We start from the raw sequence: 72,089 nt of genomic DNA, 5'->3' as shown, positions 1-72,089 counted from the left end.
TGAGGACAAGTTATGGAGCTCATAAAAACCATTAAGATCAAATATTCCAATTAACACAATAATCAAATAATTTTTCCATGATCTAGATTAAACTCATAATAACAAGATAATTTATATCAACTATTTACAAGAAATTATTCTATTACATAAACTAATAAAATCTTGAAACTATGACAATTATCTTTTATTTGGATGAGGATAATTATTTTCACAACATAAAATCGAATTTTTATCAAGAAAACATTTTATAGTAATTATCCAAATCAAAATTAAGCCAAGAAATCCAAAAATCTGCCAGACCCGTCACCACCTCGTGGTAAATTTGACCACCTCGTGGTGATCAGGCAGAATCCAAAAAAAATGATTTTTTCAAGAACCAAGCATCAAATATAATAGAAAACAACTCATGGCTCTGATACCACTGTTGGGTTTTGTATACTACAACATCCTATGGTGCACATACAACCCTAAAAGCTTTGGATCTATGTTTTCTCTAATTATACATGCATATGGTTTCCAAAGCTTTAAGCCTACAACTAGCATACAAATAACATATGTATAATAAGACAAGTTTTAGACATACCTCTTGATGTTGTTGATGTTGCTAGGAAGACTTTGTCCTTTAAGAACTTAGTGCCCCAAGTGTTGCACCTCAAATGGAATCACAACTCACCTAGGACAAAGGTGACTCTTGAGAGAGAATTTCCATGCACCAAAAAACACCTCCATGAACTCCAAGAACTAGAAGTATGCGTTTTTAGGTTATGGAGCTTATATTTATATGTAGGATTCCAAGAGTCATGGGTATAACCCAAATCCATACTCATGGGTTTTATGATCCATGGTTCATGTGGCCCAACTCTTTATGTATCCGTACATAAACTTAGTCCAATATGGATCATAAGCCCAACACATATAAATATAACCAATTACCATAATTAGTCCTCATAGATTTAATTAGTCTCTTTTGATCACTAAATTAATTCCAAACTAATTCTTGATCAATACTAATTAAATCATATGATTTCATATTAATATATTAGAACTTATAATATATTAATAAATCATATATAACCTCTTCTCAAAAGTCCATCCTAACAAATTGTCCTGATGTTATGCAACCCAAATGGACCATGCTACTCTCGGGTCGAGTACATACCAATAATAGTTATGGGCTTAGACATCTAATCCAACATGAACTACATTGAGAAGCCGGTGGCGATTTTGGATAAGAAGGTGAAGGTCTTGAGGAATAAAGAGGTGCCCTTGGTTCAGGTTCAGTGGCAGCATCGGAAGGGATCCGAGTGGACTTGGGAGCCGGAGTCCGAGATACGTGAGCAGTCCCAGAGCTGTTTTCAGAGAATGACTTTGAGGGCGAAGTCTGATTCTAGTGGGGGAGAATTGTAACATCCTGACTCCCAGGTATAAATTTAAATTGTTTTATATTCATTTTGGCAGGGCAACTCGATGAGTTGGAGGCCCCAACTCGTCGATTAGAGACTAAGTTAGATGTGTGGTTTTTTAGAGTCAACTCGACGAGTTGGAGGACCCAACTCGACGAGTAGGAGCTAAGCATGAAAACCCTAATTTTCAGGGTTTGCACCCTATTTAAAGGACCTTAAGTCCTTTACCCCGCCTACCTCGTCACGTTAACACCCTGAGAGAAACCCTAATCGAGTTATTATCATCTGTGTGAGAGAGAGAGAGAGAGAGAGGCTAAGAGTGTGTGTTTTAGTGCATTCTTCGAAGGAGCTTGAGGAGGAAAAGGCTTAGAACGAGAAGGAGTCCTTGGATCTAGCATTCTTTCAGTGTTAGCTGTCATTTGGAGGTAAAAAGCTATTACCTTGACCACTTGTTTGTTAGATCTCTCCATTAGGGAGTTTATGGTCATTTCTACCTTCCTTTGAGTCATTTAGTTGTTTGACCATGCCTTGAAGATAAGGCTTCAGATCTGGACAATATTAGGTCCCTTAGGCCTAAAGATGCAAGCTTTATCAAGCTTTGGCCAACTTCCATGCCTTAAACCCTTTGTTGAGCTTTGGTTTGGCAAACTTAGCCCTCGATGCCATGCATGGACGTAAAGCTTGCAGCTTTACGTGGTATTTCAGACTTAGAAGGCTAGATCTAGAGTTTGGGGCCTGAGTCTTGCTTAAAGACGTCTGAATGAGATAATGACTTGAAGGGACTCGACGAGTTGGTTAGGGTTTTCCCCGATAGTCTGGACGCGTTATGAACTCGGCGAGTTGGTGAGACAACTCGGCGAGTTAAGTTGGATTTTCCCGATTCTTTAGAGAGACGAAGGAACTTGACGAGTCGTATAGATGCACTCGACGATTTGAGTCAACATGGACTGTTGACTTGAGGGTTGACTTCCGTTGACTTCTAGGGTTTGGTCAAGTATGGACTTAGGAGACCATGGAGGGGTAAAATGGTCTTTCACCCTTTCCGAGGAAAAGAAGTTAGTTTAACATCTTGGAGTTGTTATTATAAATTGTTAATTAGAGATGATTATCATATATGTAGGTGGAGTCTAGACCTACCACTGAGTACGATACATTCTTGTTCTACCTACGAGGTGAGTCTTCTCACTATACTTACCTGAGTGGTAATATTGTGTGACCGGAGGGTCTTATTTGAGTTATTGACCGTAGGGTCTTATGTGCTTATACTGAGTTATGTGATATCATGCATTTTGTCATTGTGATTTATGTTGTATATTATTTCTGTGCCTTATTGAGTTAGGACCAGAGGGTCCAAACCGAGTTATGAGACCTGAGGGTCTTCACTGAGATACCAGACTGGAGGGTCTGACCTGAGCTGTGAGACCAGAGGGTCTTCACTAAGACACATGATCGGAGGGTCCTTATCGAGATATAGCCATGAGAGGCTAATTATTTGTGTGTGGTATTTTGGGGAACTCACTAAGCTTCGTGCTTACAGTGTTGTGTGAAATGCGTTTCAGGTACCTCTCAGGATTGCGGGAAGGCGCCAACATGATTGTACACACCAGCTAGAGATCATGTTTTGAGGATTCTGGGATATTATCAAACATTTTGTTGTCTTGTGTTTTGAACAACTTATAAATGTTATTTTGAGAAATGTGAAATTGTGTTTTGTGAGGTTTTAAAAACGAAAATTTTATTTGAAAATTTGGAGTGTTACAGATAATGTATCCCTCACTACGCCAAAGTTAACTTCTTACCCATCACTAAATTTCAGTATTTCTTATCATTGTTAATTCGTCTTCTATATGTAGGTAATCCATCAATAAATTTGAAAAACTAAAGTTGTCGTTCGTCGATTAACAATCATTAATTTAGTAGCAATGATACATTTGTTTTATAACGACTAACTCATGCCCCATTACCCTACTATTAAATCTATATATTTCGCCTCAAGCGGAATTTGAGCCTTCAATTTTTGGCAAGGTTTTTTTTTTTGAAACGGCAAATCTAATCTACTTCTATTTTACTTCTAATACCACATGTGTTCCAAGTGGAACTTGAACCCTCGATCTCTACCTTGATAGGTTTTATAGGTTACAAAAAAAATATGGCGGAAAAAAAACTTAACTCTAAGTTCACATGCAACCTATTGTATCTAAGTTTTCTCTATTGATTGAAACAAACAATTGAACACCAAGAACCCTAGGAATACCTTATTATAATCGAAATTCATAAAGGGTTTTAGGGTTTACATACCTTTATAAATAATCAACAAATCCTTCTTGAACAAGCTTCAGAAAGCAAGCACCAGAAATCTCCTACCTCTAATGGTTTGTACCCAAACCCTAGCAATAGAAGACTTGAGAGGAGAGAGGAGGGAGGATAAAAAATTTTGCTTTTTTTCTTGAGAAAGGAGTGGCTGAAAATTTAAGGTCTAAAGCTTCTTATATGGCTGAATTAGGAAACCCTGGAAAACTTAATTTGAATATAATACTAATATCTCAAATTAGGTAATTATCAACACTCCTAATTATCATTAAGGATTAATCTAGAACTCTAAGGTGGCTCCATATTTTCGGCCTACCCTTTATAATTCTAGAATCTTTCTCTTGGTCAACTATTGAACAATTACAACTTAGGTCCTTACACTTTTAATTAATCCAATTAATCTCAAAATTAATTCCAATTAATTTCTGATTAATTATATTTCTAATTAATATATTAACCTTATAATATATTAATAAATTATTTATTGCTACTTATTAATATTATAATAAACCAATAAATCAATCTCTCTCTCCAAAAAGTCATTTTGTCAATTACTAGTTTTGAGGGCAACCCAAAAAGACTTTGCTTTTATTTCAAATATATACAAATATAGTTATTGGCTTAGACACCTAATCCAACATACCTTTGATTGTTGATGTTTACCTTTTCGATATTGATACCGCTAAGCCACATGCGTGTGTCATATTTATGCCTTTGTGATAGACAAATATAAATTTCACCACAATTTGATATTTGCATTGAGTTGTAATTTATAATACAAGGTACAACATAATTTAAGGAATATACAAGGAACATGTATAATAGATTGACCAAATCAAATAATCTAATTTGTGGGAATATTATCTCCGATACCCCTTTCAAACGAACAGGTGGATGTCGCACATGTGATCTCAAAACGAGTCAAATAGAGGTTTTGGTAACGGTTTTGTAAAGATGTTGGCCACCTGAAGCTTTGGTAAGTACAAATTTGGTGTGTAACTTTCCTGAAGACACAAGTTCACGAATGAAATGATAATCAATATCAATATGTTTTGCTCGTCGATGTGCAACTGGATTTTGACTAAGAAAAATGACATTCAAATTGTCACATAATAAGGTTGGTCAATAGCAACAAGCTTGTCACATATAGCTTTAAATTGTTTCCCATAATCAGAAACGGAGAGACTGCCCTTCTTTAATTGACGTAAAGAGTCTTTGAGATTTTGAGAGCGCTCCATAGAATCATGGCAATATGTTTAGAGCTTTCCAAACTTCATGAGAGGTTGTAAGGCTTAAAACTTCTGCCATAGCCTCCTCTATGAGAGAAGATTAAAGGAGGAGAAGAATTTTCTTGTTTGTGTCAAACCAAGATGAATATTTTGGGTTTAAGGTAGTATTACCTTCTGTAGTGATAGTTTTAGATAGATCTGATTAAGATCCATCAACAAAACGCATCCAATTTTGATGAATGAGCAATGTTGAGATTTGATTTCACCATATGAGGAAATTTGCGGATGAGAGCTTTATTGTGAGCATATGCAGCAGAGTATTCATGCGGAGAGGCAACTCATGTGAAGATGAGGAACCGGCCACGAGAGAAGAAGATGTATAGAGGGAAGAAGGAAAGACAGAGAAGGTTGATGATCGACTGAGAATGTATGGGCAAAAAAACTACGGTTTGCGATTTAAGAGAGGGATGAGACTGTGGCTGATACCATGATAGATAAATATGAATTTCACCATAATTTGATATTTGCATTGAGTTGTAATTTATAATACAAGATACAACATAATTTAAAGAATATATAGAAAAAGTGTATAATAGATTGACTAAATCAAATAATCTAATTTGTGGGAATATTATCTCCCATACTTTAATACTTTTCTAGTAGAAAATTTTGGTGCCCACTTGCACAGCTGAGAGCCGAGCTCAAAATTTTCTAATAGTGTCTCATGGTTAAGTGAGGTTCTATTACATTTTTATAAGATTGTTTTGTATTCTATCACTAGGTGTAAAACCCGTGTATTACACGGGTTGATTAAAAAATAAAATATTAGAATGTAAATAATAAGTATTTTTTAAAGTAAAATTTTGAAATAAGAAATAAAGAAACGTATTAACTGCAATTTCGTATAATATTTATTACATTTGATATTTTACATATATAACTATAAGTATTATGTGACTTTTTAATTTTAAAAATTAGAAAAAACCATAAATTGACATGTAGATATTATTTATTTTAAAATTATCACAAAATGACAAATATCAAAACTCATTAGGGAATGACATGCCGCAAAAAAGTTTTTTATTTATTAGGGAACATATTAGTCAAAATTTTAGCAGGTTTAGGTTTTTGACATAAAATTTTCACGCTATAAGCCATGTCCAAACATCTTATCTAAATTTACGATTGTTCAGTTTTTATCAATCGTGGAATATTTTACCAAAGTTGAATATCTGGTCAAACTAGGACTCCTCCCGTACTTGAAACTTAGCTGTCTTCGAGATTTTATGCTTTATCAAAACAACCTCTTGGGATCATAAATCAAATCTCGGTTTCTTCAATTCGCCATTATAGCCAATAATAAATTTCCTTGTTCCGATTCTAAATCAAATCATGATATAAATATTATTTACTTCATAATGATCCTAAAAAACCGGCATGCTTGGCGACCACAACTCATTCATTAAAACCTAAACGCATAAACACGAGGGACAATCAGCTTGAGTCAACATATCAAATCATATTTAGTTATTTATTTGTTTTATTCGTAGCTGTCCACTAACAAGCCCACATTTATATTCACCACAACCCCTTTGAAAACACACACAGAAAAATGGAGACAGCGGCCAAAACTGAGAAGAAGCCCCATGTCATCTTTATCCCACTTCCAGCACAAAGCCACGTAAAGGCGATGCTGAAACTAGCGCAGCTTCTTCACCACAAGGGACTCCAAATAACATTTATTAACACAGAGTTCATCCACAAGCGTTTGCTCAAGTCTGGTGGTGTCCACAGCCTCGATGGATCAAATGGTTTCCAATTTGCATCCATTCCTGACAGCATTCCTCGTAGTTCTGAAGATGACGAAGCTAAAGAACTGCTCATTCCTTATGTTGAAACCCACTTACTGACTCCTTTTCTTGATCTTGCAACCAAACTATCAACTCCTCCAACTCTTATCATCTCCGATGGCTTCATGTCGGTTTTCACCATCGATGCTGCACAAAAGTTGGGAATCCCGGTCATGCTCTACTGGACACTTTCGGCTTGTGGCTTCATGGGTTTTTACCAGACCAAATCTCTCATGGAGAAAGGACTTACACCACTAAAAGGTTTGCTTTTTTTTTTTTAATGTGTTTTAGATATATGTGGCCCTTCTTTTTATATGTACAACATGTAATATCGTACAGCTGTTATTCATGTATACAGATGAAAGTTACTTGACAAATGGATTTTTGGAAACTATTGTTGATTGGATCCCAGGAATGAAAGGAATCCAGCTTAAGCATTTACCGATAATAGACCCTTGGCACAAACTGTTTAGGTTCTGTATGGAAGTTCCACAAAATGCCCACAAAGTCTCCTACAATATTATTCACACGTTTGACACATTGGAGACTAGTCTTCTGGATATTCTTTCGTCCATGATTCCTCATGTTTACACGGTTGGTCCAGTGCAGTTACTTCTTAATCAGATTCATGCAAAGGAAAGACAAGCTAAAATGTCGAATTTTAATGGATACAGCTTATGGAAAGAAGAAACAGAGTGTTTGCAATGGCTCGAATCCAAGGAATTAAACTCTGTGATTTATGTGAACTACGGGAGTTCAACAGTAATGTCTTTACAAGATCTTATAGAATTTGGTTGGGGACTTGCTAATAGCAATCACTATTTCCTTTGGATAATTAGATCGGATTTGGTTGTTGGAGAATCTGCAGTTTTGCCTCCCGAGTTTGAGGAGGTTATAAAAAAGAGAGGTTTTATAGCAAGCTGGTGTCCACAGGAAAAGGTGCTGGAGCACCCTTCGGTTGGAGGGTTCTTGACTCATGGTGGTTGGGGTTCCACCATTGAGAGCTTGACAGCTGGTGTACCAATGATATGTTGGCCTTATTTGTGGGACCAGCTGACTAATTGTAGGTATATATGCAAGGAATGGGAGGTTGGGATGGAGATGGAGAAGGACGTGAAAAGAGAGGAAGTTAGTAAGCTTGTACAGGAGTTGATGGGAGAAGGAGGTCACGTGATGAGGAAGAAGGCCATGGAGTGGAAGGCAAAGGCTACTGCTGCAACGGCTGCCAATGGTTCTTCCTCCTTGAACGTGAACAATCTTATCGAGGAAATCATTATGCTGTCAAGAAATTAAATAACGATTCCATGCATTTTACGAATCTAACTTCTTTATCATTGTTACATTTTACGAATCTAATAAATAACTTCTTTATCATTGTTATGATATATACTGCCTTCATGCATTCAATTACTAAATTTATTATTTTACACATCTACAAAACCAATAAATAAACTAAAATGTCCAAAGAAGCACAAATCAATCCGGTGAATCCCAGAAACCAAAATTCTAATAATAAAAAAAAAAAAAAAAAATCGAACATCAAGCACCCAATCATCCCCACTAAATCAATTAATTAATAAAAACAGTAGCTACAACAAAAAAGTAAACGCACTTAAAACCATAAAAAACATATGAGAACATACATACATACATACATAGAAATTAGAATATACCAGTGAGAAGATTTGCAGCTGTTGAAACAGCTGCACCCGTGATGGCCAACTGGACAATTTGTTCATGAGACGAATTATCAGATGTAAGTGCCAGAGCCGCACCTGTGATTGCTCCCGCCACTGCACTACTTTTCTGCGCCAAATAATATTATATAAAACAAATGTGAATTAATAACAACTTAATTCCATCTATTGGATATTATTATTATTATTATTATAACATGCAACTTCCATTTATTCCTATTAAGCATTATAAGACATTTTATTTTGCAAAGTCTGCCCGATTATAACAAAAATGGACAAAAGAGATTCAAGGGCTAACCCAATCATGAACCCCTCGAGCTTCTTTTAAACCATAGGTCAGACCAGAGTACATCCCAGCAGCTAGACCTGAGATGAAAAATATCATCGACTATTATTATTATTATTATTATTATTATTATTATTATTATATTTATTGTAATCATTATAATTTTGATTATTATCGTTACTATTCGTAGTCCATTAGATCAGTTTCTTACCCCATTGTAGAGATTCTTTCCCTGTGCTTGTCACCTAAGAACATCAAAAAATAGATAAAACAAATGTGAATTAATTTCAATCTTGTTCTAGTACTTGTACTATTATTTGAATAATAAATACTCAAGTAAAAAAGTGCATGTCCATTACCACAATATGATGATGTTCAAAAAAACATTCAGAGAGAATGATGGCAAATTGAAGAAATGAAAGGGAAAAATAAATAAGGACAAATTTGTAACAAACATACCAAGGCTTCAACAGAGTTTCTGCTAGTTTCCCCTGCAAATCAACATCGATAACAACCATTATAATTAGTATTACTCTATAAAAACCTTTTATCTAATGAAAGTAAAAAAGATATGAGATCATACCATGAAGGCCTCGGAACTTCCTTTTATTGGAGATTCTGGTTTCGTCTCCACTTGCATCTGATTATATTAATATCAGAAAGCAACTTAATTAACATTAAATTTTGTTTCATCATCTCTTCATCTTAATCTATCACAGTATTGCATGCTTGTTTATGCAAACAACTTTTTACTCTTCTTCAGTTTATGCAAGATCATGGTTTTTAAACAAAATATGCAACCAGAGATCGGCTACCTCATGGTGTGGTATTTGAAATTAATCTGATTTTATGCAACAATGTTTAACTTTCTTTTACTTAAGGATCAAAAAATTAGCATCTGAAGCCAAAATCACAACAGTTATCCATAATAAATTTTGATGATAACGTGAAATAGTACTTGATCATTGTCTTCATTATAAGTAAAACAGCTCAATTTTATGGTGTCAAATTCTTATTCTACTTCATCTGTACCTTAAACATGATTAAACAATTCTGTAAACATTGGTAAAACGGTTATGGATGATTAGTATTTTTTTATTTTATGAACTCTTAGAGAAGAAATGCGAAGGAGACCGAAGTTTTGGGGAACTCACTTTCGAGAGCAGTGAAACATGCTTCGCGTGAAACCGCCTGAACTGCTCCGATCTGCACCACACATTACATCATTCCCCGATCAATCAAACTTCGTGTTAGAGAGACAGATGTATGCATGTAGAGAGAGAGAGAGAGAGGGATGTGGGGCTTACGCCGGCGGTAGTAATGAAACTTCCGGCGATCCGATTGAGAAGAGGATGACCAAAATCGAAGAGACCTCCGGCACTGTTGAAGCTCCTCACTTCATCCATCAACGATCTCGTCTCCAAGTTGTGCCCCATTAATTTTGCAACTGTGTTTCTGTGTGAGAGTGTAAGTGTGAGAATAGAGAAGACGGTTGTAAGCAGAAATGGAGCGAAAACACTAATCGAAGCAGACATCTGTAACATTTGCGCGTCACACGTGTCAGACGTGGAGCAAGAAGCTGATGCCGCGTGGCGTATTAAAATAATTTTATTTTAGGGGAATTAACCTAGCATTGTATAAAACAAAAAAATAAAAAATTGATCATCGGGTTCAAAATGAAGTTCGTTTCGAACTCGAGATTAAACGGGTGTATCCATCCATTTCAAATGGTTTTTTTTTTGGGAAATTTGAAATGGGTACCCACACATATGGGGATAGTATTTTGGATTTTTTTTTAAATTGAAGCGACTATATAGAAGTGGATACACAAGAGATTTAGGTGTAGGTGGTATGTTTTTTTCTATCTTGTACGTCTTTGTTACTTTTGTTACATTTTGTCGTGTATAAAATTGAAAAAGATGGTAGTACAAAATGAAAACCCTTGTTAGAATTAGAATTTTAAAGAACTTGTCCAAAACGGAAAGGGTTTTGGTTTGAAACACTCCGTAATTAAGCTTTCATTAGTTATTAATAATATCTTAGTTAGTAAGTATAGATGAAGTACAAACACTTGTCCAAATTGATAATTTTAGTCCATAATCCAAATTTATTTTTTTATTTTTTATTTTTCTCGGTCGAATAGAGTTAAAGGATTAATCCGTCTCTATAGAGATTAGTCGGGACCCTAAATTATAAAAGAATTTGTTTAAAGTTAAATAAATATAACTAAATACCAAAGTGTGATTCACTATTATATGTTCAGATACACATCAAAGTTTATACAGATAGCTAAAAGTTAAAACAAATAGCAAAGTCTTATTCATTATATGCTCAGATACATTAGAAGGTCCGTATTAACATGATATGATGAAAGACAGAGAAACTTAGTTATCGACGTGATAAGAGACAGAGATGTAAAGTTAGAATTAGAGAATTTAGGGGCTGTTTGATTTGGTGCTGACCGAGTCCGGTCAGACGTTTTTGTCTGACTCGGTCCGGTCAGAATGTTTGATTTGTATCTGACCAAGAAATTGCATTGACTCGGTCCATAAAAATGGCTGACTCGGTCCATCCAAAAAAGAAAGTTGACCGACTAAATGAAGAAAAAAGACATGCTTTGCCCCCCAATTTACCCATCGACTCTGCTAACAAAAATCAAAATCCAAAGGGATGAAGTTTCTGGCATCACTGCAACCACGAGGAACACCAAATTCCTGAAAACACTATGAAGGCTTTAACTCATCTAAAGAAAAATACAATTTCTGACATATCTAAAATCGGAGAACACCATATCGCCGTCTTGAGATCCTGGACTCGGGTCGATGTCGTTGAGAGTTTCAGCGATGGGAGTAGTTTAGATTTCTGTCTTCCTCGATGATAATACTTACCAAAAATCCCCAAAATCGAAAAAAAAAATGTTTGGATCTTCATCAGAAATCAAACCTGTAAAATTGGAACTCAAATCCAAATTTGTTCTTTGTTTGAATCGATGATATACATACCACAACGAGAGTAGGGACAATAGTTTTTTTGGTTTAGGTGGGATGGGCTTTGAAGCTGAGGTATGTATATTCGGCGGTGTATTGTCGGCAGATAAGTTTTTGGTTTAAGTTCCTATATATTAAAGAAAGATGAGAAAATGAAATAAATATCTATTAGGTGGGATGGACTTTGAAGTTCACGTGTTTTGCTTTTGGTTAATAGTTAGGGTAAATTACACCAATCGTCCCTCGTGCATATGTCAGAAAGCGTGTTTAGTCCCTATTTTCAAAAATTAACTCGGACCATCCCTCGGGTTGTTTTTTCTTGCACGCTTAGTCCCTCCGTACATAAAAAGACCATTTTGCCCTTATTTATTTTTTTTTTGATTTTTTTTTTCTATTTATTTGTTGTTTATTAATTATTTATTTATAAAAAATAAAGAAATACTCTTACAACTCTTTCTCTTATCTATTACTCTTTTAGGAACCTCCCAGTAACCAACATTCATCGCCATCGGGAACCACCATCCACCGTCACCATAAACCACCGTTCACCGCCATTGGAGACCACCATCCAACGTCGATTACCACCGGTTCTCTCCATCTCTCTTATTCTCTCTCTCTCTCTGACCTTTCTCACTCGTCATTATCCCCTCTCAAAACTCTGGTACCTTCACCTATGACCGACAATACCTCCTGAACAACCATCATTCGACTACCACTAAAAACCACCATTCACCAACACCTAACAAAACCAAAACAAACCTGTAATCAACACCAAACAGACAATGGAGCTCGATCTGAAACCCTAGGCTGTTTTTGAAAACCTAAGCGGCATTTGTTCGAAACTTAGGCAATAGGGATCTGGAGAGACGAAGATGTTCCTGAGACGGTGAAGGTTCAAAACAACTCACCTCTGAGACAAACGGTGTACGTCACACTTCCAGATCAGTGAGCTTTGACGAACTACCATCTCCGTCTCCAGATTTCAGCTCCAGTGAACCACTGATAAACCCCAATCCAGCACCACCATTTTCGAAATGATGGCTAACAAACCCGATTCTATGAACGTTCATCGGCAGATCTTAGTGGTTCATAGACGTTTTTCCACAGATAAACTATCTGATTATCGTCGTAAATTGGTTCTACAAAGGCAGCAATTAAAAGGTTTAACTGATAATGTTAATCCGTTCATTTTTTTATTGTTGATTGCGATGATATCAAGGTTTACATAGAGTCGATTAGGATTAGGTTGATGTATTATAACGATTTAAGGAGGAATCTGATGAAGGATGATGTTCCTAGGGTTCTTGGTATCTTGAAGGTAAAAGAAGTAGTGGAATGTGACGGAGCTGAGAGAGAAAAAAGAAATAAGAGTAAATTAAAAGTGAATTATAATTAACAAGGGATTGGAATTACATTTTTTATTTTTTATTTCTTTTAAATACAAAATCAATTATAATTAAATTAAAAATAAGACAAAAGGGCATAATAGTCATTTTATGTCGCATAAGGGATGAAACGTGCAAATTAAAACTAACGAGGGATGAAACGTGCAACTTTTAACCAAACGAGGGACGGTCCGAGTTAATTTTTGAAAATAGAGACTAAACACGCTTTCTGGCATGTGCACAAGGGACGATTGGTGTAATTTACCCTAATAGTTAATTATTAAAATAAATAAATGATAAATTTATTAAAAGAATGACAACAGTGACAAAATTATGTGTTGTAAATTTAGGGGTAAAATGGTCATTTTTTTATTCAGCACAATCAATCAGACCTATAATCAAACATCATGGTTTCAGTCAGCTCAGTCAGCTTCACAGTCAGTCAGACTTCTAACTCAGTCAGATATGACTCAATCAGTAACTGTCAAACAGCCAAGGCCGTATAAACGATTAATTGGTCGCCAAGCTCGATTAATGGTCGATTTGACAGAATCCGCCTAATATTACTGATTAGCATTAATTGTATATGAATAGAGACCGCCAAATAACTAATGGGCTGCATATACCGATTTTTACAAGAAGTTATAACATTAGCATTTTGATCATTATAGCATTTTCAATTTGTTTGCTTACGAAAACCATCTCTTAACCAAATCTTTGTTGTCTTGTTTTTTTGTTAGGCCGTCCGGTATGGTTGCAACGGACGGGTTCGTGGTCTAGTTGGCTACGAACCACGACCGTGCACACCATCCCAATGGCTCGTGGTGGTTCGTGGTCGTGGGGAATCGTGGTTGGGGCAACGAATGGAAACGGACAATGTAATTAGTTGTTGAGTAACGGCCATATTTAGGGTTTAAAATCTTTTTTTTTTAATTTTAATTTTACTTTTCAAACAACATTAAACCTCTTCTATAAATACCACAGATATTCATTCATTTTACTCACACAATTCTTTTCTCTTCTTCTCACAATCACACACTTCTTTTGCTTGATAAATTCAAAACCAATGGCTCCTAAAAGGATGAATTGGTCAGAAAATAAAGAAGAGAACTTAGCATCAGCATGGGTAGCTGTTTCAGAAGAGAAATACCTCCTAATTTTTGGGTAAAAGTTGGAAACGTTTTCCATGATTTAATGGGTTGCCAAAGTCGTAATCTTGATGAAATATGTTCGAAGTTTCGCGACATGAGGATTAAATGCCTTGAATTCAATGGATTTATAACTTTGTTATAAACAACGTAAACGAAGGCGACCCGTTTGCTGTGACCATGCACCAATATGAAGACACGAAACACACGTCGTTTAAACACGTCAAAGCTTTGCGAAAATTAAGAGAGTCCCCAAAATTTAGTCATTAAAAATAATGGTTAAAAACTAGTTTAAGTTGTTTTTTGTTGCATTTTTATGTTTTTTTTATTATTATCTTTTTTATTTTATGTTGTGTGTTTTAAATTAATGTAATCTTTGTTTATTGAATAAAAAACTAATTTAATATATATATATATATATATATATATATATATATATATATATATATATATATATATATGTTTTATTGTGTTTGTGAATTAAATTTAAATAAAAAAAATATGTTTTATTGTGTTTTAATGTATTTTTGAATTAAATTTAAATAAAAAAATGAGGTGGAGTGGTGTGTTTAGTGGTAGGTATCTCATGGTTACTGGTAGGGAGTGTAGTGATGATGTGACACTCACCACTATAGTGATTAGTGGTGGGTATAACGAATGACCTTACATGCAGATGTGCCTAAATCAAATCTGAATGTCAAACTATATTCTTTTTCATATATCAGATAAATCGTATATGTTGGATACGAACTAGTAGTGATACATGTATACCATACGGGTTGATTAAAACAAAATGTTAAATACAAATGATTAAACGGCAAGTTTATTTGAATTTGAAATTTGAAATAAGTAAAAATTATGAAATATTAAAAAAATATATATATGAAAAAAGTAAATTAAAATTATGTGTTTAATTGTCAGAGCCGTGTATTAAATGTGCTAATTATAACAAAATGTTAAATACGAATGTTTCAACTGTAAATTTATTTAAAATTGAAATTGAAGTTTAAAATTCGAAATTAATATAGTTATTATGGTATGTTTAATTTATAGAAACTAAATTAATGATATATTCAAAAATGAAAAATGAAATAAATGACAAGTGGAAAATAAATATCTCAAAATTTTGACAAAATGATATATGGCATAATGCATGAGAGAATGACATGAGGCAAAATTATTTTCATTTATTAGGTAGGATCGGATACCCAAAGTTTTTAAATTTGGATTGGATTTTTATCTAGTTCTTTTTATTTAAATTTATATTCCAAAAAAGATCCTAAATTTTCATCCAAAATCTAAATAAATGTCAAACCGTATTTTTTCCATATTAGGATATCGGGAAAGGATAAATCTTATATGTTGAATAGGAATCGGATACCAAACTTTTTGAGATCATATTGGATTTTTATCTAGTATCTTTTTATCTGAATCTTTATTCCAAAAAAATCCTACATTTTCATCCAAAATCTAAATAAATGTCATCTAAAATCTGATCATTTTTAAACAAAAATTAGGATGAATTTGGTTGGGATTACCCTAAATCCAATTCTATCATATATTCGGATTAAAAAATAGGCCTTCAGATTTTTATATTCTTATATTTATCAATTAAAACATGACACCATATTACATAACGGTTTTGTATTACATCTAAAACATGACACCATACTACTATTACATATGCTATTATATGTTTGCATCAACATTTAACAATAACATTATTATTGTTTTTTCTCATAGTAATCATCATATTATCATGTTACAACAGTGGCATTTTGAATTTATTCCCCTACGAAACCAATTCCTATCGTGGAAAATTCAACTATTTATCATCTATGACAAATCTAAATGGCTACTAATAACAAATCCGTTTAAAAAAACATCCCAATCTTATCATATAAGAAATCAAAAGCTAATTCCTGTTTTAATAGATAAATAAATAGCAAAAGAAAGTTTTGGACCTTCTTGGAGTTGATAATGTACAACATATAAATAGCGCAGCTACATTGTCCCAACCAAACCAACCACCACCAAACATTTTCATGGGAAAATTTCCACTTCCACATATAACAGTCACTCGTGACCCTGGGTGTTTTGTTATGCAACCCATCTATCAATTATATAATGGTTTTCACATTGCCTAAAAGACTAATCATAAAAGCTAACCAAAATTGCAAAAAGAACACAAAGTTTATAAATGTTTTAATAAACCCATCACATCATCAAGACTTATTACCTGACCGGAAAGTATGGCACCACCTCCACCACCACCGCCTTTGCAATGGTACTTACTGTACAGTATCCTCTCCCACCACCACCACCACTACTCCTATTTCACTTTTATCATCCATTCCATTTGCCTATTGTTTTTTTTTCAAGATCCATTTATAGCCACCTCGGGGCCCACTGTTAGGGTGTTTTTATCGGTTTCCTTATTTGGACCAGTATCGCCCTTATCTTTATTGTCTTGAGAAGTGTTTGGGGTATTTTTTGAAGGCAATACGGCTTGACTTAGAGTTGAACATAATGTGGCAAACACGCTTTCTTTTGATTTGATTGGGTTTTTAGTGAGCAATCGTTTTTTGACAGAATCGGGTTCTTGTTTGGAGATTTTTCTTTTTAATCGGAATTGGAATTCCAGGCTTCCTTCATCCTCTTGTGTTTTTTCGGGTTTGGTTTTGGGGGGTGGCTTGTAGTCTTCATCATCATCATCATCATCATAGTCAACCAGTCCACCTGGCCTAGGACTAGGACTAGAAAAAAAAAATGTTAAAACTCCAAATAGCAATGTACTTTTGTTTATTTGTTTGTTACTATTGTTTCCTTCTATTTCAGTATTTGTACTTTGAAAAATCCACATGATTATAGCCAAAGCGATATTCACTGCTATAACTGGTAGATTTTCGAAAATACAATGTTCTAAATTGGGGGCAAGGATTATCTAAAAAATCAAATAAAAAAGTTTCCAAGTATGAATATGAAAAAAAAAAAAAAAAAGAAGGAAGTTACCTATACCTACCTTAATGATGATGATGATCCATTGGATAAAGTGGGTTGTGCGCGTATCCTTGTTGTACGAGGCATTGATGCAGATGCGGAATCTTCTTCATCACTGTTAGGAACACAGCTTAGATCTTTCTTAAAACTTAAAACAGATGCACATTTCTATTTAGGAAAGACTGAAACTTGAATCCATAATTACTTTTTTTTTACTACAAAATATTGGATGGTATTGGCTAGGTATACAAGAATCCACTATTTTAAGTTTAAATGCAAGAAATAGCAACATACTTTCATTTATTGTGTGTTATAAGTATTTTATTCTACTTCCAAATATTTTCTTGTCAAATGTCAATGCATTGATTGTACTTTGAAAAGTCTACCAAATTACAGCATTCTACTTGCAAACAAAAAATTGCTTATTAGGATTTAGGACATTATACTTTGAAAAATCTACCCAATTATAGCACAGGGAAAACTGCTTTTTATATTTTTGGATGAAATTGCTACGATTGGGTAGATTTTTCAAATATGAGATATCTGGTACTATAAAAGGTGAAGAAAGTTAAGATCTAGAAAGAAAAGGAAAGAAAAGAGGACAAGTGTGATAAAAGTTTTGGCCAACTTCCTCTTCAAAAATCAAAACTTTACACCCAGATGCACAAGTATTTGGAGTGAATTTAACTACACACTTTTTTATTGACAAAATTACCATTTCTTTTCTGTCCTAACTTATTAATGACAAAATTACCATTTTCTATCCTCCAACCTTTTTTATGAGATAAGCACAAATGAAGGGTATAATCGTAAGCCTAACACTGAAACATTTCATTAAACTAGGTCGGAACGGAACACAAATTTTTATTTTTATTTTTTTGGGAAACCATAATGTGAAGAAGTAAATGATTGAAACATATTCAAATTCTTGACTAGGTGATGTTAATGGACTTATTCCAGTAAGCTGTATAAGGGCGTCTCTTTTTTACTTAACACAAAAAGAACAGACTTGATGTAGAAAGTCAACAAAAGGAGACTTTTTTTTTTGTTTCCTTCTATTTCCCAAGTGTCCCCATTTTCTTAAATTATCTTTTGATCTTTATTTATCCAAAAAGAAAAAAAAAAATACCTGTCCTCATTGAAGTAATCCTCCTCTTCCTTCTCAAGGCCACGCTCATCTACACGTCTTCTAGTGTTCAGTGCATATGGCCCATTTTGATTGGTCGCCTGCTCCATGGCCTGCAAATTCCAAATCCACATATACCATTTGATTCATAATTTTTATAAATAAATGTAAAAGAATTTAATTACCTGATCATATCTAACTTTCAGAGATTGGATAGAAGGTAAACCATCAAACTTCACCAACTCCACCCAAAACGTTTCAACTAGATATTTCACTAGTGTCTTCAAATTTTCCTGCATAAAACTCACTCTATGTCATCATACCAAATACAGATAGATAGATAGATAACATAACTTTAAAAATATTAAATACTATTTTGCACTATTTTAAGTTGTGAAAACAATGCTATAAGAACATGAATGACTTGCTGTCAACAGTGATGAAACGATTACCTTACGGATATACTCAAAAAGCTCCAAAACTGCAGAGTTCAGTAAATTATAGTGACTTCCATTATCAACAAAAACATCTACAATCGGTTTCAATAGATTGTTCTTTGCCATATGATTCATGAGTTGCTCATCCTGCAAAAAAGATTACATCATCCAACTGTTTGCTACATAAAATGTCTCCATCTAACTGTTTACAAGCATGTCTGTATTAGTAAATAGTAATCCATACTAGCAAAAACGTCAAAATAAGGACTTGTTTCTTCTTTTCTTCATCAGGTGTTATCTGGATAAATGATGTTTAAAAACAATACTTGAAAAGATGAAGGCACACTTGAGGAAATGGAAGAAAAGAATTAATGAGGGTAGATTTGTAAAAGGTTAGGAGTTCAAGGGAATTTACTTACTTTAAGTGAAATTAGAGTTCGAATGAAGCGAATAGCTGCAACCACAAGATACTTTTCCCTTCTACAAGTCAGACTTAAAACTTTCTCTATTACGCCACTAAGCAAAAATTTGGACCTGAAAACAAGAAAAGATCAATGAATTTACACAAATCCCAAACTCTGAGTAAATTTTTAAAAATATCAAAGAAAATTTAAGTACTCACTTAATCTTATAAGGATGTTGCAGAACACAAAAGCATAAGAGGTCATATATGTTCAAAAGTATTTCAGGCTTGATGCTAGTTTGACTATGCAAACTTCCATTGGAATCCGTGGATTTATGAGCAGCATATGGAGGACATGATGATGATATGACATCAAGTAGTTGATCCAAGTGCCTCTCATAGAAAACATCAACAATAGCATCTCTCTGCAACAAAATCAAAAACATCAGAAAGTAGGTTGGATGCAAAGTTTTATAAATGAAAAAGATGAAGTTCTAGTGACAGGTAATCACTATTTTTTCAGCAACAAGGAAATATAAATTGTAAATTTTGACTCAATCGAAAGGCAGGACAAGGACTTGCATTATATGTGAAAAAGACGTGAATGCCCTCCTTGTCCTCATCATTGAAAATAGCCTTATAGAACAAACATTTCAGCTTGCCTTTAATCGGTATAACTCTAACTCATGGTTAATACATATCTTACTGATAACAAAAAGTATAAATAGCCTACAAACCTGTCCTGCTGGAGAATATGTATCCAAAAGACTTTTAATTATCTCAAGAAATTGGCAATGCATATCATCCCCAAAATCTTTAAGCATACCTTTTACCTGTAACAGAACAAATATCTGCCTTTGTTATAAAAGTTCATACCAATATCAAATATATAAAAAAAAAAAAAAAAAAAAAAAAAAAAAAAAAAGGCCAGATATACAAAAGATGATTACAAGTACATACCAAAAGCCCAATCAGTGAGACACCTTCCTGGCGACTAACATAGGAACGCAACAAAGCTGGATCTTGGCTCACAAAAAGCATGAGGATGTCTGTCCTGCATCCATCAGATTTTTGTTGAGAGTCATTCATGTTAAGGGTCTTTAGGTCTTTTCATTTGTGGTTTAGATAATAAAGTTTGTTAGTAAGGGCAATAAGGTAGTTTCTTCCTATTAGGTCGGTGCTGAGCAGCTATAAATAGAAGGGAGGGAGAGTTTGTAAGTATCTTGAATCTATTTTTGTTAGAGTGATCAAAAGTTAGGGTTCCATTTGTAATTTGTTTGTAATATATAATCATTCAATTCTTGTTCTATCTTTCCTAATGAAATTAATGCATTATATAAATCAATGAGTATGAGAGATACAAATTGTTTACCCAGTCAGAATGAGCTTGTTATCATCACTCTGCAAAATATCACCAATCACTTCAAATATGCCTTCAGATACGAGATCCCTGAAGTGTCAAAACATGTTAGCAAATTAGAATGTTTACATAATAAAATGTTAAAGTTGAAACTCAGAAAGCATACCTGAACAGCCGGAGTTGCTGGACCATTTGTAAGCTCTTGCTTAGATTACAGAATTCTTGCAAGAAATATACCTAAATCATAAACAAACATTAATACTTATTCAAAAGGATTAGGGCTATGTAGTGTTTGGTATATGAAATGCATATAGTATACATTTCAAACGACATGAAATACCTTTACTTATCAATTTTATTTTATTTAGATTTATAATTAATCAACTATACAATATACATAACAAACAACATGTTTGACTGACTCATTTCACTCCTTTAAGCCAACCAAACACGACAATAGAATGTAATGAACCATTCCATTACATTGTTTAGTCCATTCCTTTATGATTCCATTCCATCATTGATCATACTAAACAAACCCTTAGCGTTTAGGTTCTTGTTTCTTTTTGAAAAATCAGGTATATATTACATTTTCTAGTGATGACACCAATTAATTGAGGGATAAGGAAAGACAATAAACATAAAAAAGCACCAAGAACCCATTTTTACCAAATTCATCTTGGATTCCGGAGTGGTGGAAGGCGATTTTAACCTCGTAAACAACTCCTTCATAAAGTTGGCATCATCTTTCAACAAAGTCACAACCTACACAAGTATAAAATATATATCAGATACTGAATGAAAGTCAAGGCTCAAGATTTTATACAAAAATAAAATGTAATAACCTCCTCACCATTCCATTGTTTGAGTGGACTATGGAATTCAAGCTTGCAGCTGTAGCCTCATCCAGTACTCTAGACAAAACAACATCCTAACAAAAGCAACATAAATCAGGATTCTGTAGGAATTAGGCAAAAAGAGTAATTACCTCCTTGAATACATTCAAGAATTTACCTTGAGGTAACTGACTCTGTATGTTTGATGTATCTTTGATGAAGCTAGGGGATCCGTAATTGGTATTGCCTACACAAGTGATATATTACATTAGAAAAAAAAATGTACTACAAACTGAAAGAAAATCTTTTTGTTTCTCATCATCCTTCACAACATAGCTGTCAGTAAAAAAAATAAAAATGGAAATAATTACCTCCTTGAATACATGTGCTTTAAGTAAGTCACGATGGTGGACATGAGGTACATCAGGGTCGTCTACACAAGAATATAAAGCAGCATACATCAATTATAAATTTCTATAGCAATAATGATATATTACAATTACAAAATTTACTTTCAATAATTCAATCTTTGATAATGCAAATGAGTTAATAGAAATTTCTATACATCAAGTAAATTACATTCCAAAGAACCAACAAAAAAACCATGAAATCTGAACTAAAACACAGATTTAAGACAGAGGTACAGCTTACATTCAAGACATCCAACAATGTCCATGATTAGTTCATCAGAAAATATTTTCTCAAAGATCTGTGGACTATTGAGGAGAACTGCAATAACAATTTATGAAATCAAAATGACAGACTAGTTGTTCCATATTAATTATAAAAAACATAAAGTATGAGAATTTGGGTATTAACTGATCCCTCTGACAATTTTGTATATTATGTGAAGGCCATCATAGTTCTCCAAATCTTCACACACTCTGAACAAATCCATCAACTTGCGGAAAAACTTTTGCTGCAAAGGTTATAATGATTTATAAAAAAAAGCATTAACCTTAGAATAATAATAAAATAGAATACTATGTAAATTTCATAATAATTTTATCAAATACAGTGGCATCATATGGATAAACAAATATGCATGTTTCTCTATATTTTTATGAGTGGAAAGAGATTGATAATAGCATACATCATGCAGTATGAGTTCTGTCACACATAACTGATCAGTAATGCTACTGTCCACCACAACCTGAAAGATAAAAGCAATTGTAAACAATTATTAAAAAACAGTGTTAAATGTAAGAAATAGCAATTTACTTTCTTTAGTTGTTTATCATTGCATACTACTTTCATTTCTTCCTATTACAGCATTGTGCTTTGAAAAATCTACCTAATTATAGGCTTTATACCAATGTCATCCATGATTGTTAAATATAAAAAATTAAAAGAAAATTTTAAATTTTTGGCCCAAACCTTAAGAATTGAAGGAAGCGTTGACAGCTCTACCTCAGGCAACTCCCTCAACTCACTGTTGGCACCATGATATGTCTCATCTGAACAAGTAATATAATGGAATATCTATCAAAAATCACATACTAAGGGCAAAATTCCTTCCTATTTCACCCTCCTTACAGTATAACTCAAAACTGAGATTCCATATATATAAATCACAAGTACTTACTATTGAGGGTATTAAAATGAAGATTCCGCTGTACATTGCAAACATGATCCCTGCATAAAATTAACATTTAAATCAATGTAAAAAAAAAGCATAAAAGAACTTTAATCGAAATAGATAATAAGATGTATTTAGTGTTTACCATATGTAGGAGCACCCTGTAGTCTCTTGAAAGCTAAGAGCTAGTTCACTTGAATACTCTGGATCCCTCCACGAGATTATTGTATCTTCTTGCTTTCTATATATATCATCTGAGCTAATCCTGTGCACAAGCAATGTTTCATTGTCTTCTTCATCAAGCACAAACAACCCCAAATCTTCAGATCTCTGATGAAGATGAAGATATTAGTTTAAGTGTAAACTTTTAGAAAGTAACTTATGGTAGGAAAGTTGATGTAGACAATAAACTCAGTTTTTACATGTTTTAAAAAAACCAAAAGATGACAAACCTCTAAGTAGTCAATGGTGACATGACCAGTCCCTTGATCATCCCATTTTCCATCATCATTGAGTCGGTATACCTTGACACGCTATATAAAAAGGTTGCAGGAAGAACCGTTTTATTATTATGAGAAGTTAATACTAAAAAGCAATGAACACAACTAAAACAATCTACAACAAGTCAAAATGTCAGAAAGAATAACAAAGGCAATTAAAACTACTTTTATGACAATCAAGTGCTAATAATAGGACAAACATTATAAGAAAGTTGGGAGAAGATGAGTATTCATTGTCATAAATCCTATCAAGTAGTCAAGAGCTATCTGATATCGAAAACTATTGTTAAAATGCTCATTTATAAAGCATGTTTTCCACCAATGGGAGAAATTTATGTACAGATATATGCACTAATACTTCAATATAAAATTAGTTTCTTTAACTACATATTCGTATTCCCTGTGTTTGTACATTCCTCTAACCATTGAAATGGATACAAGTTCCTCTTTTGTGCTTCCAAAAGAGAACTACCTTCTTATTTTAATTTTCGATTCATATTTTACTTTCCATTGCCCGTTTTCTCAACATGAGACACCTCCAAGTCCACATATAGAGATACAGCATTGGTACAGAGAAAATAGAGATATTTAATCTTGATTTATGCAATTCAAAGGTATCCTCTTCATCTATATGCAACTAAGAGAAGTTTATAACAAGATAAATTTCAGGTCATTCCAACCATCAACCAACACATAAGAAGGGTTTCCCTTATTGTCCAACTCTGAGGATGCTAAGTTTGAAATAAGGAATATATAGGAAACTAGAATTAGATTGAGAATTCAAAGAGAGTATCCAGTGACATATAAATTTCATTTGCCACTATACTACCCTCAACAGATGCCAATACATTCCAAGTCTGTGTTCTCTTTAGGATATGTGTTCCCATTCATTGACTATGTCCTCAAGGCTCAAGCTCCTAAAGTAAGTTCAACTTTTGCACTAAACCTAGTTGCTTGAACTACCAAAAGAGATGCACACTTTCACATTTTGTATTCTAAAAGGAAGCCCACCCACACCATTTAAAGGGTAACATAAAACCATAATAGCAGTTACAATAGTACATCAGTTTCATGTTGTACTGGAATATATGAGATAATCAAGAATCCGGAGGACTATAAGGCATGTTTACATATACATATAGATCATTTGAAGATAACACTAAGTTTGAAACGTATATGGACAGCAAACGAGCTTACAAAAGTATAAATTCCATTCTAGGGGAAAATAAAAATCAAAAACTGAAGCCCCGCGCATCTATAACCAAATAAACAATCCAAAATATATGCCCCTACTTATCTTTCTGACATCTGACAAGAACACAAAGATATAGCCATATAGCTTAAAATTCGACATCTAATGAACTGCAAAAACTTCAACACGAAAAGGAGGTATTAATAAGAATCAAGCAAAAGAAAAAGCAACAGAATTACGTTAAGACGAGTAACAGAATAAAAAAGATAAGCAACTGGACTGACCTGCATCGAAGAATTATTGTTAGAAGTAGTTGTCTTCTCCGGCGCTCCCATCACAAGTCAGTCCGCTTTTTCTCAGAAATCGACAACAATAAAAAGTTGAAGATGATTCTTGCAGTATACGGGTAAATTAGGGTTTTTTTTATCAAAAAAAATCCAACAAAGGGAGAGGGAGACAAAACAGAAGAATGAAACTGATTCAAATAGAGATGAAGAAAATCAATTACGCAGATACCCTAACCGCCATTGATGTAGGAGTAAGCCTTTCTCTATCTCGCTCTCTTCTTCCCCTCTCTCTCTCCCTTCTGTCTCCTCTCTCAAGTCTCTTTTTTCTTTTATTTTTCTTTTTTATTTTGGCTTCTGTAAGAAGGAGAGAAGCATCCGTGCTCAGCCCCCGACTCTCTTTGGCTTGGCTACAGAAAAATATACATATAGTATTTTTTTTTATTTTTTTTTTTTTTAGACAAAACTGCAAATTTGGTCGTTGTGTTTTGTAAAAATCTTTGGATAGGGTCCAAAAATTTTCCAGCTTGCACAGAAAGTCCAAAATCAAGGTTTTCTGGTTTTTGATCCTAAACTTAAGAAAAATTTGTATTTTTGGTCTATAGAGCACTTGAATTGACTGATTTGCCCTTTAAATTTATTTTTTGTATTTTTTATATTTTTTTATTTTATAAATATTAATGCAATTTTGTCTTTTTTTTATTTGTTTAAGTATTTAAATAATAATAACAAAATAAATAATAAAATCTCACCCCCTTTGATAATTATAAAAAAGAAAAAATAGAATCGCATACCCCCCTCTCTCTCTCTCTCTCATTCATCCCAAACAAAACCACCCACCTCAACTTCATCTTTTCCGACGGCTCACCCCACCTTCATCGGCACTTCATACCTCCCTCCTTCCCATCGAAAAAAACCCCTCATTCCCTTCTTCCTTTCCATGGATTCCTCATAATACCCGATTTGACAGAGGGTTTCTACTCCCCCTATCTTTCCACGCTTGCTTTCCGGTGAGGATCTCGATCATAGTGCATCCCAATTACCTCTAACAACCATTTCCCCTCTTCCCTTATCCATCGTTCTGTCTTCTCCGATGACCGGTCGCTTTTTTGCAAAGGACAGGAGTCCATGTCTTTTAATGAACATATTTTGAGATTTAGGTTTGGTTTTTAAACTTATAATTATCGATCTGTAATATCTTTTCTGGTTTTGCTTGTTACTGGATGACATAGGTGGCAGATGGAGGGAGAGAAGGAAGAGTCTGGACAGATTTTGATGGAGACGGTCGGCTATGGCTAATCCGATTTTCACCTTGATGGTTAGCTATTGTTGATCTCTCCAAATTCACATATATTAACTTTAGGTCACAAGGGGGAATTAAGACGATGTAGGTGACGGATGGAGAGGGAGGAGGATGCAAGTTAATTATGAAGATGGTGGAGAGAGGATGGAGGACATGTAGTCGGTGGTGAAGAAGGAAGACGAAGAAGATGAAGTCGAGTGTGTGTGTGAGAGAGAGAGAGAGGAGATGAAGTTACCGTCGATGGGTGTGGGGTAGGGTGTTTTCTTTTTTCTTTTTCTTTTTTTAATTATTAAAATATATAAGAAAATAAAAAAAATGTGAAAAAGGAATAATAAGGGCAGAATAGTCCTTTTATCTTTTTTAGGACCAAAACCAAAGAAAAGTTTTGATTTTGGACTTTCGATGCAAGTTGAAAAGTTTTTGGACCCCATCCAAAGTTTTTTGCAAACCACAAGTTTTTTGCAAACCACAAGGACCAATTTTGTAGTTTTGTTCTTTTTTTTGTTTTTTCTTTTTTTTCTTTTTTTTTATCACATTATTGTATCCCCATCATCCCTTTATACATTTAAATCAAATGATATTTTTATTTTAAAAATTAGCATAATTTATGTTAAAAAATTAATATATCGAAAGGCATTAAATTTTGAGATATGAACGAAAGTTTAATTACGAATATGGATATATGAAATTTTAGATAGAGATGTGAGATTATAGTTTGAACTTATAACTTTACTGTATCTTATACAACCTAATCACATATTTATTTTATATATACTTAGATATATCAATTTAAATAGGAGACTAAACAATATATGAACCTTTATTTTTATCCAAATCCATGTATATAAATATGCTTTTATTAATTGTGTATAATTGTTTCAATAGAATATTCAATTATAATAAAATACAACTAAAAACATATATTTCGAATTTTGTGGATACTATGGATATCCAAAATTTTGAAATTTTATTATCAACATATGAATATGTATTCAAAGTCGTGGATATTTTAAGATCAGGTTTCAAATTAGTATATTTTTTTCCATTTGAGTTGAAGTTGAATATGATAAAAGATAAATAAATGTCTGAGGACTCGATATATTCATGATTATTATAATTTAACGTTGTTGTAAGTTGTAACTTGTTTTATAATGTTTGTTAAATTTGGTTTTGATTTAGATTTTTCAAGCTTTATAGTGTTAAAATAATTAGATTTCGAGAAGTAAATAAATAGTTGATGTAAATTGTTGATTTCTAAGAGTAAATGTACAATTACTTGTTTACTTTTAACTTTAATCACTAGTACAACATGTGTTTTATACGGCTCGAAAAAAAAGCAAATGACAGTTAAGTCTCGTTTTATCAATTGTGTTATGTCAGAGATAACATACTATGACGTTATATAACATGGTGTTGTGCAAATGAAGAAGAGGCATGGACTGCTAGCCAATTCCTAATCAACCCTTATACTTTGGTATTCGATGCATTGAAATTGAAATTGACTACACTACTTTTATATTGACCGCATATCTTATTGATGTTATGATCTTCATTTATGATGACCACTTTGGTGATGGTTTAACGGAATGGTTTGAAGATGACAACGACAAAGTGGTAAATACAAATGAATATGACGTGGTGTACCGATTTTTACAATTATAAAATCTTGAACATTAGGTCGAAATCAGAAAGAATGCAATCGGTTTTCTAAGGATATTTTCGACTAAGAACCCTTGGAAAACCAGAAGAAGATCGAGATTCAAGTGAAGCTTAAGGAATGAAGAAGATTTAGAAGACTTCTACATTGATCTAGTTGGTTTGCTTTTCATACTTATGTCTAGGTTATTTTACATGGATCTATTGTGTTTTTCTGCTACAATAAGATGCTAAATACCTTTTACTTCTGTTTGGTGAAGATGAAATTGATCTATATGTGTTGATTTCAATTATTGGATTATTACATTTGATTTTATTTGTGTTTGATACATAAACCCTAACATGATTTAGTTCTAGTTTATGTTGCTTATAAATCAGATTTTGTGTGTCAATTGATCATATTAATTGTATGAATTTGTCTCTTAATTGTTTATGATCATTAAATAATTAGAGTAACGATTAATCACATCTTAGATTAAGTAATTAAAACTAGTAACTTTAACTATGTTAGAGAGCATAATTAGTCTTAATTTGTGTTTGGTTGCTTAACTTGATCATAGGAAAGTAACTATTATCATTCATAGTCCAATTTGTGCTTAATATCGATTTAGTGTTTAACTATTGCATGATCATTGCTTGTTAATTCATAAATTGGTAAGGCCTATATATTAGATCATGATAGCTAGATAATTGGTAATCAATATAATCCATACATTAGAAATCAACCATACGAGAAAGTGAAATCAGATCTAAGCAGAAGTATTCTTTTAATTCTTGAAGCTAGTTTGTTTCTTTGCTTGCTTAATTGCTAGTTGATAGTTTAAGTTCTTCTGATCTTGAAAAATCAGTAAAAGCCTCCCAATTAAAGTTTGTTTCTTAGTTTAATTAGGAGTAGTTAATTTATTTAATTTAATTATGTTCCCTGTGATCGACAGCCAACTTACTCAAGCTATACTATAATCTGACTAGGTACATTGTCTATAAGTACATAGTTAGTAAAAGTTTGTTAGATTATAAATTTAAGACTAGGAGGTACTTTTGTGCACATCAACGTAATAGGTGTAGCTCAACTTACAGGGTTTCTAGCGAAAACTTAGAACTCCGTGGTCAGAACTCAGAACTTCACCATTGAATATTTCTTCTAAAAAGATTCTTGTAGCGCTTCAGCACTCACCTTACTATACTAAAACTATAGAAAGAGAAGTTGAATCACGAGAGACCGAAATACTCGAGGATAAGAAGAGAAAGACTTTTGAATCAAAAGAATGGTGCAAGAAATATGAGAGTCTGGAGCCTCATATTTAAAGTAATTGATTTTTCAAAAACCACCCTTGAATTTTCAAAAGTCACCCTTTATTGTTACTTAAACGACCAAACGCCCCTTTATAATACTATTTTAAATATATTTAACGATATTTGTACTAAACTAATGTCAAAAGTATTCAATATTAGTCTTATAAAGACGGTATTGTCGATACCTTTCTAATGATATATAATTGTGTGTGTGTGTATATATATATATATATATATATATATATATATATATATATATATATATATATATATATATATATAACAATCCGATGATAAGGTACTTCTAATTATAACCCTATAATTGAATTATATTGCCTTTTGGTCCCTGAGTATAAGAAAGTGTGCATTGGAAGCCCTAGTGGCATTTTCGTAATTTGGGAAGGTTGGGGAGTACGCCATGCGTACGTGTGTACGCATGGCGTACGTGCCAGGCATGCAAACCCTATTTTTTAGGGTTTGGCTCATATTTAAACCTCATTATAGCCTCATTTCCCCTCACCTCATCAGCCCCCACCCTCTTTGTAACATCCTTCTCTAGCACGTATCGCAATATTGTCCGCTTTGGGCTCCCGGCCCGAAAACTTCCCAGGGGGTCACCCATCCCTGGATTGCTCTCGTCGGGGCACGCTTAACTGCAGAGTTCTTATGGGATCTGTTGCCGTCACGACTTTAAAATGCGTTGTGATAAGGAAGGTATCCACACCCATTATAAGGAAATATTTCGTTCTCCTTCCAAGCCGATGTGGGATCAGGTGCAACCCACCTTCACCCCCCCCCCCCAATATAGGGTTCGACGTACCCGTCGAACACATCGACCCGTGCCCTGGATTTGGTACCATTTCTCAACTTGTAACGTCCCAAAAATAAGACCCGAAATTTTTTCATTTTTAAATTAATAAAACAGTAAACCATATCATTGTCATAAAACCAACGTAATCAAATTTTATCAATACATCATTGTTATCAGAGTAAATCACAAAATGCGGAATCGAATGGTGTGTGCTCTGCAATCATCCCAAGCTCTTCCTTTTGAAACCAGAAGTACCTGAAACATAAACTGAAAACCGTAAGCACAAAGCTTAGTGAGTTCCCCATAATACCACACACAACACAACACAAATAAACAACTATGTGTTATCAGCAACCATGGGGACTATCAGCAGTCCCAGTGGGCTAACAGCACGCCCGGTGGGTTATCAACAACCTTGGAGACTATCAGCAGTCTCAGTCACATATAAACAACATAACACAATAATAACAACTAGGCTCAGCTGGTCATCACAAATACATCTATTCTTCCACACAGGCTCATACAAAACATGCAAGAGTCACAAAGACAGCTAACATCCTACATACATAATTTAGTGATCTGACATTGGTGTCACCGACTATCATCTCCTTCACTGTTTCGTCTTCAGAGTTTAGAAGCGGAGGATCATCGCGAGAAACACCCTCAACGGGCGCATCCACCAAAGTCGGGTCAACCTGGGTAGCAGACCCCTTGCCCCTGACAGCAGAAGGTGCGGCAAGAGCCAGTGCCCGATCGGCACTAACGGGTGAAGGAAGAGTCTCCACCAGGTACCTTACGGTACTGAAGGTTGCCCTTCAACTTGTCCCACAAAACCGTCTCAAAGGACAAAACCCTTTTGATACCTACAAAGACAAATGTTAAACGAAATTGGTAAACATATCATCTCAAAAAAAGGGGGGGAGAAGAGTACTTACCGTCCTTCTCCACGAAGAACTGGGGCATCATCCCCTTGGTCCTCCAGGCATCGCTCATTCTTACCGCATCTAGGATGTAATCCTCCCCATCCTCACCCTTAAAGCAAATGATATTCAACGCCTGCACCATGGTTAGACTAGCACCCCACAGTTGTGGCACCCGATCAGAAAAAACGGTCATTCGGGGGTAGCCAAAACCAGCTAGGTTGCGATTTACCCAAAGCCACTTGTCTTGCCAGTTTTTGTTTGGCGTCTTCTAGTTGATGATGAACGCATGGATGCCTCGCCTCTGAGAAAAGGTATGAACGCAAGATTGTGTGGAAGAGTTAAAGTAGGATTTGAATGCCCAGAGTTGAGGAAGCACCCCAAGGGTTTGGCAAGCTAGTTCAAACCCCACAATCTTGCCAACAACATTGGGGGTCAAGTCGTCCACGGAGAAGCTGTATTGATGCATGATTTCATCAAAGAAATCTATCGTCGGCAGGCTCAAACCCGCCTCAAAGATCAAAATGGGGGCTCCGACTTTGACCTTCAGTGGTTGAAAGATCACTGCCCCTTTCTATGGAAATTGCACCCCATGTTCAGGCATGAAACCGAACTGGGACTGAAGAGCCTCGAATTCTCCTGGGGTTAGCTCGATTATGGATCGTGGTGTTGCCATTGTTTCTTAGAGTTAGAAAAAGAAAGAAGAGACAGTAAGAAAAGAGAAGTCGGAAGCGGTTGAGAATGGAATGAGTAAAAAGGAAAATTATCCCTGATAAGGGAGGTTTGAATGAGAAGTGAGAATATCAAACAACCACTATGATGAAACTGCCTATGCTGACAGCTCCGTCACATCAACGGACGTCAGGTCCATCTTCACCGAACATGTGTCTTGATCAAGGCTAGAACAACTCAGCTACACTATGTCAAAGCAGACATCTACTAGCCTAGGGGACTTTGTTAACATATCCCTCTAGGAATACGTTAAAGATAACATAACCGTTATCTTTAGAACGACCTAATTAACGGTCGCTACCTGTCCTAGTGCCTGACCCAGACCCTCGCCCTCGTGGTCTCGCGATAGAGCTTTGGTACTTGTCGATCTCGCGCCCAGGTCCGACACCATACGACAATCTCCGGTCTATAATAAGCCAAAACATTATTGGTCACTCCCCAGAGCAACAAGTGTAGCGCTCAGGGTGCTGTCTGTTGTTCCTTCTGCATCAATAACACATGACCACTAGTAGCGCACAATCCACCAATAGGACTCCTCCACGTCCTATCGGCCTAGACGGGACAAAGGATACTGTTGGGATCGTGTGCAAAGGACAACATGTATAAAAGGAACCCTTATTCTCAGAAAAAGAGACCGCCTGACGATTCTCCTAAAACCCTAATCTCCACATCCCCATACACATACTAACTAGACAGCCAGAGCTTCGTCTCGGGACCACCTGCCGAACAACCGCTGACATTCTTTCTTCATTGATGTGATTACAAGGTTCAACCCAGCCGATACCATCAAGTGACAGCGTTAAGCCCCAAACACATATCACAACAATGACTTTTTTTAAAAGTTGACCAATCTCCTTGTAGTTTTCGTCGTTGTAGATTTTTATTTACGGTAGATATTTATTTACTATAAAAGTCATATCTCACCCATACTGAGTCAGATTGTTGTGAAATTTATATTTCTGGAATTGCGGTAGCTCTCAAAGTGCTGCGACTTTTTATGCACTTATTTTTTAGCCTAAATGTTGACATAAATAAGGACGAAAATTTGAATATATTGAAATATATTGGGTGGTTACAAGGTTGTCTTTATTACATTTTCGCATTCTAACGTTAAATATTAACGGCGATCGATGAAGTATTTTCTAGGTTGTAACATAAAACCAATTTAACAGCAAACATAAGACTTTTAAAATAACTAGTTTATTTTTAGATAATATTAATAAAACCACCAAGAGGATCCAATACATAAACTAGAAATATAATAACAATCATAAGAAGTTAGAAGATAACCTTTGAAGTCTTTGATCCCACTTGGAATTGGGGAGTTGATGAAGATAACAAAAACTCAATAAAGAGTTTCTCTAAAACGTATCCACCATCAAGAGTAAGGTATTGGAAATGCTAGTTCCCATCTTGTATAAAGAGTTTTCCAAGCCTTTAAGTGCTCATCTCAAATAAGCACTAAAGGAGAAACACTTTAGATCACCAATACTTGCATCATGTCTTCAAAAGAGAGAAAATGGAGAGATAAAAGAGGGATACAATTATAGAGAGGAACCAAGAGAATGACTAGTCAAAAATGCAAGCCTCATGCACTCCTTTTATAATCTCATACAAAAGTAGAGCTACACCATAAAATAATATAAAGTATTGGCTAGACTTTAGAAGCATGGGGAGCAAAGGAGGGAGGTTGACAAGCAACCTCTCGTGCTTGGAAGAACCTACGGTTTTAAGGTCAAAAGAAGAGACAAAAAGTTGTCTAGTTTCTTTAACCAATTAAGCCAACTAACTAGTTAAGTCTAAAGTTAGCCAAAATGTCCAAAACTTTATACATGACTTCTTAAATCATATTATATGATATCATAACTAGTTTTTGCTCTCTTTAATTATTATTTTCACAAAACAATAATTATTCTCTAATTAAATACAAGAATTGATCTTATTTATTAATAATCATATAAATAATAAATATTCAAAATGTGCCAATTTTATAAAGGTGTGACACTATATGATCATATGTTATTAGCAATATCATTCAATAATGATTATTGAGCATATAGATCCAACAATTTCAATTAGAAGGTGTTTTATGGGCTTCCCCAACCTCAATACTACCTTTGAGAAATTTTGGCATATCATGCTTCATGATTGTTAGAACCAATTTGGGTTGAATGATAAGCTTACATATTGAATCATAATGATAGACAAACAAGTATTCATTGTTTGACAAATTCTCTCTAATATTTGAGCATCTCACCACCTTGCTTAATTGCAAGCATTTTAATTCCTCAAGTCTTTTAGTTTTCAAACAAATTACAACCCTCTCCCCCCAATTTAGTTTAATTTTAGTTGGTTAATTTATTTAAGTTGTTCAATTGGATTGCATTGGTATTTGAATACAACCATTTCTCTATGGATCGATCCCCTTTTTACCATTATATTACGTTTTATTTGCAAGCAAAAATATGTAATTTCCTTGGTGGTTTGACATCCAACCATTGATCGCACAAATAATTTGTACTAATTACTAAACACTCGGGTTTGAACGTTGATGAGATGTATGCATTTGAGTTGATGGGAAGTGGCACTTGAGTTCCAAAATTGCAAGTTTTATTCAACATCTTGTTCATTTTATTTTACACACATAGTAAGTAAAATTTTCCATATTTTGATTATTGATTATATTATTTCATATTATATTATCTTCAAGAGGTAATGTAAATTGATTAGAGTTTATGATCTTGTGATATTTAAGTTGATTTGAGGCTTTTTATTATTGTCACAAGTGTTTCAAAAACTTATTTGACAAACAAAACATTGATGACTTTTTAAAATAACAACCTATTTTTCAAGACAAACAAAACATTGAAGTCCAAAGACTTTTTAAAGGCTACAAATATTGATGACCTAAGACTTTTGTATTCTATAATTTTATATCAATGTATTTTCTCTTTTTATATCATTTTTTAACCTTATGATTAACCACTATTGATAATTAATCAAAACCATTAACCGATAAACATCATTAACCATAGATACTAACACTGACGAGTATATATTGGCCCAAGGTGGTCATTTGACCCACCTAAGTTCCTTTCTTTTATAACAAACAATATATAAAAAATATATGTGACCTACCTTAAATTTTATGAGTGAACCACTTTGGCAAAAATATTGAGATAAAGCAAGACTTTTTTTGCCCATCTTTATATCTAGTAACACAAATATTTAGTTCACTTAGAATATTACCTATTAAGAAATAACTCAATACAACTTAAAATTATATTTAAAAAAAAGCAAAATCGTGAATATTGATTCATCGTTCAAGCGTCGGCCCTCAACATTACGTACGAACGAAGACGTAAGTAGTAAAAAAACTTTAACTCTCCACGGTCGCCATCGTCGTTCACTACCGACCCAACCCGCTAATAATAATTTTTTACTCTTTCATATTATCGGTTTAATTTAAATAGTGAACCATGTGAGTTTCTGTTCTAGACTCGCCACTGAATACTAACCATATCTAATGGTTACTTAAAACACATTAACTGATTGTAATGATTATGGACGTGTTCGACAAACTAGTTGGTAGTTGGAAACATTTTGTTAAACACTATGTTAGATAACTTTAGATTTGAAGCGTTTTGTATAGACGGTGAATGAGTATTCATCTAAAAACTCCTTATTAATTTATTGACTTCTTAAAAAGTTAGTAAGTTAAAAAAAATGTTTGGATACTTAATAATGACTTTTAAAACTCTTTTTTGTTTAACATTTGAAAATGAGTTTTTAAGAAGTAATAAATTGTGGTTTTTTGAAATGACTTATAATTTATTAGAATACAAAACAAACAAAACACAATTTTAAGCCAAATACTTTTTAATTTTATTGATTTATTGACTTTTGTCGCTACAAAAACTAATCCAAAATTTTTTAAAAAAAGTTAAATGCTAAAAGTTTACACCGCCAAACGAAACGAAACGAACAAACCCTAGAAATTAAAAGCTCCAGACTCTTCATGCGAATCATACCAATAACTTAGATTTTATCCGATCAAACCAAACATTCCATACATCTATCTATACCTAATGAAACACCTTCGTAATAATGTATGCATGTAACAACATTCTAAACGGAAGTAATTGGGTCTATCCAATTATTGGAGACAAATCAGCAAATCATCCCCCATTCACTCTATCCAATTAAACGGTCTCTCTCACCCTCCTTCACCCCCTTCCTTCCAATCACAAAATGCACTCCTTAATCTCCACATCACCAATTTCTCCATCGTTCGAACCCTACACTTCACTCACCGCACTTCCATCTTCTCCGGCACCCTTCAGTTTCCGTTTCTGCGGTCTCAGGCGAGAGGTTCTACAATTATCTCAGCCCAAATACAGAGTAGTTAATGGTTTATCAAAGAAGACCGGGAATTACGTTACAGCAGCTTCGCCAGGCAGCAATGGAAGTCCTCAAAAGTCTTTTGATTATGATCTGGTCATAATCGGAGCGGGAGTTGGTGGCCATGGTGCTGCATTGCATGCTGTTGAAAAGGTTAGAAGAAATAATTGTTTAAATCGCACCACAGAAATAATTGCAGTATTTTTCGTATTATAATTATAACATGGCATGAAAATTGCAAGGTTCCTTGCTTGGCAGCTTGTTGAGCATAATTTATTCATGTTATCTATAATCTATTGTCAGAACTATATAAAATTGATGTAGATTCTGAGTCGTGTTCAAACATCCTCAAAAGTCGAGTACTCAGTCAAAGGTTGCATAAAATATTGACCTAATGATTAATCTATAATATCCTGGGACATGTCGAAGTTCATACTCTATAAATAATGAAATATATACCTAACCAGTCAAAGATTGCGTACATAATTTGACTATTTGATGACTACATATGATCGAAAAGATAAAAGAAAGCAAATTTAACTCCAACAAAAATGTCCTTACACATAAGATGATTGATTGATCCCTACTTGCAACTGATGCACATAACTTTGTTGAATTTAAATGAAATCAGTTTATACTATGACAATAGCATTTTAAGGTTATTTCTAGCCTTTTCCTGATTGAGGTGTAAGATTAATAAAAAAGGTTATTTTTATCAAGTTTTAGTACATGACAGGGTCTAAAAACAGCTATCATCGAAGGTGATGTGATAGGAGGAACATGTGTAAACAGAGGATGTGTTCCTTCTAAAGCTCTTCTTGCTGTTAGTGGTCGCATGAGGGAACTCCAAGATGACCATCACATGAAAGCTTTAGGCATACAGGTAATATAACTTTGACAAAATTGCAAAAATGGTCCCTGTGATTTGCCATCATGGTTAAAAATAGCACTAGAAAGTTTATGTTTTGGCTGTTTTGGAGTTTAATAGGTGTCAGGTGCTGGTTATAACAGACAGGCAGTAGCTGATCATGCAAGTAATCTTGCTTCAAAAATTCGCAACAATTTGACCAATTCACTAACTGCACTTGGTGTGGACATATTGACCGGTTTTGGTTCAATTCTGGTAAGCCTTTGACTAAAATACCCTTGTTGATATTAATATAATATAGTTCTGTTCTGACATATTATACTGATTATCAGGGTCCACAAAAGGTGAAATATGGAAAGGATAACATGATAACTGCAAAGGATATAATAATTGCTACAGGATCAGTCCCTTTCGTCCCTAAAGGCATTGAAGTTGATGGTATATAAATATTTATTTCACATACAATTTAATAAAGATCATAAGTCTGTTAATTTTTTTTATTATCATTCTAAATAACTGCAGGGAAGACTGTTGTTACAAGTGATCATGCTCTAAAATTGGAGTTTGTTCCTGAATGGATAGCCATTGTAGGAAGTGGATATATTGGACTTGAATTCAGTGATGTGTACACTGCACTTGGTAGTGAGGTGGGCCCTACAGTCCTCTTAGCTTCAACTTATCAAGTTCTATAAACTTAAATATTACAAAATGAATAAATAGGTCACATTTATTGAAGCTCTTGATCAACTTATGCCTGGATTTGATCCTGAGATTGGCAAGTTAGCTCAAAGGGTTCTTATAAATCCACGAAAAATTGACTATCATACAGGAGTATTTGCTACCAAGGTAATTTCTTGGTTTATTTGTTTATTTGACTTCCATTATATTATATGCAAAAAGTCACATTGATTTTGTGTTATTATTTCAACAGATCACCCCTGCAAAGAATGGGAAACCTGTCATGATTGAACTTATTGATGCCAAGACAAAAGAACCAAAAGAGACACTAGAGGTAAAAAAGCTGCAACTTTTGACCTATTGAAGTCAATCCTTAAAAGCTGCAATTTTTATTCTATGAACATCAGTTCATGTCTCACCTTTTTTGGTGAGACAAAAAGTTGCATTTTTTGTTATATTGACATCAATCCTTGTCCCATCTTTTTTTTTGGTGATACAAAAGCTGCAATTTTTGTCCTATTGAGACAAGAATTATGACAAAAAATGCAGCTTTTTGTCTCATCAAAAAAGGTGAGACATAAACATCGGTCCTTGTTTCACCTTTTTGGGGGCAACATAAAGCTGCAATTTTTGTGGTTTTTGCTACTTGTGTAGGTAGATGCAGCACTAATTGCCACTGGAAGAGCTCCATTCACAAAAGGTCTTGGATTGGAAAATGTATGTTGCTTAAGGTTAAAATAGTAAAATATTAAGTTAATATGTGATAAGGGTTGCATTTGTTACATGAGACTGGAATGGACAAGTTTTCTAGAGCTATTTTCTATGATGAGAGTGAAGTTGACATTCACGTCTTTTCATGAGTCTGTGTCCTACCTTTTTGGGAATTTTTGTCCCATTTACATCAGTGTCTGTTTGATGCATGTCAGACATAGTACAACTAACAGGGCCTACATGTATAGTTGTAATGGATGTTCTGTAGATCAATGTGGAGACACAACGTGGTTTTGTTCCTGTTGATGAGCGTATGCGTGTGATTGATGCAAAGGGAAATCTGGTTTGTTGCAACTGCCATTATGATCTTCTAATCAAAATATATTTGGCTAATTGGTATTTGACAAAAAAAAAAAAAAAAAAAAAAACTTTAAACTTTAGGTTCCTCACTTGTATTGCATTGGAGATGCAAATGGCAAATTGATGCTTGCTCATGCTGCTAGTGCACAGGGAATTTCAGGTAAGACCTTTTTTTAAAAAAAAAAATTCTCATGAAGTGTTGTCTAAATAAAATGGTGTTTAAAGTATTTGATTATAGCAAATGAACTGATTTGTGAATGGATTTGGATTGTTTGAAATAGTTGTTGAACAAGTGAGTGGAAAAGATCATGTTCTGAACCACTTAAGTATCCCAGCAGCTTGCTTCACCCATCCTGAAATCAGCATGGTGGGATTGACAGAGGTAAAATTAATAATTTTAATCTTCTAATAAGTTCTACCTACAATTTTTTTTAATACATTTTTAAGTTACAATTACCTCTTTGCAAATTATAGTCATTACTAGGGGTAGGGTTTGGGTTGGGTTGGTTTTTGCTTAATTGATGATAGATTAGTGAGTGATTTGGGTGTAGGAAATGTTATGAATTATGATTATTAATTAAATTAAATGGGTATTTAATTTGTTCAGCCTCAAGCAAAGGAGAAAGCAAAAAAAGAAAAGTTCAAGATAAGTGTCGCAAAGACAAGTTTCAAAGCCAACACAAAAGCTTTGGCAGAAAATCAAGGAGAGGGTCTTGCCAAGGTTTTCTCTTCTTTCTTATTATTTCTTAACAAAACAAAAATACGATTTTAAAGATGATGAATGGGATGAGATTGGTTTTGTATGATTATGCAGTTGATATATAGGGCGGATACAGGGGAGATTCTTGGAGTGCATATCTTGGGGATGCATGCAGCTGATCTTATCCATGAAGCATCCAATGCCATGGCATTAGGCACTCGCATTCAGGTACATACATCTTTCACCTTCATTTCCTAATGCTGTTAATTACATCTCTATAATATAAATATATATTTTTGCAGGACTTAAAATATGCAGTTCATGCACATCCCACCCTTTCAGAAGTACTTGATGAACTTTTTAAATCAGCCCAGGTGAGCATCTCATGTTGGAATCCTTTCCAATTATAGTAGTGTCATCCAAATACAATAAAAAAATTCACCACAGTTATAGTTGGGTATATTTTTCAAAGTATAATTTCCTAATAATTTTTTTTTTTTCTTTTTGAAAATACAATCCCTTAATAAGAAAGTAAGTTATTATTTCTTGTATTTAGCCGTATAAATTATGGTCAACTTTAAAATCAGGTCAATGTAGATGAACGGAAGCCAGTAGCAGTATAATTCAGGCAAAAAGTAAGCGGCTTACATCAAACAAATGCATATGTTCATATGTAATATGTTTACATTCTGTTTATATTTGAGAGTTTTTTTTAATTGTAAATTCTACACAAATTTGACGTTTGATTCAATACTTTTAGGTTATTTTAAAGAGTTAAATGCAAGAACTAGCAATATACTTTCATTGATTTGTTTATTGTAACATTTTACTTTTATTTCTTCATATTACAAAATTTTACTTTGAAAAATCAACATTGTCATCCAAATACAAAACAATTTTCACGGGCAAACTTTTAAACATTAATGTTTAATAATATTATAACTTGATAGATTTTCAAATTGAAATTACAACGCTGTAATAAAAAAAATTAGTATTCTTAATTACACAAAAGACAAAGTGGATGTTGTCATTGTTACACTATAATTATGATGCATTGTTCAAACTTTGTAAACTACCATTACGACCTTCAATACAAATTAATAGCACAAGATGCTTTTCATTCATTATAGGTGAACCATGCTTATAAAAAACAGTTTTAGGAAGCCTTGGCATGTACTTCATGGCGATCTTAAAGCCCAATTTAAGATGCCGTTTTTCTTGGATAAATCGGGAGAAATTTTTTTTTGCTGGGTTATATAAAATAAACTTTTTACGTTTAATCGTGTGCTCATTAATTATTTGAACTTTAGTTGCTTACTAAACATTTGTTCTTAATAAATAGAGAAATTAATAGAATTATATCAATATCTCTTGCATTTATAGCTCTAGAATTAATAAAAACAGTCATCAAGATATCATATTAAATCAAAACCAAATCTGACAAGTTAGATTTTTCATCTGACAACAAACAAAATTCATTTAAAAGATAAAACTTTTAAAACAAACATCATCTATTCTTCCTGGGTAGATTCAGCACCAGCCTGCTTGTTGTGCTTCCTTGCATACCTCTGGTTCCTCAAGAACTTGGGATCCATCTGTGTAGTCATTAAAAAATCAATATCAGTAAAGTATCAAATTAAGCACTAAACTATTAATTTTCTATGGTTATTATATAAATAATTCAGCATTTATGCTCTTGTTAGTAAAGTGACTCAAACTAAAACCACAATTTTATATAGTTATTAAGAGAAAACAGGTAGATAGTTTAAAACTTTTAATTTGGTTAAAAGAAATAAAAATAAATGCATTTACTTTGGACGAGAAAAAGGAAAACAGATAGCAGATTTGGAGCTCATAAAAGAACTAACAAACCAATGAACGGAAGATAACAATCAGATTACAAAAATATCCACTGGAATAAAGGTTCTAAGTTCAAAGTGGAAAGAGTTCCCATTTCATTTTTATAATCCTTTTTGAAAATAATCATTAAAACTTTAGACTATTACAACTTCAAAACTATATTTTTAATTCAAGAAAATCAAATTGATTTTTTTATTACTACAGCTAAAATCTAACTGATAAGGATTTAATAAACTAAGAACTTAGTCAAGTAAATTAGATAAGGGTGATTCTTTTCAAATCGATGCAGAAACAAGGAAAATGAAGGCTTTCTCTGTCAATTTTTTTTATAACAAATTTGGCCTCTTTTAAATGGGGAAAAGGACCTAAAAATGTAACCATGAAAAAATGTGACCAATTTAATGAAAAGTGATATTATGGAGAGGAATGCTTAAAGATTAAAAAGAAAACATCAGATAAACTTTCAAAGATGTGAGAGAAATTAGGAATTTTTACTGGTTATGTTAATCATCTAGATATGTTACGAAATGTGTTGATAGAACTATAATAGTGAGTACCTAGACCTATTGCAACTAATCCTTTGACATAGTAGCAATAAAGATCAAACAAAAAATAGTATTTATCAAACAAATTATGATTTTAAGCTTTTCTCTCTGAGTTTAGTTAATATGAATGCTATTGATTTGGTGGGCTGAATGACAGCCAACCAAAAATCTCTCAAATCTAAACCTAAATCGATTCTAAAAATTGGAAGACTTTAGATTACACGAACTGTAATACGTAACAAGTAAGTTTAGATAGATTAAGTGAAGGAAGGAAGGAACTGACCCCTTTTGTTGACGTGTGACGGTGTTTCCTCGGTTTCTTGATGCCGTTTCTGTGAGCCTTAGCCGATTGGTTGTGCGCCGTATGATTCTTCGACTTCGCCATCTCTCTCTATCAATCAATCTGTTCTCCAAATAACAATAAAATCAGATCGAATACAAACTGGAAATGAACTTTTGCTATATAGAAGATCGATAGATCCGATTCATAGGTAGGGAACAATTAGTGAATAAATTAAGAAAGAGAGCTAGAGATAGAACAACCTGCTCAGCTGCTGTGGGCGGATTGAATTAGGGTTTCGACGAGATATGACGAATGGGGTTTGGAGTATTTAATGTTAACCCTAGTTTCTTCTTTGTATTACAAGTTGGGCTGGAAAAACTGGATAAAGAATGGGCCGTTATCACAAGGCCTGTTTTTCACAATTGACACTATTTATATATATCTCCTTTCACTAATTTGATATCGATCACTGCAGATTACATTGATTTCTCGTATTTATCACGAAATATATACAACAAACAAGTTTGTTTTTATTTATTATTATCATTATTTTTTTAGTAATATTATGTCTTTAGTTGTATATATGGTCATAATGATTTTGTTTTATTTATTGCGTAACATGTTTTTTTTTTCTAATTATTCTCATTTGCATCTACAAAAATTATGGTTGTTGCCAACGAAGATATAATTGAGTCCACCATCGATGTCTTAATCACCATCGTTATAATGGTAACTACACAACAAGGACTTTTCGAACAAATTTGGAGACTGACTTATTTCGATAGGATTTTCTGATCCTCATCCGATCTAACTAATGATCTCAATATTGCAAAATATAAAACAATGAGAGGTAAGATTCCATTCAATAACATTGGTTCACACTATAGTTGGAAGCATGAAACCAAATACCAAGTTAAAGATATTTGACAACGATCTTTCAAAAGTTTTTTAGCTTTAAGAAAACTTGAGTTACAAAAATAAATCTGTTTAAAAGTACAAACTTAAAGTTTTTTCTTGGAACGGAAAAAAACTTATAACTTGTAGTTATTTCAAATAAAACTTAAATAAAATGGTCTGATCTAACTAATGATCCAAATTTTATTTAGATGTATTGTAATTTGTACATTTCAAAAATTTAAAGTAATTTTTCTTTAAAATATTTTTACATAAATAAAAGTTATAACCCCGATATATATATATATATATATATATATATATATATATATATATATATATATATATGTTTAGGTTCTATGGAAAATAAAAAACCTAAAAATCATAAAAATGCATAAAAAAAATACTTAGAGATCACAAAACTTTTTTTTGAATTTTTTTTATAAAAAAACGCAGTTTTTTATTAATATTCGCTGAAAAAAATATATATATATATATATTTTTTTATGAAAAAAAAATCTAAATTTTTTTCAGCGAATTTCTTTCAAAACCTGCGATTTTTTCATAAAAAATGTCAAAAAAAAGTTTTGTGATCTCTAGGTATTTTTTTATGCATTTTTATGACTTTTAGGGTTTTTTTAGGATTTTTTTGTTTTCCAAATAACCCCTCCCTATATATATATATATATATATATATATATATATATATGTGTGTGTGTGTGTGTGTGTGTGTGTGTGTGTTAGATAAAAAGAATAAGATAAATATTGAGGAAAACGAAGTAAATGAAATAAACCAAATGTCTCAAATAACAAATGAATATACATTAATACAAACAGAAGGATCACCCAACATGATAAACCTACAATGTAGATTATGGTTAGATAATAATAAATTTTTAGATTTAAAAGCATTAGTAGATACAGGAGCAACTAAAAGTGTTATATCTTATCATCTAGCACCAAAACCATATCAAAAAGAGTTATCATATAAATTAATGACAAGAACAATCGAACACATATTAATAACTATCACACATTACTTAGAACCAACAGGTATTCAATTTCTAGACTTTGCAGGTAACTATAGTATGAAATATGATATCCCACAGGTTAATATCAATCCAGAATATGTAAAATCTAATGATTTTATTCTCGGATTAAATTTTATTTTTGCCTTAAATGGCGCTATCACATTAACACGTAATTTTATCACACTTAGTAAACATATATATAGTTTTCCAACACTTAAATATACCAATACATCAGAGTTTGCGCAAAAGCATGGTGGACAAGGTAAACTAGACTTTTTAAAACATAATCAAATTAAGACAAATGTTGAAAATGAAACAATTAAGCTATTAACAGAATTTTTAACACATGAGTTAGAAAAAGGAAAAGATATAACCAAAAGTATGAATCATCCTATAATTTTACACTTAGAGAAAATTGGACTAATAGGAGAAGATATTACAAAATCAAAAGTTAACTATATTTGTAAATTTAAATTAAAAAATCCTGATATTACAATAAGAACAGCAAATATAGAATATAGTCCTTTAGATAAAGAAGAATTTAAAAAACAAATACCAGAAATGATAGAACATGGATTAATTAGAAAATCGGAAAGTCCACATAGGTCAGCAGCTTTTATAGTAAGAAATCATTCTGAAATAAAAAGAGGAAAAGCTCGAATAGTTTATAACTATAAAAGACTAAATGATAATACAGAAGATGATGGTTATAATATCCCTAATAAAGACTCTTTAATAAACTTGATACAAAAGAAAAAAGTTTTTAGCAAGTTTGATTTAAAATCTGGATACAATCAGTTACAGCTTGAAGAAAACTTTAAATCATGAACAACATTTACATGTTCTGAAGGACAATATGAATGGAATGTTTTAAGCTTTGGGCTTAAAAATGCTCCATCTATATTTCAAAGGTTTATGGACAGGATATTTCTGAAATATGATTTGTGTTTAGTATATATTGATGATATTTTGGTTGCCAGTGAAACAGTACAGGAACATGAGAAACATTTACAGAAAATATTTAAAGAAATAAAAATGAATGGTATTGTTATTTCTAAAAGAAAAATGGAATTGTTTAAAGAAAAATATCATTTCTTGGTTTAGAAATAGAAAATGGAAAAATTGAATTACAAAGTCATATATCGACAAAAATTTTAGAATTCCCAGAAAAGTTTGAAAATCTAAAACAGATACAAGCTTTTTTAGGATTGGTTAATTATGCACGAAAGTTTATTCCTAAACTTTCAAAGTTAGTGGGACCATTATATAGTAAAACAACAAAAAATGGACAAAGACATTTCAACCAAGAAGACATTAAATTAGTTAAAGTAATTAAAGAAGCAGTTAAAAATATTAAATCATTAGAATTACCATTAGTTACTGATTACATAATAATAGAAGTTGATGGATGCAAAGAAGGATGGGGAGCCGTTCTCCTTTGTAAACCCGATAAATATAGCCCAAAAGATACAGAAAAAATATGCTCATATGCTAGTGGAAGCTTTAATAAGACAGGAATGAATTGAACTTCTATAGACTACAAAATACAAGCTTTAATAAATGCTTTAGAAAAATTTAAGATATTTTTACATAAAGAATTTACAGTTAGAACAGATTGTGAAGCTATAGTTCGTTTTATTAAAAATGATCAAAGTAAGAAAATAAATAGGACACGCTGGATTAATTTACAAAATACAATACAAGGAAGTAGATATAAAATAAATTTTGAACACATAAAGGGAGAAAATAATGGAATAGCTGATATGCTATCCAGAAATATTAACAGATTATTTTCTGCAGATGGATAGTCGAAACAATGGAAAGGACAAATTAATACAGCCTACACAGCAAAAAAGGAGTTCCTCTTCCATGAGCATTTCTTCAGAGGAAGATAGAAACACAACATCAACAGAAAAATTATTGGATTCCACAATAAAAACAGAATATCTACATAAACCCACACAACAAAACTCGATTCCTTATATGGAAATAGCGAGTACTACACATAATAATAACCTCTTGCAAGGATCTAGACCACAATCTCAAAATATTCAACATGCATATTATTGGACAGGACATTCAAAAAATACACAATATACACAGAACAGAGAAGCCGTTATAGCATTTGGTAACTGCACTTTACCAATTTGCTTCGATGAACGTAAAAAGTTTAGGCCCATGATTGGAGTAAACTTGACAGAAGACCAACAATGTTTGCTAGACAACTTATGGCATATTCAGACAGTTCCACAGGCTTCATCATTTAAAGTTCAAACCCTCAATGCTTTAAGTTTTTACTTTCATAAACAGTCACCATTGACCCCTGAAAAACAAATAAAGAAGTTTACACATTATGTTATCATCAGGGGCACTAAAGTTGGGATTTTTAATAATCGGGCAACAGTCATAAAATATATACAGTGTCAAAATCCCCTTTACAAGCGATGTTGTAGCTTCCAAGAAGCTATGAATATTGCTCGAGAACATTTTGGGTTAAACAGTTTTTTCATAGAACCCGAACAGGTGAATTTTTTTTCAGAAATAGCAAAAACTAGTCCAGAGCAAATGGTTAAAGCTCAGGAAGAAATTATTGCTAAGTTACAACAACAAATTATGCAATCTGGAAAAGATACACAACATATACAAAGCCAGATTGAAAATAATATTTTTGAAACAAAAAATAAAAATTCTTGAAGCAAAAAATATACAGCTTATACAAAGGAATGAGAAAAAAGATGAAAAATTAAAAACAACAATATACAGAAACTATGAATGTTTTAAAGCTCGCATTTTGGATCTCCCTTGGAGACAAACGTTGAGACCAGTACTTGATCAGTTTAAAGAATTTGAGCAAATGGTGTCTCAAAAAATTTGTATAGAATTTCCAGCAATTCTATATAAATTACAACAGAAGATTGTACAGATTGCTTTTCAAGAAATCAATTATAAAGGAGTTACAGTAATCCAAACATTGAATGATGAAGGTGAAGATACTCCCATACTCCTGTTACAGATAAACCCAAAGACTACATACATGCCAGAGGAACAAATAATTAATTTTTATCACAATGGAATGATAGATTACTTAGAATTCTGCCTCAATAGCAGCACAGAAAGTCTTCTTAATAAATTAGGAGAAAAATTTATTTTAATAGCCGGAAACATCGCCTCTCACAGCATCAGTCCAATTATTGGGTGCAAAATTTTTTCTTCTTTTCCAGTAGCGGATGAATATACATACAGACCGGCTAGAAAAAGGATCTTCATCACCCAAAGAACAGTACAACATGGCTATCTTAAAAAGTTATCATGCAAACACGAAATAGATTTTGGAACTCTACAAAATCTTTCAAATGAAGATATATGCACAGCTCAAAAAACACCTTTACTACCTGCAAGTTTTCGTTGGGAAAACTATAAACTCCTAGCAGAAGGACACTACTTACAAATTTGGTCTCATCAAAATTGGCATATGCTCTTGCCATTCAGCGGTGAAGGAGATACACTATTGAGACTAGAAGATATCATGAACAGTGAAGAACAGATTGACACAGAACCAGGATCACCGGTTTCTATCGACAGTACTCATCGGGACTTTTAGCAAGTGATGATTTTTCAACAGAGGATACAAAGTGATAAGTATGAACAAATTTAAGGGCCATTTGTGAAAATAAGACAAGACATAACAATTTCAAGGGCCATTTATAAAATTATACTTGTCGTATAGAATTATTATAGTTGTCGTATAGATTTATCATTTCCTACTTTTATAGATGTACCGTCATTCTATAGGGCGTACAATCGTTTTTTACTTTATGTAATTTCACGTTTTGTCTATCGAATATTTTGTAATTGTAAATCTTACGCTACCCTTTGCCTATATAAAGGGTTGTAAACGATTGTAAAATACATCGAATATTCATACGAATAAAAATTATGTTGTTATTAATTCCCTCATGTCTCTCTAAATACTCTCTTTCCGATTCTCTTAGCCTATCTCTTACATTCCTAGTTCTTTCAGGCACTTCATATTATATCCCTTATACATAAAAAAATAAAAAAAACTGCTGCTGCACATACAACTCTGGTTGCTTCTCCCCTCATAGCCTTCCTTGTAAGTTTACTCTTCTTGATTTCAATTCTTGTTCATATTATGTTTATGGTTTAACGGTAAACCCGGAAAAACCGCCATACCCCCTTATTTGGTATCAGAGCATGGAACGTTCTATGATCTAAAAGACTGAGACAAGCTCGATTTTTCTGGCAGTATGTTTTGCTTAAGACCATATTTTTATGTCGAGAACTCTCTCAGGTGAAGATTATGGGATTGTTTTATGTTTTAATATAATTTAAGGAGATATGATAGTTTTGTTTGGGTTGTATAATTTTATTTTAAGCTTTTGTAACATTAAAATTTTGTAAAAAATATGTTATGTCAAGGGATATAAGAAAATCTTAATAAAGAACTAAAGAAATATAAGATTTAGCTAAGAGATAGGAATCTTTATAATCATTGATCCATCAAAAAATTGTCTCGACCTTAAACAATACAATTCAACCAACTTTAAAAAACTACACTTCTTAAATCTTGAATATAATAAAAGTGTTGATCCTACTAAAAGTCTCTTTGAAAATTATAATTTTGTTTGCAAATTTAAAAACAAATATAAACATAGTCTACATACAGAAAATATACACTTAAACGGTATAACATATTTAATTATTAATCTACGATAAAGTTTAGAAAAATAGTTTAAAAATAATAAAAATATAATAGAAAAAATAGTTAAAAATACAACTATAAAAACTGAGTTTTTAACTAAATTAGTAGACAACCTAGGATATATTAAAGAACAAAATAATCAAATTATTAAAGAACTAAAAGATATAAAACGATTAATTCCAAGCAAAGAAAAAATTCAGCAATTAAGCTATCAATTAGAAAATAATAAACCTAAAAGAATAGAAATAGAGACAAAACAACTTATAAATAAAATAGAAAATCAATTATTACAATTTGAGCCTAAAATAAATACGTTAAAAGAAATTTTACAGGTCGTTAAAACTATCGTTGAAAGTTAAAACTGGAAAACTCTAAAGAATACATTAGAGCTTTAGAAGACGTTAAAAAATATAAACCAGAAGATAATAAAGAAGAAGTTACAGAATTTACTAGATATTCGGGCACAGGAAAAAGTGATAAAACATATCCTATATTATTTAATTTTATAATCAGTTTATTATTACAAATTATTGAAAAATTAAACACGTTAATAGAAGTTAAAAATCCTCCCATCATACCCAGCATAGAAAGTGATTTAGACAAAATTATAAACAGAATTAACCAATTAAATATTGAAGACAGTAAAATAATAAGAAAACCTAAACCTTATAAACATTGGTTACCAAGAAAATGAATAATAATAGAAGTTTCTTAGGACGTAGCAGAACATTACAAGACGCTAGAAATTCAACTGGCAATATACAAGATATAATTACATCGGACACATTTGTAAATAGAATAATTAGAAGAGGATCAGGAGCTAATAGTAACCAACAGATTGTACAATTAGAAGAAGAAATTGATTTAGATAGAAATATAAATTTATATAACCAACATCAGCTAGATATATTAAACCCCATAATATTATATCAAACTGGAATGTTAAATGTTAATACAATATTAATACGAAGTAGTAGAGAAGAAAGTTTAAGGGTAGTAGATAATACAGTAACAATAGATCTATTTTCTCCAGAAACAAGACAAAAGATAAAACAGTCAAAGAAACATTTCGTACATCTAGGATTAGTTGTTATAGGAATAAAAGCTTTAGGAAGAAAAAATTTAGGAACCAAAATACTAGCATTATTATTAGATAAATCATGTAAAACAGATTTAAAAAAGGCAATAATCTCAGGAATGGAGGTAGACTTGAGTCAAAATACTGCATTATTTTATTGTACACCTGAAATATTAAAAGATATAAAAGATTTACATAATATTAAAATAGCACTACAAACTAAAAGGTATGAAAATTATGAAGGTAACAACATAGTAAAGCTTCCACTAGCATATGAGCATATTTTTTCTGTATCTTTTGGGCTTATTTATTGGGTTTACAAAGGAGAACGGCTCCCCATCCTTCTTTGCATCCATCAACTTCTATTATTATGTAATCAGTAACTAATGGTAATTCTAATAATTTAATATTTTTAACTGCTTCTTTAATTACTTTAACTAATTTAATGTCTTCTTGGTTGAAATGTCTTTGTCCATTTTTTGTTGTTTTACTATATAATGGTCCCACTAACTTTGAAAGATTAGGAATAAACTTTCGTGCATAATTAACCAATCCTAAAAAAGCTTGTATCTGTTTTAGATTTTCAAACTTTTCTGGGAATTCTAAAATTTTTGTCGATATATGACTTTGTAATTCAATTTTTCCATTTCCTATTTCTAAACCAAGAAATGATATTTTTCTTTTAAACAATTCCATTTTTCTTTTAGAAATAACAATACCATTCATTTTTATTTCTTCAAATATTTTCTGTAAATGCTTCTCATGTTCCTGTACTGTTTCACTGGCAACCAAAATATCATCAATATATACTACACAAAAATCATATTTCAGAAAGATACTGTCCATAAACCTTTGAAATATAGATGGAGCATTTTTAAGCCCAAAGCTTAAAACATTCCATTCATATTGTCCTTCAGAACATGTAAATGTTGTCCATGATTTAAAGTTTTCTTCAAGCTGTAACTGATTGTATCCAGATTTTAAATCAAACTTGCTAAAAACTTTTTTCTTTTGTATCAAGTTTATTAAAGAGTCTTTATTAGGGGTATTGTAATCATCATCTTCTGTATTATCATTTAGTCGTTTATAGTTATAAACTATTCGAGTTTTTCCTCTTTTTATTTCAGAATGATTTCTTACTATAAAAGCTGCTGACCTATGTGGACTTTCCGATTTTCTAATTAATCCCTGTTCTATCATTTCTGGTATTTGTTTTTTAAATTCTTCTTTATCTAAAGGACTATATTCTATATTTGCTGTTCTTATTGTAATATCAGGATTTTTTAATTTAAATTTACAAATATAGTTAACTTTTGATTTTGTAATATCTTCTCCTATTAGTCCAATTTTCTCTAAGTGTAAAATTATAGGATGATTCATACTTTTGGTTATATCTTTTCCTTTTTCTAACTCATGTGTTAAAAATTCTGTTAATAGCTTAATTGTTTCATTTTCAACATTTGTCTTAATTTGATTATGTTTTAAAAAGTCTAGTTTACCTTGTCCACCACGCTTTTGCGCAAACTCTGATGTATTGGTATATTTAAGTGTTGGAAAACTATATATATGTTTACTAAGTGTGATAAAATTACGTGTTAATGTGATAGCGCCATTTAAGGCAAAAATAAAATTTAATCCGAGAATAAAATCATTAGATTTTACATATTCTGGATTGATATTAACCTGTGGGATATCATATTTCATACTATAGTTACCTGCAAAGTCTAGAAATTGAATACCTGTTGGTTCTAAGTAATGTGTGATAGTTATTAATCTGTGTTCGATTGTTCTTGTCATTAATTTATATGATAACTCTTTATGATATGGTTTTGGTGCTAGATGATAAGATATAACACTTTTAGTTGCTCCTGTATCTACTAATGCTTTTAAATCTAAAAATTTATTATTATCTAACCATAATCTACATTGTAGGTTTATCATGTTGGGTGATCCTTCTGTTTGTATTAATGTATGTTCATTTGTTATTTGAGACATTTGGTTTATTTCATTTACTTCGTTTTCCTCAATATTGATCTTTTTCTTTTTATCTAACACATCCTCTAAAATACTTACTTTATTTTCTATAGTTTGTATCTTTAATTTATGTAATTCGGCTATTATTTCTAATTTTTCTATCTTTTCCGATTGTAACCCGATTTTTACTTCTTTATTTTCTTTTTCTGCTTTTTCTTTATTTATTTCTAAATTATATAGCTTTTTAAGGCATATGTAACAGATTTCTGTGAAACATATATTACATTGTGATCTTTTTTCTATACTAGGGTAATATCCACAATTATAACATTTTATATAGTTATTTCCTCGTTTATTTATCCAATTATGTTGACATTCTTCTTGTTCTGTATTTACGTATGTATATGTTATTTTGGTTAAATGTTTATCATTATCACTATCACTATATATATTGTATATTGATTCATTATCAGAATTATCAGAATTTAGAGGTTCTATATTATATTCTCCTATTTGTTCTATTAAATTGTTTTTTTCTATATTCTTATTTTTATTTGGGCATTTATTAGCTAAATGTTTAACATCACCACATATAAAACATTTACAATTTCTTGTTTGTGGCCTTTTTACATATTTATTTTTATAGTATGGTTTATTCCCTTTTTTATATGATGTGCTTTTTCGTAATTTCTTTTTTCTTTCATAATGTCCATATGCTTGAGGTGTATAAATTGCTGATTTACAAAAGGCATAAACATTTTTCTTTAATTGTTCTTGTAAAGCTACTTCTTTACACTTATCTTCTAGTATAGCGAATGTATATGTGATCCTAGGTCCTATTCCTAGGTTTTTCTGTTCTCCATATTGTTGTTTCCATGTTTCATGTATATATCTTCCTAAATCTCCTGGAAATTTTATAAAATATTTATCACATAAATTATCATCCATTGCTTGCCCAGTTTGTGATAATAATCTAGTAAAATCTAATGTGAATTCATTAATATATTTCATATCTGCTATACTTAATTGTTCAAGATTTCTAATAGCTGTATCTTGTATTAATGTATTATTTTTTGCAGGATCTACCCCTAAAATTAATGTTCTTATTTGACTAGTAAAATTATATGAGTTATCACCTAAGGCTTTTAATTTATTAATTTCATCTGGATCTTGTGCTTTTTTACTTTGCCAAATACCCAAAGCTATTGGGCCTAATGTTGTTTCTAAATAAGCAAACATGTCCACACTATCTTTTTTATTGGTTTCCCACATTCTAACAACTACTTGTTCCCATGACAAAATTTCATCCATCCAAAGTTGTGGTTTTTGTTTTTCTAATAATAACATGCTTCCACTGTATATATTTCCAATTGGTAATCGACTACCTTTTCCTTTATAACTAGATTCTCCATTATATGTAACTGTTGGTTGTGACCATATTTCTCGTCCTATACTATCTTCTGTACTAGTGTCTGGTTCACTCCAATCCATTTTAGGTCTTTTTCTGATATTTGTCATATATGTATCGTTATTCATAAAGACTTGTTCTTTTTTATAAAAATCTGATTACATAGTTTTTCCTTGTGATATATTTTCTACTAATGGTAAATTATAGTATTCCTGTAATTTATTATAACTTTCTTCGTATGTTAATCCTAAATCTGTTATGCATTCTATAATCATATCATCTACCTCGTCTTGTATATTTAATTCTGTAAATTTTCTATTGATAATATGTTCAATAGTTTTATTAATTTCTTCTGTTTTAAAGCTTGTATATGTTTCTTCTTCTATATAATCTATAATACTTAAATCATAATCTATATGTTCTTCTTTTTCAAATTCGCTAAATCCTAATTCCATCGGTTCGCTTTCTTTTTCATTATCCGTATCATATATTGGTCCAGTATCGTATTCTATATTCATAAAGCTATACTCTGTATTCTCCTCTTCGTCACTTTGTTTTACTGTTTCTTTTTTAAAGTTTATAAATCTAAGACTTTGTATACCATCACTTCCTTCATATATATAACTTTTCTTTGGAATTAAAACTTCATTTTCTTGTTCTTTTAAATCATTTAACGACCATTCTAATCCTGCTAAATCTTCTGGATCTATTTTTATAGGATCTATCATTTTTATGGATTTTGATGCTATTGTATTTATTATACCTTCTATATTAACTTTATATTTCATTCCTGATCTATTACTTGCTTTTCCTAAAACTCCTATACTTATTACTATATTGTTACCTTCATAATTTTCATACCCTTTAGTTTGTAATTCTATTTTAATATTATGTAAATCTTTTATATCTTTTAATATTCCAGGTGTACAATAAAATAATGCAGTATTTTGTTTCAAGTCTACCTCCATTCCTGAGATTATTGCCTTTTTTAAATCTGTTTTCCATGATTTATCTAATAATAATGCTAGTATTTTGGTTCCTAAATTTTTTCTTCCTAAAGCTTTTATTCCTATAACAACTAATCATAGATGTACGAAATGTTTCTTTGACTGTTTTATCTTTTGTATTGTTTCTGGAGAAAATAGATTTATTGTTACTGTATTATCTACTACCCTTAAACTTTCTTCTCTACTACTTCGTATTAATACTGTATTAACATTTAACATTCCAGTTTGATATAATATTTTGGGGTTTAATATATCTAGCTGATGTTGGTTATATAAATTTATATTTCTATCTAAATCAATTTCTTCTTCTAATTGTACAATCTGTTGGTTACTATTAGCTCCTGATCCTCTTCTAATTATTCTATTTACAAATGTGTCCGATGTAATTATATCTTGTATATTGCCAGTTGAATTTCTAGCGTCTTGTAATGTTCTGTTACGTCCTAAGAAACTTCTATTATTATTCATTTTCTTGGTAACCAATGTTTATAAGGTTTAGGTTTTCTTATTATTTTATTGTCTTCAATATTTAATTGGTTAATTCCGTTTATAATTTTGTCTAAATCACTTTCTATGCTGGGTATGATGGGAGGCTTTTTAACTTCTATTAACGTGTTTAATTTTTCAATAATATGTAATAATAAATTGATTATAAAATTAAATAATATAGGATATGTTTTATCACTTTTTCCTGTGCCCGAATATCTAGTAAATCCTGTAACTTCTTCTTTATTATCTTCTGGTTTATATTTTTTAACGTCTTCTAAAGCTCTAATGTATTCTTTAGAGTTTTCCAGTTTTAACTTTCAACGATAGTTTTAACGACCTGTAAAATTTCTTTTAACGTATTTATTTTAGGCTCAAATTGTAATAATTGATTTTCTATTTTATTTATAAGTTGTTTTGTCTCTATTTCTATTCTTTTAGGTTTATTATTTTCTAATTGATAGCTTAATTGCTGAATTTCTTCTTTGCTTGGAATTAATCGTTTTATATCTTTTAGTTCTTTAATAATTTGATTATTTTGTTCTTTAATATATCCTAGGTTGTCTACTAATTTAGTTAAAAACTCAGTTTTTATAGTTGTATTTTTAACTATTTTTTCTATTATATTTTTATTATTTTTAAACTCTTTTTTTAAACTTTCTCGTAGATTAATAATTAAATATGTTATACCGTTTAAGTGTGTATTTTCTGTATGTAGACTATGTTTATATTTGTTTTTAAATTTGCAAACAAAATTATAATTTTCAAAGAGACTTTTAGTAGGATCAACACTTTTATTATATTCAACATTTAAGAAGTGTAGTTTTTTAAAGTTGGTTGAATTGTATTGTTTAAGGTCGAGACAATTTTTTGATGGATCAATGATTATAAAGATTCTTATCTCTTAGCTAAATCTTATATTCCTTTAGTTCTTTATTAAGATTTTCTTATATCCCTTGACATAACATTTTTTACAAAATTTTAATGTTACAAAAGCTTAAAATAAAATTATACAACCCAAACAAAACTATCATATCTCCTTAAATTATATTAAAACATAAAACAATCCCATAATCTTCACCTGAGAGAGTTCTCGACATAAAAATATGGTCTTAAGCAAAACATGCTGCCAGAAAAACCGAGCTTGTCTCAGTCTTTTAGATCATAGAACGTTCCATGCTCGGATACCAAATAAGGGGGTATGGGCGGTTTTTCCGGGTTTACCGTTAAACCATAAACATAATATGAACAAGAATTGAAATCAAGAAGAGTAAACTTACAAGGAAGGCTATGAGGGGAGAAGCAACTAGAGTTGAATGTGCAGCAGCAGCTTTTTTTTTTTTTTTTTTTTTATGTATAAGGGTTATAATATGAAGTGCCTGAAAGAACTAGGAATGTAAGAGATAAGCTAAGAGAATCGGAACTTGCTAAAGAGTCTTTATTAGGGATATTGTAACCATCATCTTTTGTATTATCATTTAGTCTTTTATAATTATAAACTATTCGAGATTTTCCTCTTTTTATTTCAGAATGATTTCTTACTATAAAAGCTGCTGACCTATGTGGACTTTCCGATTTTCTAATTAATCCCTGTTCTATCATTTCTGGTATTTGTTTTTTAAATTCTTCTTTATCTAAAGGACTATATTCTATATTTGCTGTTCTTATGGTAATATCAGGATTTTTGTAACATCCCAATTTTCAAGTCCAAAAATTTCTTTTTAATTAACCAACACATAAAAACATTCATAAGAAAATACTGTGAAAACACATCATCTCATAAAACAATGTGTCATGTCCGAAAACCCAAGCCATAGAATAATAACATATCAGAGTACAATCTCAGAAAACTCCATGCGGAAATCATATGTGTGTGTGATGCGATGCTACGCCGCCGGCTCCTTCCCCTTAGACGAAGAGGTACCTGAAACCAAAACCGAAACTGTAAGCACAAAGCTTAGTGAGTTCCCCCATCATACCACATACCATACAATATCATCGGTATCTCTCAACCGGTAATCATCATCGGTATCTTTCAACCGGTAACCAACATCGGTATCTTTCAACCGGTAATCGTCATCGGTATCTTTCAACCGGTAACCATCATCGGTATCTTTCAACCGGTAACCATCATCGGTATCTTTCAACCGGTAACTGGGGACTATTCCACCCCCTACCACTAGCATACAACAACAAGGTATAATCATACAGTCAGGCATATCCGGGTACTGACCTACCCCACGACCCTAAGGGCCGCTGTCAGGGATCCTAATCCCTACTATACACGTAACATATCATGCAGATAATACTCGTGACTAAAGCACATAACCAAACCAAGATAATTATCACAAAGACAATCATCTTACAAATACTCCTCTTTGGTGGGCCGACATTGTGGCCTTAGACCCACCCCTACTGGAAGGTAACTCACCTCAATGTCGTGCAGTGTTTGAATTATCATCGGCGCACAAGTCGACTCCCTTCGACTCCTCGATCCCTACACGACGACCTTCGAGTCAATCACACAGCCAGTACAACCCTGAACAAGGTCAGTCCAAGTCTAGTCAAAGTCAACTTCAAGTTGACCCGACTCGCCGAGTTGGGCCGTCAACTCGCCGAGTCCATCACCCTTTACTCGTCCTTATCCATGACCCCACTCGTCGACTTGGGCCGTCAACTCGACGAGTTCCTCCCTCCCATGAACATCGCATGAAACTCATCCGACTCGCCGAGTTGATGAACAACTCGTCGAGTTCACCTTCATCTGATGAACAAGTTCTGTCCCCGACTCGCCGAGTTGATGAACAACTCGTCGAGTTCATCTTCATCCTTAAGAAGATTGCCTTGGACTCGCCGAGTCTGTTCTAGCACTCGTCGAGTCCCATGAACTCCAGGTCTAAAATCACATCCAATACATTGGGTAACTCTTCCTGTCCGGTCACAACCCTTCTAACACTCAACTGGGTTCCTTTGACTCTCAACAGATATGGGGCTCAAAGCCTCGGACTCGTCGAGTCCAAGAACGGACTCGCCAAGTCAGTCATGTCCACACTCTAAATCCTTGAATTCTGATGTACAACCTTTGATCAAAAGATAGATCCAAGCTTCTATAATCGATCTAGCACGTAAAGTTACAAACTTTACGTGCTTGCATGGGGCTTTGAGCTCAAAAAGACATAAAACAAGCTCTTAAGATGCATGGGGCCTTTCATGGGTGCAAAAGCAGTCCCCAACTGCCTTGTGACTCCTTTAATGACGTGATTCAGAAGCTCTAACCCCCAACCATGTTTGCAATCATGGTTGGCCATCAAAAGTGGCTTATAAAAGCCCTAAATCTCCCCAAAAAGGGATCTAACAAATGAAAGAGCAAGGTTACAACTTTTTACCTTCAATTAACTGTAGAAGGTGCACAAACTCGGGTTCCCTTGGTCTTTACTTGCTTCCTCAAGCCTTTCTCCTTCCTTCTTAAGACCACAAGCACCAAAATCCACCAACAAGGCTTAGATTGCTTCAATAACGGCTAGGGTTTCAATGAGAGGTGTTCTGGGAGCATAAGGGACGTTGTGGCCGTCATAACATTGTTTAAATAGGGTGCAAACCCTCGGATTAGGGTTTTTGTCCAGTCAGAGTCTACTCGTCGAGTCCGGGACCCGACTCGACGAGTTCATCACTTAAATCCCGCGCCTCATCCCGCTTCTACTCGGCGAGTTGGTCCTTCAACTCGCCGAGTCCAAGGCCAAAAATGCAAAAATACTTAAATAAAAATACATACCAAGAACCAGGTGCTACAAATCTCCCCCACTTATTTTAGACTTCGTCCTCGAAGTCTGCTGCTCGATCCTGGAAATGCTCCATCATCTCATCCACCGGCTCCCAAGTCCATTCCGAGCCCTTCCGGTGCTGCCATTGCACCTTTACCAGCTCAACCCTCTTGTTCCTCAGATCCTTCGACTTCCGGTCAAGGATTGCTACAGGTCGCTCAATGTAATTCAGGCTGTCATCGACCTGAATATCCTCTAAGGGTACTACTGCTGAGTCGTCCACCAGGCACTTCCGCAGCTGAGAGACATGGAAAGTGCTGTGGATCTGACTGAGTTCGGCTGGCAGATCCAACCTATAAGCCACCTTTCCCACCTGGGCTATAACCCTGAAGGGTCCAATATACCTGGGACCTAACTTTCCCCGCTTCCTGAATCGGATGACGCCCTTCCATGGCGACACCTTCAGGAGAACCATATCCCGACCTGAAACTCCAGGTCCGATCGGCGCTTGTCGGCATAACTTTTCTGCCGACTCTGAGCGGTCTGAAGCCTGCTCCTGACCTGCTGGATCCGTTCGGTCGTCTTGAGCACTACATCGGTGCTCCCCATGACCCTCTGGCCGACCTCGCCCCAGCATATCGGGTGTTGGGTTTTGAGCATTCTAACACTCCTATGGTGTACATGCAACCCTATAAACCTTGGATCTATGTTTTCTCTATTATACATGCAAATATTAACTATTCCAAGGTTTCATCCTAACTAGCATATTATGAAGCACCTATACTACAAAGTTCTAGTTAGATGGCATACCTTTTGATGTAGCATGATGTCTTCAAGCTTTAAGAGCTTAGCCCCAATAGTGTGGAAGCCTCAAATGGAATCACAAATCACCAAAACACCTTGGAAGAACTTGAGAGAATATGTATGCACACTAAAATCGGCCCCCTCTTATTTTCACACACTTGTGCCAATTTTGTGAGCCAATGACCCCTTTATATATTATGGAGGATTAGGGTTACATCCATGTAAACCCTAATACCCATGACCTTTCATTTACATAGGATCCATGGGTTAAAAGCTCCATGGACCATCCATGAAAGCTTAGCCCAACCTAAATGAACTTGGCCCATTCCATATATATAAGAGTCCATATTTAATTAGTTCTTTTTGATCACTTAATTAATTCTAAATTAATTCTTGATCAATACTAATTAAATAATATGATTCCATATTAATATATTAGAACTTATAATATATTAATATAAATCATAAATATACTATTCTCAAAAGACTATCCATATAAATTGTGCCGGTGAAGTGCAACCCAAATGGACCATGCCGGGTCGGGTCAAGTAAATACCAAATATAGTTATGGACTTAGACATTAATCCAACAGTCTCCCACTTGGATAAGTCTAAAACTATTATTGAGTATGACTTCAAAACCTAACTGGCAATCGTAGCTCTTAAAGCCGCTGTCGAACTCTAACCTTGTCAATGACTTGTCCATTAGATAAGGGATCATATATTCCTCCATTCTAGATATCATATGTACTGAGACATGGATTATAATCATTCTCTCTGTCCATTTGTTGTTTCCCGATTTTCGATTTATGATGACTGACTGATTGAACAAATCAAATCAGTCCTGGCTTGGCCAAGCACTCACATGTGTCATCGCTAAATCATCGAGGGGCCCACAAATATCGCTTTTATCCCGAAGGTAAAAGGAATGGATAAACTTCGACTCATATGGCTTGTTCTACTACTTGTTGAATCATACACAAAGGCACGTTTTATAACATCGAGTTACCAAATGTGTTTTCGTGCAATCAATGTATAACCAACTCATAGTAACAACTCATATCTCTAGGTTTGAAGAATATAAGATATTATCGTCTCATGATCACTCGTGATAAAATCCATGAAGTGATTCAAATGAGCGCGGGTTGAATCCAATACTCAGAACTTATGAGCACTCATGAGTGTTGTAGCACCACTTTGTCCACCAACTTGGACCTCTACAAACCAACCCATGACAGTCTTGATTCATATCTACTTCCAACATATGACCGACTGTGGATGGTTTGAATAACTTAATCATTCAGGAAGAGCGACGTAGTTATTCTGGAAGTCAAAACATGCAAAGTGAAACACAAGAATAAATGAATCAAATATGGTATCAAACCCTATGAATATAAATAAACACTTTTATTTATCACCATACTGATTACTCATTATTCATTGTTTCGGTTTTATCAACTTTATACTTGAATTAAAAACACTAGTTGTCCCATGCTCCAAGCATGTACACTATGTTTTTCTTAAACAATAGCTTTGCCATACACCAAGTATGCACTCTATGTTTGTCTATGATCCTTACTTTGTGAAATAAACCAATTGAACATAATTTCAATGATTCTAATTTCACACTCCCAAATCCTTATCGAAAAATGTTAGAATTTCAAATTCCTATCATTTATCGAAATCTGTTTAGATTTTAAACTTATATGCACTGACCCTCCTGTAATGAATATGTACAAAGTCACAAAGACTTGTCAACAATCATTATAAGGTATTCCAATGGAGATCAACTCCATGGGAACTAAGTCTCATATTCAAAGAACATTGCTTTGGACATGCTTCTTGCATTAAGTTTTCTAATCTTACACAGATAACTTCCACCTATGGAGACAACTCCATATTCTCATTTTGACTATCACTTCTGAATAAGAGATGCCTCTTTTCAGAATATGTCAATATGGTCATTCCAAAATTAGCACTATACTTCCAACTGTCCCTGAGCAACCAATGTTTGGTAAACCTCAGATTGTCCTCGACAATTGCTTAATCATTTTAGTCATATCCAATTCTAGACCTTTTCCCTTCTTAATGCCTCTGGGCATTTGGAAAAATTTAGAAATGACAAATATTATAGCACATGCAATCGGTCCTGTACCCAAAGCAAATGGTACACGATTCATGATGTCTCACATAAAGACATGATTCTAGACCAATCTTTTGCTACAATATTTTTATTTGCCATGTTTTCAAAATTTGACTATGAAGAGGGATGCCGTAATCATAATCGAATTTTGAGAACGCAATATATAGAATTTCCTTAAGTTGAACCAATCCAACATGAAATTCATATATATATTCTTGACTAAAGATGATTAAGGTCTCAATCTAAGCCTTTAGAACTGAAATGAAGTATATCCTCTCCCTTAATTATAGCAAAAGAACTTTTTCAATCCCTGCAGCCTCATGAATTGAAACTTTTGTTTTCTATAATTAACATTGCTAACTTGCAACACTAACAATAATTATCATGCTCCCACTAACATGATGATTATTAGCATAACACTTATGCTCCCACTAGCTTTGACATGTACTCAGAAATCCGCTGGACTTCTAGAAATCAATACTTTATTGACTTTCTTACCAAAGTTCAGATTTCTGATACGAGATGCTTTGATAAAACTTTATCAAAATCATACACCTTTCCTTAGATAGCATGCATGTGTGTCTAAATAATTTCAGAACTATGAAAAGGGATGTCGTAATCATAGTCTCAATTGTTTAGACCTTTTGCCATTTGCTTCAAATCTACTTGGTGGAAGTGTTTCCTCACCATCATTTTCATGAATCAGAGAGAAACCTTATGACCCTTAGATTTTATGGTGTATGTGTTCTTATCCATGTGAATCGTCAAAACCATAGTCACAAGACAAGGATAATGACAAATCCAAACTCATATGGATTGAACTTATGCAATCTTAACTTCTTGCCACCTGGCAGTACATGGCCTGCCATTGCTTCCAAGTTGTTATGCAACCAATTGAGAACTTTCAGAACTCCTATGCAAAGCCAACTTTAACTGGAATGGGCACAAAATATGTCAACACGATAGGTTATAAACCTCAAGTCGTGTGCTAGTGAAGAACCTCAGGTTTTATTCTTGATTAGTTCTTGAAATTCTTTTTAGGATCTTTAAGACTCCGACTATCCTCTTGACATATAAGACTATCTTGCCAAATATTCAAGAGATAGTGCGGATTCTTTATCAAGACAAACACTTCACACAATTGACCTTAGTTGGTCTTTGTTTTATCCAAAACATCACAACTTACCAATTTCAAATGTACAAGAGTAGGACACTTTTACTCTTATATTTGACAAGTGTTTTAAACCTTTCTTTAAGATATGTCACTCAAGTTACAATCTTGGAGTATGACTCTAAGAATTGTTTTGGAACGAAGTATGACTCATCTTCCTGATCTAACCATTTCAACAATTCATGACTCCTCTTCTTAGTCATAAGAATGCACTAAGATGACCTTTAGAGGACTAATTGTGATATGATTTCTAAATCATTAAGATGATCACAAACATGATACTAAAGTACTCTCCCATCTTTTCAGATTTGAGAAACTTTTATCTTTCTGCCTAATTTGATTCTTCCCATTCGTTCTGCCATACATTGAGACTTTTCCAATGTTTCAGAATTATACTTAAACTTGTAAGTATAACCATATTTACTAAACTTTAGTAAATCAAATAGTCTTAACGAGCTTTGTGGTGGACATGACCAGTGCACAAGAATGTGTACTCGATCCCTTTAGTCCTTCACTTGACTCACACATCCATGTGAACAAGTAATTAGTCTTGATTTTCCAATGCTTGAAAGTTCTCATTCATCATACTATTCAACTTGCATGATTCCAAGTTTCGGTCCAATTGAAACTTGGGCGATGAGGAACTTTCCTGATTTGGTAAATTTAGACACTACCACAAATGAAAGAATCAAATCCATTTTCCAATATTGCTGTCAGTGGAATCATATAAGCAACAATTTTCCACAAATGCCATTGTAAGGATACTTCAAATAAATAAAATTAAACAATTTTTCTTTTATTTTAAAACTTTGCGGAAAAACTTATCCTTACAATCCACATGTAAAATCGTTGTTATCTATTCCTTAGCAATATATCATAACTTCTTAAGCAACTGCTCAAAATTCTGATGCGATCGAAATCCACCTTCGCGATCAGAATCAGCATATACTTCCTTTAAGATTTCTCTCTATTCTTTGATTCTTAAAACATCAACATGTGACCCAGTCACATCATGTAATGAGGATCTCAGAATAGAACTTAACAGAGTTAGATAATGGGCTCTACCTGATGTAGAGTCAAACTTATTGACTTTAACATCCTTAGGTAAATTTGGCAGCTTTGCAATCAACGCCCCTTCCTTTGGTAAAATAAACATATGGACCCTTTGGTAATGGGACTATCTCAGACTTAGCCTTTCTCTTTCCCATTTGGTCAACCGGGTTGACTATGGCCAATCCCTTTCCATTGGGAAGAGAATGCTTTTTCTGGATTTCCAGTGTCACCATTGTCACTGTCCATAAAGTTTTTGGGAAGTTGATATTCTAATCAAATTTGCTTTACTATCGTTCTAAATCATTGCTGATTCAGCAGCACCAAGCAAATAGATATGATCATTAAGGTTCATGTCATAGTCTGTTTCATAGTAGTCCTAAAGGAACTCACTATGTGACTTAGAAAGTGATTGAACATCCAACTTTCTCAAGACTTTGACACCCAACTCTCTCGGCTTGTCAATATGTGACTTCATCTCTAAGATGTGATCACACATAGACCTTGCTTGCCATTAGGGCTTGAGTGACCTTGAACTTGTGGGTTAGGGAGAATAATTGGAGGAGGTGGAGGAAGAGAAGTATGACTTCCATGAGCCAAACTCGGGAAGTCATATTCATTAGGAAAGCTTGGTTTGGGAAGATCATTGTTGTCTAAACCAGACATCAACAATGGGAGAAATTCACGTAAAGTTGATTTAAGTCCTTAATATAACACCCAATATGATATATTAAGGCTAGGACCCAACAAACTATTTTATAACTTGGAAGAGGGATGCTGTAATCCAAGCTATAAAATATTTGAAGGTAGGTGAATGACGATTCACCAATTTCCACCAAGATAAACGAAATGTATTATTAGGTTTTAATTGGTTTTGAAACTCCTAGATTTTTTTGAGATTCATTGAACTTTTCAATGACATGTTTCAATCTCGAGTGTGCCCTTCAGGTTTTGTGATTGGGATGCCGAGGATCACAAAACAAGGTGTGAAGTAATCATGCAAATATACTTGGTACCCTTAATATTTACCCCTCAATCGATGTGCCGGTTAACCACACACGCTCCAACGATACTATGATAAACATTAAGTTACCCTTTGCCTACCTTGTTAAGTCCAGGTTAGTGTGCCGGTTAACCACACACGCTCCACTAACAGCTTAAACAAAGTGCAAAGTGTAATTTCATGGATTAGCACCTTATTCACATTTTCCTAAGTAACTAAGATTGGGAATTTATAAAAAGTTTAGTTACTTAGTATTTATCATTAATACTTTTAATGAAGAGAGAATTATAGTCCTTGTCCTACCTGTTCGGCTAACGACCCTCCACCAGTCAAGGAAGCGGTGGGTGAGAGTGGACACCCATTAAACTGCCATTTTATAGGCAGTAACCTTATACCCCCCTTATAGACCGGCTTCGTGAATGAGGCCTACTAATGGTAAGACGACTTGCTCTTATACATATAATATATTAAACTTTTAATATTATAATAGTATAAGGGTATATTTTAGACATTTAAAATACTTGGTGGTTTAATCTATTAATTAAACTATACTCTTAATTTAATTAAATTTAAACCATGTCATTATGGAATTATTAATTCTCTTTTAATTAAACCCTTTAATTATCTATTAATAAAGTCCATAATAGTTAATTGAATTATTCAATAAAACATCATAATTTCAATTATTAAATTCAAAATTAAAACCATTTAATTAATTGTTTAAGTTATGAACCCAAGAGTTTTAGAATTCAATTCTTTTTTTTTTATCATAAAAAAACTTTTTCCAAATTCCAAAACTTGAGGGCAAGTTTTGTAACTCTTGAAAACTTTTGGATTCCATAACTTATGGAGTTAAATACTTGTTTTATGATGAAACTTTTCATGTTCCATAACTTAAGAACAAGTTATGGAATTCTTTAAAACATTAAGACCAAGTTTTGTAACTCCATAAAAAACTTTGAATCAATTTTTTTTAAAAACCTTTTCATATCCATAACTTATGGAAGTTTCAAAAAACTCTTTAGATCAAACTTTTAAAACTAATAAAATAATCATATCATTTTATCTTTTACTAAATTTGACCTAATTCAACTCATATAGCAAATGATTCAAATTTTATAAATAATTAGTTTTTCACAAAAACAAGTAATTATCTTAAAATTTGACAAACGTCATGTTTTTTTTCCTTTTTTTTTCAACTTGAAAATAAAACATTTGCATCAATATAACAGAAAACAACCCATGGCTCTGATACCACTGTTGGGTTTTGAGCATTCTAACACTCCTATGGTGTACATGCAACCCTATAAACCTTGGATCTATGTTTTCTCTATTATACATGCAAATATTAACTATTCCAAGGTTTCATCCTAACTAGCATATTATGAAGCACCTATACTACAAAGTTCTAGTTAGATGGCATACCTTTTGATGTAGCATGATGTCTTCAAGCTTTAAGAGCTTAGCCCCAATAGTGTGGAAGCCTCAAATGGAATCACAAATCACCAAAACACCTTGGAAGAACTTGAGAGAATATGTATGCACACTAAAATCGGCCCCCTCTTATTTTCACACACTTGTGCCAATTTTGTGAGCCAATGACCCCTTTATATATTATGGAGGATTAGGGTTACATCCATGTAAACCCTAATACCCATGACCTTTCATTTACATAGGATCCATGGGTTAAAAGCTCCATGGACCATCCATGAAAGCTTAGCCCAACCTAAATGAACTTGGCCCATTCCATATATATAAGAGTCCATATTTAATTAGTTCTTTTTGATCACTTAATTAATTCTAAATTAATTCTTGATCAATACTAATTAAATAATATGATTCCATATTAATATATTAGAACTTATAATATATTAATATAAATCATAAATATACTATTCTCAAAAGACTATCCATATAAATTGTGCCGGTGAAGTGCAACCCAAATGGACCATGCCGGGTCGAGTCAAGTACATACCAAATATAGTTATGGACTTAGACATTAATCCAACATCGGGGTCCTGCACTTCCTCCCGTACAACATCTCGAAGGGAGGTCGATCGATACTCACATGATAGCTATTATTATACGAGAACTCCGCCAACGGAAGGTAGGTATCCCAGCTACCTCCGAAGTCTAAAACACATGCCCGCAACATATCCTCTAGCGTCTGGATGGTCCGCTCGCTCTGACCATCCGTTTGCGGGTGAAAAGCGGTGCTGAAATACAGACGAGTACCCAACTCGTCATGAAACTTCTTCCAAAACCTGGAAGTGAACCGTACATCCCTGTCGGAAATCACTGAAACTGGCACCCCGTGCCGCGACACCACCTCCCTGATATAGATGTCGGCCAACTTCTCGGCCGAGTTACTCTCCGGAATCGGAATAAAATGAGCGCTCTTGGTCAATCGATTGACGATGACCCAAATCAAATCCACCCCTCGCGCGGTCCTGGGAAGCTTTGTGATAAAATCCATCGTAATATCCTCCCATTTCCACAGCGGGATATCTAACGGCTGCATCTTGTCGTGTGGCCTCTGGTGCTCGGCCTTGACCTTCCTGCAGGTCAAGCACCGCTCCACGTACCATGCTACGTCCCGCTTCATGCAGGGCCACCAATAATCGGGACGAAGATCTCTATACATCTTCGTCGCTCCGGGATGGATAGAAAATCTGGATTTGTGTGCCTCCTCTATCAGGATCTGGCGCACGCCTCCATGATAAGGGACCCACACCCTATGGTGAAGAGTCAATAACCCTCAGCTATCATAGTCGAAGGAGGAAACCTGGCCCACAATCCGCTCGCTCTTCCGATGTTCCTCCTTCATGGCCTCCTGTTGGGCCTCCCGAATCCGCTCCAACAGCGGAGTCACCACTGTCATCCTCAGACAGATATCCCTGATCGGCGCTGCCTTGCGGCTAAGCGCGTCGGACGCCACATTGGCCTTCCCCGGGTGGTAGAGGATCTCACAATCATAATCCTTTACCACATCAAGCCACCGACGCTGCCTCATGTTCAGATTTGGCTGGTCCATGAGATACCTCAGGCTCTTGTGGTCCGTGTAAATCGTACAACGAACCCCATAGAGGTAATGACGCCTAATCTTGAGGGCGAACACAACAGCCCTCAGCTCCAAATCGTGCGTCGGGTAGTTTGCCTTGTGAGGCTTCAGCTGCCTCGAAGCGTAAGCAATAACATGCCCTCTCTGCATCAATACTGCGCCCAAGCCCGAGATGGACGCATTACAGTACACGACGAGATCCTCCATGCCCTCTGGCAGGGCTAAGATTGGCGCCTCGCACAATCTCTGCCTCAATGTCTCGAATGCAGCCTGCTGCTCAGGCCCCCAACGAAAAACCACGACCTTCCTTGTTAGTCTGGTCAGGGGTACGTCTATCTTGGAGAAATCCTGGATGAATCTCCGATAGTACCCGACTAATCCTAGGAAACTCCGAATCTCAGATGGAGACCTCGGAACCTCCCATCTCATCACGGCCTCCACTTTGGCCGGATCTACCGAAATCCCGTTCTGGTTGACAAGGTGCCCAAGAAACTGCACATCGCGCAACCAAACTCACACTTGGAGAACTTGGCATACAAGCTCTCCCTCCTCAAAGTCTCCAGAACCTCTCGCAGATGCTCCTCATGCTGCTCTCACGTCTTGGAGTAAACCAAGATATCATCGATAAACACTATCACAGACCGGTCTAACATCGGTCTACGCACGCGGTTCATGAGATCCATGAACGTGGAAGGAGCGTTGGTGAGCCCGAAAGGCATCACCACGAACTCATAGTGGCCATAATGCGTCCGAAACGCCGTCTTCTGCACATCCTCCTCTCTGACCCTCATCTGATGATACCCTGAATGCAAATCAATCTTGGAGAACCAAGACGCTCCCTGTAGCTGGTCAAAGAGGTCATCAATCCTCGGGAGTGGGTAACGGTTCTTCACCGTTACCTTATTCAGCTCCCTATAGTCTATACACATCCGATGCGACTCGTCCTTCTTCTTCACAAACAGAATCGGGGCTCCCCAGGGAGAACTACTCGGTCTAATGAATCCCTTGTCTAACAGCTCCTGCAGCTGTGTAGAGAACTCCCGCATCTCAGGAGGAGCCAACCGATACGGTGCCTTGGCTATCGGAGCCGCACCAGGGACTAGGTCGATCCTGAACTCCACCTGTCGCTCCGGAGGTATCCCAGGCAACTCCTCGGGGAATACGTCCGCAAACTCTCGTACCACGGGCACATCACCCACCGTCGCCCTACCCGCCTCCCGGGTATCCATAACATAGGCGACATAACCTGCGCAACCCTGCTGGAGGTAGCGCCTAACTCTCGCTGCCGAACATAAAGCTGGTCCTTGCTGTGGCCTCTCGCCCTGAATCACCAGCTCTCCCCCACTTGGGGTCCTGATCCGCACCAACTGCTGCACACAGTCAATCACTGCCCTATTGGGGCTTAGCCAGTCCATACCGATAATAACCTTGTTCCCCCGCAAAGGCATGGGAACCAGATCTACTAGATAACGTCCCTCGAACAGCCTCAAAACACAATCCCGGTAGACCTCTGACGCTCGTACCGACCGGTCGTCCGCAATCTCGACCTCTAGAGGGCAATCCAACATGCCCGAAGAATCGGAAAGAGAGTATTTAGAGAGACATGAGGGAATTAATAACAACAAAATTTTTATTCGTATGAATATTCGATGTATTTTGCAATCGTTTACAACCCTTTATATAGGCAAAGGGTAGCGTAAGATTTACAATTACAAAATATTCGATAGACAAAACGTGAAATTACATAAAGTAAAAAACGACTGTACACCCTATAGAATGACGGTACATCTATAAAAGTATGAAATGATAAATCTATACGAGAACTATAATAATTCTATACGACAACTATAATTTTATAAATGGCCCTAGAACTTGTTATGTCTTGTCTTATTTTGACAAATGGCCCTTAAATTTGTTCATACTTATCACTTTGTATCCTCTGTTGAAAAATCATCACTTGCTAAAAGTCCCGATGAGTACTGTCGATAGAAACCGGAAAGTCCACATAGGTCAACAGCTTTTATAGTAAGAAATCATTCTGAAATAAAAAGAGGAAAAGCTCGAATAGTTTATAACTATAAAAGACTAAATGATAATACAGAAGATGATGGTTACAATATCCCTAATAAAGACTCTTTAATAAACTTGATACAAAAGAAAAAAGTTTTTAGCAAGTTTGATTTAAAATCTGGATACAATCAGTTACAGCTTGAAGAAAACTTTAAATCATGGACAACATTTACATGTTCTGAAGGACAATATGAATGGAATGTTTTAAGCTTTGGGCTTAAAAATGCTCCATCTATATTTCAAAGGTTTATGGACAGGATATTTCTGAAATATGATTTGTGTTTAGTATATATTGATGATATTTTGGTTGCCAGTGAAACAGTACAGGAACATGAGAAGCATTTACAGAAAATATTTGAAGAAATAAAAATGAATGGTATTGTTATTTCTAAAAGAAAAATGGAATTGTTTAAAAGAAAAATATCATTTCTTGGTTTAGAAATAGGAAATGGAAAAATTGAATTACAAAGTCATATATCGACTATCTCTTTCCGATTACTCTCTTTCCGATTCTCTTAGCCTATCTCTTACATTCCTAGTTCTTTCAGGCACTTCATATTATATCCCTTATACATAAAAAAAAAAAGCTGCTGCTGCACATACAACTCTGGTTGCTTCTCCCCTCATAGCCTTCCTTGTAAGTTTACTCTTCTTGATTTCAATTCTTGTTCATATTATGTTTATGGTTTAACGGTAAACCCGGAAAAAACCGTGTGTATATATATATATATATATATATATATATATATATATATAGAAACAGGATCGGGCGAAGACTATTTTTCCGGTGAGGACATCTTAAAATTTTGAAAAAAATAAAAAAAAATACAAATCATAAAATCGAGCATAGTACTATATCGGAGAGAAAAAAATTAGTATTTTTTTTGGATCATTAAAATTGAAGCATTGATCATTTTTATGATCCATGATTCACGTTTTATGATCCATAATTCAATTTTAATGATCAATTTTTTTTTCCAATTTTTTTTTCTTCGATATAGTAATATATTCGATTTTATGATTTGTATATTTTCAATTTTTTTAAGGTGTCCTCTTGAGCCCTCACCGAAAAAAGAGTTATCATCGGAACCGAACCTTATATAGAAAAAAACTTAACATAACCTAAATCAAACAAATATGGTTGCTTTGATCCGATCGACTTGCTGCAAATGGTAATATATTAAGATATTTAATTTGCGTTGATCCTTGTGAAGTTATAGCTTGCTCATTGATTAAAAAAAAATGTACTTTGTTTATAGATTTATTTTCAACCATATGACATTTATTATTATATTTTTACAGTCACATTTAAACAAATATGAACTTGTGAAACGAGAAATTTGAAAGAATTGTAATTTGTCAAGATAAAAAAAAGTTGAGAAAATGAATTGCAATGAAACTAGTTATAATTTTTTCCATATGCTTATTAATTCCATTAGAATATTTTAGTGTTTCAACATATAAAGAAAAAATGAAATTGGATTCTATCCGAACCCCAATCTGGAAGACAATCCCCTTCATGAATATACGATGAATTGATTGGTGAATAAATAAAAGTCTCCACTGAAAAGAACTCAGTCTCAAACCTTATTCAATTGTTTTTTTTAGGCTGGGCGGAGTGGAGGTCGTTACCGAGTGTATGTTCGCTATGGACACAAAACACTGCCCCCTAGCTCTCGCTAGGGGGCTCGCTAAGATGGACTCGTCAATTGTATGGCGAGAAGGAAGAGAAATGCTTGGAGGGTTTTCATTGGTCCAAACCACCTTTTTGACTGTATTGCAAAGGAAAAATTCATGGCCTCATGTGAATGGTGCGTCTCTATCACGTGACATTATCACAATAAAATCCAAATTTATGAAAAGGACTTCCATTTAACATCAAATACATATATCGTTAACATGTCGATAAATTAATCTTGAGATAAACAGATAATTAAAGGGATAATCATTTAGATTAAATGGTTGTTTAGTGGTTTTTTGATTTTTAATTAAAAGACAAAATTTAATTTTTTCCGCATAAAAATTATTTGTGTATAAAATAAAGTAATTTAATTAAATTAAAATAGAAAATTAAAAAAAATGGAGTGCTAGAGTGTTACCACTCCCTACCAAATGCTAATATTAGATGCTAAATAGTAAAAAATGAGATGACACTTAGGGGGTGTTTGGATAAATATGTTTTTAGCTTATTAACTTATTGCTTATTAGCTTATTGCGGTGAGAATAAACAGTTTTTTAAAAAGTGTTTGGATTAGCTTATTTAGTTTATTCCTACCACAATAAGCAATAAGCA

General features: G+C 33.6%; 5 protein-coding genes across 6 annotated transcripts; 2 read left to right on the top strand and 3 right to left on the bottom strand.

Annotated features, from left to right (window-relative positions):
• The first annotated feature begins 6,522 nt into the window (after positions 1 to 6,522).
• LOC145120125 (UDP-glycosyltransferase 85C2-like) lies at positions 6,523 to 8,166 on the top strand. The gene is made up of 2 exons (XM_079055919.1): positions 6,523 to 7,053; positions 7,151 to 8,166. The coding sequence occupies exons 1-2, from the start codon at positions 6,555 to 6,557 to the stop codon at positions 8,083 to 8,085; spliced, it is 1,434 nt and encodes a 477-aa protein (XP_078912045.1). The 5' UTR covers positions 6,523 to 6,554; the 3' UTR covers positions 8,086 to 8,166.
• A 175-nt stretch (positions 8,167 to 8,341) lies between these two features.
• Positions 8,342 to 10,369, bottom strand: LOC145121040 (outer envelope pore protein 16-2, chloroplastic-like). Its single transcript, XM_079056819.1, has 7 exons — positions 10,083 to 10,369; positions 9,930 to 9,981; positions 9,359 to 9,415; positions 9,235 to 9,266; positions 8,987 to 9,020; positions 8,788 to 8,855; positions 8,342 to 8,598 (listed from the first exon to the last, which is right to left on the bottom strand). Exons 1-7 carry the CDS (start codon positions 10,317 to 10,319, stop codon positions 8,455 to 8,457), a joined length of 624 nt encoding a protein of 207 aa, XP_078912945.1. The 5' UTR covers positions 10,320 to 10,369; the 3' UTR covers positions 8,342 to 8,454.
• Positions 10,370 to 16,234: 5,865 nt separating this feature from the next.
• LOC145119145 (uncharacterized) lies at positions 16,235 to 25,408 on the bottom strand. The gene is made up of 23 exons (XM_079054769.1): positions 25,013 to 25,408; positions 23,489 to 23,569; positions 23,182 to 23,366; positions 23,043 to 23,092; positions 22,835 to 22,914; positions 22,551 to 22,610; positions 22,277 to 22,376; positions 22,109 to 22,186; positions 21,829 to 21,890; positions 21,636 to 21,704; positions 21,475 to 21,552; positions 21,291 to 21,386; positions 20,788 to 20,858; positions 20,634 to 20,711; positions 20,222 to 20,315; positions 19,999 to 20,094; positions 19,481 to 19,686; positions 19,278 to 19,392; positions 18,874 to 19,005; positions 18,607 to 18,714; positions 18,425 to 18,534; positions 17,318 to 17,410; positions 16,235 to 17,051 (listed from the first exon to the last, which is right to left on the bottom strand). The coding sequence occupies exons 1-23, from the start codon at positions 25,061 to 25,063 to the stop codon at positions 16,673 to 16,675; spliced, it is 2,472 nt and encodes an 823-aa protein (XP_078910895.1). The 5' UTR covers positions 25,064 to 25,408; the 3' UTR covers positions 16,235 to 16,672.
• A 10,363-nt stretch (positions 25,409 to 35,771) lies between these two features.
• On the top strand, positions 35,772 to 40,253 carry LOC145119952 (dihydrolipoyl dehydrogenase 1, chloroplastic-like). Of its 2 annotated transcripts, none has more exons than XM_079055727.1 (15): positions 35,772 to 36,281; positions 36,865 to 37,011; positions 37,117 to 37,251; positions 37,329 to 37,434; positions 37,519 to 37,643; positions 37,717 to 37,842; positions 37,928 to 38,008; positions 38,329 to 38,391; positions 38,654 to 38,728; positions 38,827 to 38,905; positions 39,027 to 39,112; positions 39,353 to 39,466; positions 39,560 to 39,673; positions 39,748 to 39,819; positions 40,033 to 40,253. In XM_079055727.1, the coding sequence occupies exons 1-15, from the start codon at positions 35,979 to 35,981 to the stop codon at positions 40,066 to 40,068; spliced, it is 1,662 nt and encodes a 553-aa protein (XP_078911853.1). In that variant the 5' UTR covers positions 35,772 to 35,978; the 3' UTR covers positions 40,069 to 40,253. The 2 variants fall into 2 exon arrangements, with proteins under 2 accessions (XP_078911853.1, XP_078911852.1); XM_079055726.1 differs by having other exon boundaries at positions 35,775 to 36,281; positions 39,027 to 39,127.
• Positions 40,254 to 40,836: 583 nt separating this feature from the next.
• LOC145121250 (large ribosomal subunit protein eL29z-like) lies at positions 40,837 to 42,503 on the bottom strand. The gene is made up of 3 exons (XM_079057031.1): positions 42,394 to 42,503; positions 42,134 to 42,253; positions 40,837 to 41,040 (listed from the first exon to the last, which is right to left on the bottom strand). The coding sequence occupies exons 2-3, from the start codon at positions 42,233 to 42,235 to the stop codon at positions 40,957 to 40,959; spliced, it is 186 nt and encodes a 61-aa protein (XP_078913157.1). The 5' UTR covers positions 42,236 to 42,253; positions 42,394 to 42,503; the 3' UTR covers positions 40,837 to 40,956.
• Between the last annotated feature and the right edge of the window lie 29,586 nt (positions 42,504 to 72,089).

Source organism: Lactuca virosa, chromosome 6 (assembly GCF_052849685.1).
Source record: "Lactuca virosa cultivar CGN04683 chromosome 6, Lactuca_virosa_CGN04683_v6, whole genome shotgun sequence".
NCBI lineage: Eukaryota > Viridiplantae > Streptophyta > Magnoliopsida > Asterales > Asteraceae > Lactuca > Lactuca virosa.
This window is presented reverse-complemented; position numbering and strand designations above follow the sequence as displayed.

What these genes read in the sequence shown, in the direction of transcription:
- LOC145120125 (XM_079055919.1), top strand. Translation starts at nt 6,555, where the DNA reads ATGGAGACAGCGGCCAAAACTGAGAAGAAGCCCCATGTCATCTTTATC. An exon ending in AGGACTTACACCACTAAAAG is followed by an intron (nt 7,054 to 7,150) that starts GTTTGCTTTTTT and finishes TCATGTATACAG; the next exon opens with ATGAAAGTTACTTGACAAAT.
- LOC145121040 (XM_079056819.1), bottom strand. Translation starts at nt 10,319, where the DNA reads ATGTTACAGATGTCTGCTTCGATTAGTGTTTTCGCTCCATTTCTGCTT. An exon ending in ATGTTTCACTGCTCTCGAAA is followed by an intron (nt 9,416 to 9,929) that starts GTGAGTTCCCCA and finishes TAATATAATCAG; the next exon opens with ATGCAAGTGGAGACGAAACC. An exon ending in CTCGAGGGGTTCATGATTGG is followed by an intron (nt 8,599 to 8,787) that starts GTTAGCCCTTGA and finishes TATTTGGCGCAG; the next exon opens with AAAAGTAGTGCAGTGGCGGG.
- LOC145119145 (XM_079054769.1), bottom strand. Translation starts at nt 25,063, where the DNA reads ATGGGAGCGCCGGAGAAGACAACTACTTCTAACAATAATTCTTCGATG. An exon ending in ACAGAGTCAGTTACCTCAAG is followed by an intron (nt 21,553 to 21,635) that starts GTAAATTCTTGA and finishes TGCTTTTGTTAG; the next exon opens with GATGTTGTTTTGTCTAGAGT. An exon ending in CAACATCCTTATAAGATTAA is followed by an intron (nt 19,393 to 19,480) that starts GTGAGTACTTAA and finishes TCTTGTTTTCAG; the next exon opens with GTCCAAATTTTTGCTTAGTG.
- LOC145119952 (XM_079055726.1), top strand. Translation starts at nt 35,979, where the DNA reads ATGCACTCCTTAATCTCCACATCACCAATTTCTCCATCGTTCGAACCC. An exon ending in TAAAGGCATTGAAGTTGATG is followed by an intron (nt 37,435 to 37,518) that starts GTATATAAATAT and finishes AAATAACTGCAG; the next exon opens with GGAAGACTGTTGTTACAAGT. An exon ending in GCATGGTGGGATTGACAGAG is followed by an intron (nt 39,128 to 39,352) that starts GTAAAATTAATA and finishes TAATTTGTTCAG; the next exon opens with CCTCAAGCAAAGGAGAAAGC.
- LOC145121250 (XM_079057031.1), bottom strand. Translation starts at nt 42,235, where the DNA reads ATGGCGAAGTCGAAGAATCATACGGCGCACAACCAATCGGCTAAGGCT. An exon ending in GTCACACGTCAACAAAAGGG is followed by an intron (nt 41,041 to 42,133) that starts GTCAGTTCCTTC and finishes ATGACTACACAG; the next exon opens with ATGGATCCCAAGTTCTTGAG.